This window comes from Rhamphochromis sp. 'chilingali', assembly GCF_963969265.1.
Source record: "Rhamphochromis sp. 'chilingali' genome assembly, chromosome: 8".
NCBI classification, from domain to species: domain Eukaryota; kingdom Metazoa; phylum Chordata; class Actinopteri; order Cichliformes; family Cichlidae; genus Rhamphochromis; species Rhamphochromis sp. 'chilingali'.
The window spans coordinates 26,663,281-26,735,369 of record NC_137935.1 but is presented as its reverse complement, the minus strand read 5'-3'; the positions used below and the strand labels follow the sequence as shown (position 1 = coordinate 26,735,369).

The 72,089-nt window shown below is 39.9% G+C and overlaps 2 protein-coding genes and 1 long non-coding RNA gene across 3 annotated transcripts; 2 read left to right on the top strand and 1 right to left on the bottom strand.

Annotated features, from left to right (window-relative positions):
* Nucleotides 1-20,304: 20,304 nt before the first annotated feature.
* On the bottom strand, nucleotides 20,305-26,636 carry LOC308401867. The gene is made up of 3 exons (XR_013972631.1): nucleotides 23,465-26,636; nucleotides 23,292-23,372; nucleotides 20,305-22,715 (listed from the first exon to the last, which is right to left on the bottom strand). It is a non-coding gene; the product is annotated as an uncharacterized lncRNA (long non-coding RNA).
* Nucleotides 26,637-26,654: 18 nt separating this feature from the next.
* On the top strand, nucleotides 26,655-31,381 carry LOC308401866 (uncharacterized protein). The gene is made up of 7 exons (XM_080890316.1): nucleotides 26,655-26,994; nucleotides 27,083-27,302; nucleotides 27,626-27,849; nucleotides 28,025-28,172; nucleotides 28,278-28,387; nucleotides 28,620-28,902; nucleotides 31,298-31,381. Exons 1-7 carry the CDS (start codon nucleotides 26,659-26,661, stop codon nucleotides 31,300-31,302), a joined length of 1,326 nt encoding a protein of 441 aa, XP_080746442.1. The 5' UTR covers nucleotides 26,655-26,658; the 3' UTR covers nucleotides 31,303-31,381.
* A 31,867-nt stretch (nucleotides 31,382-63,248) lies between these two features.
* LOC308401320 (uncharacterized protein) lies at nucleotides 63,249-65,139 on the top strand. Its single transcript, XM_080889476.1, has 3 exons — nucleotides 63,249-63,965; nucleotides 64,064-64,346; nucleotides 64,479-65,139. Exons 1-3 carry the CDS (start codon nucleotides 63,703-63,705, stop codon nucleotides 65,130-65,132), a joined length of 1,200 nt encoding a protein of 399 aa, XP_080745602.1. The 5' UTR covers nucleotides 63,249-63,702; the 3' UTR covers nucleotides 65,133-65,139.
* The last annotated feature ends 6,950 nt before the right edge of the window (nucleotides 65,140-72,089 follow it).

The following is a 72,089-nucleotide window of genomic DNA, read 5'->3' as shown; positions in this document are numbered from 1 at the left end:
CTCTTCATCCCATCCTCTCCGGAAAAGAGCTCTGTTACCTGCAGACGAAGAAGGAGAGGGGATGGAGGGAGTAGGAGGGGTGGGGGACGTGGAGAAGAAGGCAGGTAGAGGGACAGGAGGGTGGCCTGTGACTGCCCCTAATCAGGTTTCCCTTTCCGTTCTGTCTTTATGTTCTTTTTTCCATCCTTTGCTCTTTTGCTCCATCTTTCTCTTTTTATCTTGTTCACTGGATTTGGAGACTTTGCTTGGTCTTTGATTTGAAGTGCAGGGAAGATGCATTAGACATAAGAAACAGAAATTAAATGACATAAAACAGCCGCGGTTCATTAACGAGAGTCCTAGAAAGATTGATCTTCACCTTTTTAACTACATGTCAAATTAACTCCACTCTTTTCTTCTTCTTTTAACTTCAGATTAGCAACACTACCAAGTCTGACGAGGAGAAAATGAATATATATATAAGAACTGAGAGAGAAGAGAGAGTCAATATGATGGACATTAGCTGAAAAGTCTGGCCTTTCAGTAATTGTGCCTGCTGCGGAGCAGAGGTTAGAGGTAAATGCCACACATGAGTATGTCCTACTATAATGAGTGGAAGAGGGTATGACACATTCACAAACACATTACAGACACACACTCACACACGTGTCATTTTGTAGAGGTATTAGCATGCAAATGTATTCAACTACAAGCGCACAAACATGTTTTGCAACACACAGGACTGCCGAGGTTATTTTAGAGGTGCACACTATCACGGATACTAGTTACCTTATCAGGGCTGTAATCATTAATTTCCTCCAACACTGATAATATATTTTGATATCTGCCAGATATATATTGTGTATATTTGACTTTCTCTAATAAGTTCAAGTTATTGACTTACCTGAGCAATATGAAAGAGCAGTTTGTTATTAAAGACGGGATTTTTCTCAAATAGAGTAAACATGACAAAAGCAGGAATAGTTGTTCGTCTATGCGTATATGTTCTCATAAATTATCAGCACAGGTTCAAAAATGGAAAAAGAAAACAAAAAGTCGCAGGAATTATATCACTGGTTTACACAGAGCATTCATTTCTGCCAGATTTTCTAAATTGATCAGCTCATAAGCTTAAAGAATGAGTAATTCTTGGTTTTGTCTTTGTCTATCATTTTACTATGTTACTCCAGTCATTCTTAGTTGACCTTTATGTTGCAGAAATACATTGTACAGAAATAAAAGTCAATTTCTCTTCAAAATAAAGTATATATTGTGACTGTGCAGGTCTAGGATATGATAAAGCCCAAAATCAACATGTTGTATTGGATTTTTAAGTATGGGACCAACAGCATATGCTTTAAATGTTTTCTCTCACACACGTCATGTGTTTACACATGCAGATTTTTTTTTTTACTTTACATGATCACATTCCCAATTTCTCTGTATTTTTGTCTGTAATGATTAGAACAGAACACATTTTTTTTTATTTGTTTGCTTTGCAGAACAAATAAATAAACATATAATGAAAAGCTGCATTCAGAGCACAGCAAGCATTACAGTGATGCAGAGTGATGCCTAATAATCTCTGACTTCCAAATGCAGCTGCACTTACTGCTACAGTATGTATATTATTCCATATTAATGAAGGTCAGATGAAAAAAATAATGCTGCTCACTGTCGATATTCATGCTGCACCACACATTCACCAACAATAAAGCTGGGAAATAACAGCAGACAAAATAAGGAAATTGTGTCTTTGACCACCAGACTGTTTAATAATGCATCCTGTCAATAGTAAGTCATATACATGCACTGATTCTTTATTTATGTGAGGAAGAATAATGTCAAAGAGGGTTAGCAGTGTTTATACACACACACACACACACACACACACACACACACACGCACACACAACAATCTGGAGGAGAATGGAGGTTCCAGCCGGTCCTTAAATCCAGAGAAGTAATGAGTAGAGAGGAACAGGTGTACCCACTGGACCCATGAGGCAGGAGCAGCCTCACCCACTGTAAACCAGAGCCAGAGCCTCTCCCAAATGCCAACTGAAAAAAAGATAAAAAGTGAAAGAGACAGAGACAGAAAGATAAAAAAACAAGCGCAAGAGGGAGAGAGAAGCAACATCTGCCAGGACCATGACATGCTGACACGTTTTTTGATGAGGAAAAGCTAAATCACATCAGCAGTCTCTCTAGCCATGACTTTATTTTCAATTCCTCCTAATGCAAAATAACCGTCTTACAGTTCCTGTCGTCAACTCTGGTTGATGTAAACACTACTAGTATACAAACACATAGATGTAAACACAAATACCAGTTTAAACTGCAGCTGCAAAAGTCAGTAAGCTTAATCAGCATTTTGTTAGCTTGTCTGGCAAGCCACTGGCTGTAACAGACATTTATTGATATTTTTAAAAATTTCTTCAGTGCAGCGTAATAAAAAAAAAGAACTCGCACAGCAGTGACATGAACTGTTTGTCCACCCTCCAACTCTGAGTTTTTAGCTGACAGTCAAAAGCCCTCTCACTCTCTTTTCATGCTTTCTGCCTTTTATTGTGAAAATGCCAACTAGACTCAGGAGGTAGAGGTTGATGGGTCGAGTGACCCCAGTGGAAATGGCAGTTTCACAGATGCCAATGTGTTGTGGCAGGTTTAAAAATATGCATATTAGCATGCATGCGTGCCTGTCCACAGCATGTTTAGGGTTGCTTTGCCCCATTTTTGTTGTACCTATATAACTTCATATACAAATTTTAAAATCAGGTGCCAACATGAGCATTCATCTGTGCTTGGACTTTGTGTGTGGTCCAAACCCCCTGTTATTTTGCCAGATGCTACCTCCTCTTTATCCAATATGTTTCCTCCTTGGTGTCTTTTTTGTCACTCAGCTGCTACTTGTCATTTTTGTCTTTATATATATATGAAGACATTTATGAAAGCGATATATATATATATATATATAGGCAACCGTTCTACCCACTGAACATGATTGACATATAGTATGGTTATTTTCCGGGTTTGTTTTATTTGTGATGCTCCCTGCACATTGTGTAATGTAAAGGATGGATGGGTGTGTGCTATAATCAATCAATCCATGAACCATGGTTTATATTGCAAACCCTCCTGTTTCTGTGTGTTTTCATGTCAGAGCTCAGTGTTGCATATCCCGATGTTAGTAATTTAATTATACCCTGTGCACAGTTCATTCAGCAAATATTTAATTCAGCAGCAAGTATATAGAAGCTGAAAGATTCATTTATGCAGGTCACAGCAAGTATATGTCATCTTTCTTCCGTTTCTTCAAATTAACATTTAATTCCTAAATGTTGGTTCTAGTCTGTATAAAGTAATTATAATTTTGTCACACTTATATCTATAAAATGTAGACTTCTCAGCTTGTAAAATATGGGCACATATGCACACAGACACACCTCCGTTACAGACTTTGGTCAGAACAGCAATTATTGTCTCACCATACCATTTCATAGTTGTAATGATTATGTAGTACCAACTGTTCTCTGGCCCACACGGACTGAATCTTTGTTGCTATCAGACACAAAATGGCTACTCTCATATGGAGGTCAACTGATATGAGGGTAAGCATTCAGGCACAAAATGACCACTGTTGAAATGTGGATAAGTAGGCTGACCTTAGATAAATTTGCTCCCGGGCACTAGCTTTCTTAGAATATTTATCTGAGGATTGTGGAGGACACAAAACCTTGGTACAAAAACTCAGAGGCACCCAGCATAAGTGAAAACATTCAAATACCCATCCTACTAAATGTGTATAGGATGTATTACAACTGCTATTGTTATTCTGCCTGGCTCAGTTGGTATTTTTCAGTCATCCGTGGCAGCAATAGTTGGGGTTGGTACCCCACTGAGGACAACCTCAGTTCTCCAACCTGAATGACAAAATAAGCTGTCATTTCCTTCCAAAATGACCCATATTACCCATAATAACCAGTGCTGTCAAGTTTATTGTGTCCTCACCTGGGGAGTTAAATTGTAACCTTACTAAACAAGTGTCAACAGCTGCAGTTTGACTCAGGGGGATTGCAAATAAGTGCACTGATATACACTGGCAGGGAATTTATCCCCAGAACTAACTTGATCTGAGTCTGCATTTTTGTGCTGGCACACTTTTCCTGAAGTACTTCTTAGATTATGGTCCCGGAAGTCCACTTTTACTGAAATGACCTGAAATATGATGTCTTATTAGATGCCAAACCACTGCGGAATAAAGTTCACGTTACAAATATAACACAAGTGGTAGTTATATTTGATTGACCAACACAGCATGTTGGCAGATTACAGTGAATTTTGCAATGCACTGCTGCATGACAGACCAGATTCTACACAGCCAATGTGGTGGCTAATGAGAGGGCTGTGTCATGCAGTGCTGTTGTGTGAATCTAGCAAAAAACTGTTTTATTTATTTGGGTGTCAAAATAGTTTTTCTTGCCCTGGTGACAACAGTAGCTGGAGACATGTTTTTAGTTGGGTTGAGTCAGTGCTTCGAAGATTTCAGATTTTACTTTGAAAGTTGGGCGCTTGTTCAGTCAGTATTGCTACAGCTACTTTTCTTTTGGTTCACTGATGAAAGGCGGAAGGATACTGTTTTGTGAAAGTATGGGAATGTTTTGGTAAGTGACCATGCAGACAGGTGATAAAATTATAATAGTCGGCCATTAATTGTCAGGATATGCTGAAGTTTAAGGGTAAAAGCTAAAATGCTGTGCACCAGTTTTACTGCCAAAGGAAATACAAGCCTGGTTCCTGCAAAGATAAGACTGTGTCTGTCTTTGGTTCACCTTCATTACTACATAGTGAACCTAAACAGTAAAGGTTACTAATGAGCTAATGAGCAAGGCTAAGGAAGATTATGCAGAATTATGAAGTGTTGAAGAATTTTAGAAAGGTTACTGTAAATGCAAACTCTGTGAAGAAGTAGTAGATTATGATTCAACAACAACAAATAACAAATATTGAAAATTACTGAAAATATGTAAGTTGAACAAAAAGTTTTTGAGAATTGTACGAATCTCAGCTGATTTTTTTAAAATTATTATTATATTATTTTTTAGCCTTTATCGAGAGAGGACAGTGTAGAAAGGAGAGTGAGAGAGAACAACAGGGGGAAGACATGCAGTAAAAAGCCTCAGGGCTGACTCAAACCCAGAACTTGTAATACAATATCCTACTCAATCCAGTACACTATACCATCACATTAGTGAAACTAACTTTCACATATATCAGCCCACATGCACTAAAGCGAGCCATGCTGTGTAGAGTTTGCATGTTCTCCCCATGTATGCATGGATTGCTTCAAGATGGCGCCGAGTATGGCAGCCTCGTCGCGAGCTCCCCCAAGCAACGGCTTTCTTCTGTGTTTAATTTTACTTTTCCTTTATTTTTTCACGAGCAGCACTTGTCTCCTTGTGTACGACCGACAAACCTTACTGGACATAAAAGACGGTCTTTCTTATAACTTTCCGGAGTTCAAGTTTTGCAACACGGACGCTCCGTTTGCAGACCCCCCATTCATCTCACCTGAGACGCCTTTGTTCTCTGGCCCTGGAGGCCGCAAACGCCGACGCAGAGGGAGAAGATCTGGCGTTCTGGTTCGACTGAGACGGCGCACTTACAGACCACCGTTACCCAGTTTATTACTGGCTAATATGCAGTCTCTGGAGAACAAGCTGTGCGAGCTTCGGGCACGGATCTCATTCCAGCGAGAGATGCGGGACTGCTGCGTGATCTGCCTCACAGAAACCTGGCTATCGGACAAAGTACCGGACTCCGCAATACAACTGCCGGGGTTCTCTGTGCACCGCGCGGACAGGTCACAGGATCTTACTGGGAAAAGCAGAGGCGGTGGTGTGTGTTTCATGATCAACAACAGCTGGTGTGATTATGCGAACGTGCACCCGGTCAAATCCTTCTGCTCACCGGACCTGGAGTACCTGATGATTAAGTGCCGGCCATTCTGGCTACCGAGGGAATTTACAGCAGTGATTATTACGGCTGTTTACATTCCCCCACAAGCCGACACTGACCGTGCACTCAGGGAACTGTACAGCGCGATCAGCAGCGAGGAAACCGCACACCCAGAGGCAGCGTTTATCACAGCCGGAGACTTTAATAAGGGAAACCTGAAGAAAGTCTCACCAAAACTCCATCAACACATCCTTTTCAACACACGTGGAAACCGGCAACTCGACCACTGTTACACCTCTTTCCGGGATGCGTACAAAGCCCTCCCCCGCGCCCCATTCGGCCAATCAGATCACTGCTCCATCCTGCTCCTGCCCGCCTACAGGCAGAAGCTGAAACAGGAAGCTCCAACCCGGAGGGCGGTGCACTGTTGGACGGACCAATCAGAGTCTGCGCTGCGGGACTGTTTTGATCACGCGGACTGGGAAATGTTTCACGTGGCCGCCAGAGACATTGATGAATACACAGACTCAGTCTGTGGATTTATCAGGAAATGCGTGGAAGATGTCGTCCCATCCAGAACAGTCAAATCCTTCCCAAATCAAAAACCCTGGATTAACGGAGATGTTCGCGCGGCACGGAACACCGCCTTTGCCTCCGCGAACACATCGGACTACAAACACGCACATTACCAACTCCGGAAGACGATCAAAGCAGCCAAACGTGAGTACAGGGACAGGGTGGAACAACAGTTTGACAACCCTCGGAGTATGTGGCAGGGACTAAACACGATCACAGACTTTAGAGGGAAAACCAGCACACCGCAGACCACGGCCTCTCTGTGTGAGGATCTAAACGTATTCTACGCTAGATTCGACACAGCGAACACCATGAGACCGGACAGTGTGCGCACCGCGGATGACGTCAGTGCGCACACTGTGTCTGAGGAGGATGTGCGGAGGTGCTTCAGGAAGGTGAACGCACGCAAGGCTACTGGTCCGGACGGGATTCCCGGCCGCGTCCTCAGGTCATGCGCGGCTCAGCTGGCTGGAGTGTTCACGCACATCTTCAACCTTTCCCTCTCTCTGTCTGTAGTCCCAGCCTGCTTCAAAATGGCCACCATCGTCCCTGTACCCAAATCCTCCACCATCTCCTTATTGAACGACTGGCGACCTGTAGCCCTGACCCCCATCGTAAGCAAATGCTTCGAGAAGCTGGTCAGGGACTTCATCTGCTCTGCACTACCCGACTCACTGGACCCTCTACAGTTTGCATACTGCCACAACAGGTCCACTGATGATGCCATAGCCCTGACACTACACACTGCCCTGTCACACCTGGAGAAGAGAGACACGTATGTGAGAATGCTGTTTGTAGATTACAGCTCAGCATTCAATACCATCGTTCCCTCGAAGCTGGACAGGAAACTGCAGGATCTAGGACTGAGCAGCTCCCTCTGCAGCTGGATCCTTAGCTTCCTGTCTGACAGACGCCAGGTGGTCAGACTGGGCAGCATCACCTCATCCCCCATCACACTGAACACTGGTGCTCCACAGGGGTGTGTGTACTGAGCCCTCTCCTGTACTCACTCTACACTTACGACTGCACGGCCACTAACAACTCCAACATCATTGTGAAGTTTGCGGACGACACTACAGTGGTGGGTCTTATCACCAACGGTGATGAGACGGCCTACAGGGAGGAGGTCAGCGCCCTGACCCACTGGTGTCAAGACAACCATCTCACCCTCAACGTCGCAAAGACAAAGGAGTTGATAGTGGACTTCCGGAGGTGCAGAGAAGTACACACCCCCATCACCATCAACGGCGCTGCTGTGGAGAGAGTGAGCAGCTTCCGGTTCCTTGGTGTACATCTGGCTGAGGATCTTACGTGGTCAGTACACACAAACAAAACAGTGAAGAAGGCGCAGCAGCGCCTCTTCTTTCTCAGGAGACTGAAAAGATTCGGCATGAGCCCCCGCATCCTCAGGACTTTCTATCGCTGTGCCATTGAGAGCATCCTCACTGGATGCATCACCACCTGGTATGGCAACAGCACCGCCTACAACTGCAAAGCTCTCCAGCGAGTAGTGCGGTGCTCTGAACGGATAATTGGAGGTGAGCTTCCCTCCCTCCAAGACATCTACAGGAAGCGGTGCCTGAGGAAAGCGGGGAGGATCATCAAGGACTCCAGTCACCCCAGCCATAAACTGTTCAGACTGCTTCCATCAGGAAGGAGGTTCTGCAGCATCCGGTCCCGTACCAGCAGACTGAGAGACAGCTTTTTCCATCAGGCCATCAGACTGCTGAACACGTCATAGACACCTCAGCTTCACTACTGGAACTTCAACATTATGCACTCCACACTGTATATAAATGCCACTTGTTTTGCACATATTCAACTCTGTATATTTTATATATTTTATTATTATTATTATTATTATTTTATTTTATTTTTTTACTATTTAATTTGTAAAAATGTGTATACACACACACACACACACACACACACACACACACACACACACACACACACACACACACACGTAGGAAAATATTTAGTATACACATCCAGAAATGCATACACTATTATATATTGTACATATATTTATTAGTTTCAGGTTGGCCATTCTTGTATTTTGCTCGTTTGTGTTGTTGTGTTTGCACATCTCTGTTGCTTGTGGGGCTCGCACACAAGAATTTCACTCACATGTGCTGTGCCAGTGTGCCTGCACATGTGATGTGACAATAAAAAGTGATTTGATTTGATTTGATTTGATTGTCTCCAGCTACTCCAGCTTCTTAACCCAGTCCAAATACATGCATGGGGTTAGATTAATAGCTGATTTTAAATTGGGTGTGAATTTGAGCATGAACCATTGTCACTTTGTGTTAGCACAATGATAGACTGGTAACCTGTCCAGGGTGGCCTGTGACTGATGGCATAGGTTCCAGCCCCCCTGCGACCTTGAGTTAGATAAGTGGATGAAGATGGTTGGATGAAAACGTGATATATGTGGTGTATACTACTGTATTGTGATCCACTGTGGAATTCCTACACCAGTTTATGAATTTGTTTCCCCCATGGTCATTAAAGTTGTTACATAAAGTGTAGAAATGAATCCTTGCTTTTTGAAATTTTTTTTAGATCTTACACTGATAATCTGTTAAACCTGTTTTACAACCTTTCATTCAGTTTCATCACTTAGTGAATGAGTCTTTCTGTATTCTCTCTTTTTGTTGGTTGGTTGATTGTTTGGCTGGTTTGCAGGAATGGAAAATAACTGGCATACATGTTGACGAAATGTGAGATAGATAGCATTTAATTTAATCTTCATCCGTTTTCTTCCGGTTAATTTTATCGATGCAATAAAATATCAGTTTCATCTAATTCCTAAGTTATCACTTGCGTCCAAATTAACCATTAAGCCTTATAAGTAAATATTTCATTTTTAGGCACGTGTATCGCCTTTGTTTGCAACATGATCAGATAAACTAACTGTGAAAAGAAGCAGACTTATTGATGTGAAAGAGTAATAAAGACTCTAAATGCCAATCATAGCTACAGATTACATCAACATCTGTTGTCTTTGGTCTGCTCTATAGTTGCACTCAATATAAGAAAAAACCTTCTGTTGCAACACTCTGAATGACCACTTCGTGTCATGTTCATAATCCAGTGAATTAGATTTAGCAAAAAGTATGTAAGATCAACCGGATAAAAGAGAAATATAAAATTAGAGTTTGGCTCAATAAATCAATTAAACAATAATAATAATAAATTGATCACTGATAAATCACAAATTGAATTTATAAATGTTACATGTTTTGTGTCACGTGTCCACAACAGGACCTCACTGTCACTCATGTGTATAGGAAAATAACGTCTACAATATCATCAATCCCATGTGCATTTTTTTCCCCGTTACTTTCAAGAAAAACAAAAGGAAGCACGTCTCTGACTTTCAATCAAATCAACTTTTAATGAAACTGTAAAGTTCAAAAGAAACAAGGGATTTTTTTTAAAGAGCAACTACATATCCATATCGTCTCGGAGCCGACTTAAACTCTATGCATGACTGCTCTTCTAAAATCTCAGAGGAGATATGGGTGAATGGGAACAAGTCTGGCTGACAGAATGGCGCAGTGTAAAGGAAAAGTGAAGTGTGTGTGTGTGTGACAGGGTAATGTAATTTGCTTTTGTTTAACCCTGAGCTGTAGGGTCTCTTGTTTTAATAGAGTAGTAGATTAGTTTTGCAAACTCACATAATTAGGTAAGTGATAAAGCATACTCTGGTATTTCTGTTCTGCCATTATAGTGCTGTCTCCCTCTCTCTGTCTTTCTCTCTCTCCCTCTCTCTGGCAGAAACACACAGATATTCATACTCTCGAAACACGTATATATTATATATATTCAGGAGATTATGGGAATAAATATATATTGTTCTTGCTTTGAGCCAAAATATCATCCTTTATCTCCCCCAGTATCCCATGATAAAGGCTGGGTGTTGTTTCTTGCTCATTAGTTTTCTTTGCTTCTTCCTGTACGTCCTTCTGCTCCATTCCTACATCAGTAAACAGTCTGGGCATAAATCCATCGTCCACAATGTCTACCGTTCACAGGCAGACAAATTCACATCTGCTTTTTTTAAAAGGAAATTGCAATTCTGAGAACATGCAAGTCTATCACACTTAAATTAAATACACATGCTATGCCTTGCATTAAATTCATTGAGGAGTAATGAGATTTGCCAAGTAATCAAATAAATGCTTATGTTGCAAATTTACCATAAGAAATGCACTCAAACAGACACAAATATGCTGTATGAGAGCGTTTAAGCATTTTATTCTACATTATTCATAGTACTGAAAAAGGTAATCACTTTAGAGAGAAAAGAAAATAAAAGAAAATGAAAGAGAGAGAGAAAGAGAAACAGAGATAACATTGCTATGGTTATTGCTGGTATTGCCCACAAGCACCATCTGCTAGAACACAGGGTCACAGCACACCTCCGCTTAGGTAGGCTCCCAAGGTGAAGTGTGTGTGTGTGTTCCCTTATATATTCACCTTGTGCATGTTTGGGCATCAGGGTTTACTTTACAAATCACTATGAAATTCATAAATATTGAGTTATTTAGTGCAGTGTTTCTCCATAATAAACAAAAATTAGCCAATGTAACTCTTCTAAAAAGAAGACAGGTTAAGGTAAGGTTAATTTCCCTAAATAGACCCAGATAGACATTAGTTTGATAACAATCAGGGATAACTTCAGAACTTACATTTACCAGTACCACAGAAGAAATTTCACTTGAATTTGTTTCAGATACCAGTATGGCAAGGTCATTTGCTAGTGTCATTGGCCATGTCATTTCCAGGCTTGCAATGTTGTCTGAAGTCCAACATAGTATTGGTAGTTATGTGGCTGCATCCATGTACGGAGAACGGGTACCGAGTAGGAACAGTTATGAGTAGCACAAACGGTTAATACCATAAGAGGCAGACAGTGAGAAAAGAAGAAAAAACAAAAGAACACAGTTTTGTCTTGTTAATACATAACTGACCTCTTTTCTTCCTGTTTGTGGCTCCATGCAGAACGAGGGTAGAGGGAAAATAACGGAAGAGAAGCAATGTATGATTAAAAATGGAAGTACGATTTTTTTTTTTTTAAACAGTGAAAAAAAGAACTGAGTGTGAAAAAGGGAGACCAACCAGGCTGGCAATCAGATAAAATGATGCAGGCTGCAAAATGACCGGTTTCAGATATATTCATAGTTCATCCAGTATATGGCATGCTTTCCAAGTTAAGTATAAACACAGCTGCAGAGATACGTATGTGTGCGCTTGTGTCTACATTTTTATGTGTCTGCGTGTCGCGTCGATGTGACAAGGTAAGCTGGGACATGAGAGACATGAGAGTCAGCAAGCTCAGCGGGGGTGTGTCAAGACATCCCTACTCAAAAATCAAATCTGTGTTTTAAAGGCATCAAGTACAAATGAGTTTGATGGAGGGGTCACAGCTGCATGAGCACATATGCATTCCTATACATGCCAGCACACAAAAACTGCACATTGATACAAACACACACATAGAGCTCATCTGCTGAAAGCTCGTGCAGCTGCACTCCAGACAGCAGTTTGCTGGAGAACAAGATCGGAGAAAACTTTATCTTATGTAAGTTGTCTGTGTTACTACACATTCATGGGCACACAAACCCTCGAGCTGAACTTGAAAATCATAAAATGCACTTGAAATGCTGTCAGTGTTAACAAAACAACATAATATCATAAAAAAGTTGGCTTTGGAAATTTGGCTTCAGAAAATCCCTAATCCATACTCTGCTGGCATTCTTTTCAAGTCATTTTAGAAGAGATATGCACCAGTGTGCCATGCCAACACATGGCAAGGACTTGGGGAAAAAAGCAACAACAAAGGAAAACAACCAATCCTATTTCTCACCTCATTTCTCACTATAATGCACCATGAAGATAACCTTGCAAGTTGCAAGCAATTGATGTTCATGTGAATAAGAGTGCCGTTCAAAGAGCAATTAATTTTCTCATGAGAAAATGGTTCTTAATTAGACTAGCAGTGTGTAGGCTTGGGTTATATAAAATTAACTTCACAAATATATTTCACTTTGCTAAAATAAAGTACTTTTAGCTAAACTATTGCTGAAGTATACTAAAGTAGGCCAGTATTTCTTAGTCTACTTCTTGTCTCTTTTAGCCTCTAACTAGCTGTCTACCCATTTCTTATAAGGCTGTTATGTAGTTTTTCACTCTGGTTTCATTTCTTTCTCAGTTTGCTGAAGTAGCTAAAAAAAAGCACTTAAAGTTTTCACTGAGTGAAAATAGCCACTTATTGACAATTTCATCCAGCTAGCTGCTGCCTCGTGTCTTTCACATCCTTTTTAACAAATCCATGTTATTTTATTTCTGCTTCTCCTTAATGCATAGCCCCCAGTTGTCACTTTTAATTTTGTCTTTTATCCTACTTTTGTCTTTTTCTTTTCTTTCACCGTCCGCATTGAACAGGAAACATGACTGTCCAGTGTTTCCAGAATTTCTTTCACGGTATTACAAGAGCGGCGTACCCTGACTTCAGTGTTAAATCCAGCTGAAAAAGAAGCGTAATCATATCAGTGCTGAGCAGCAAAGTGGGTTATTTGACAGCAGAAAGAGAGACTGAAAGGGACAAGAGCCAGTCTCATTGCTGCTACAGGGAAAAGCTAATTCTGCTCTTTCAAAGGGCATGAAAAGAACGACACAGGAGAAGAGAAGAGAGTCGGTGAACAGATCTGTTCAATTCCATCTTACAGTCTACACTGGACATGTGCAAGAGGGATTAACCAGGATAATAAAGGGTTGTAATGGTGGAAATTTTAGAGAATCAAAGCATGGGGCTGAGTGTGCCACAGAGGACAAATAGACTGAAAGGACAGGGAAGACAGACGGTTAAGAGTTTGACTATCCAGCTCGATCTTCTCTGCAACTCTTATTAAAAAGCTTGAGTAGGAAAGATTCTGGAGAGTAGAGCCCATTCTTCATTTTGCTGCAGTCTCAACTGAACGGCCTTCAGTACAACTGTGCCTCTAAGCCCTGATCCTTTGGTGAATAGACTGAATTTACAACAGCAGACATAATTAATACCCAGTTGAACTGACAGGAAAATAATAAAGGTAAGTAGAACGACATGAAGGATATAAGGTTGAAAAGTTGCATTCCAGTATGTTCTGCTGAGTTGCACACAGTCAGTGCAGTCTATTGATGGAAGGAGGAATGCTAACTAGCTCCATATCATCACTTTTTTAAATTTGAGGTCAGATACCTAGAGTTTGGGAAAATTGAGAAAAAAAAGTTGAACTACTGATTAGTGAGTCATATGTATAATTGAAAAAAAAAAACATGAGAATCCCAGTTCTAATTAATAGCATTAGCTGAAAATGTAAATAGATAGAACTAATCAATGGACAGAAAAATTGTTTAAAACAGCCTTGCATTGCGAATTTGGGAGCACAGATTGTTTATAAAAAATGGATGTTGCCTCAGGGCCTTGGAAGTAAAGCCAATGTGAAAAGTGTTGAATTGTATAAAACCCTATGAGAAAATTACTCTACTATTCAATTGATCTATGGCCCAGGTAACTTTTTGCTGATAAGTTTCAATTTTTTGTTTACTAGTTTGAACACAACTTGATCCTTTGTTCACTTATAAATTATCCCAATTGGAGTAAATTAGATAACAAAGCAGGAAATGATTATGACTGACAACCTTTTGGCATCCTGTTGTAACAGTAAAACAGGTGACACTCCAGACCTGTCACACACAAACACTGTGTCAACAGATTTTTAAAAAATTAATATGCACCTTTTTTTCTGTTTTACTGTAGTAAGAAACACTACAAGAAGATATTTGACACCGTCAAAATTATTTTTTAATCACTTTTAACCTTTGTTTTAACAACATTTCACCAAATTTACCTGTAAAGTAAGCACTCCTTAGATAATATATATCGTGTAATTGGATTCAGCGCTGTTAAATTTTCTGCCCCAACAGAACCCCTGAGCTGGGAAGAACTTGATGGGAAAGGCTGGAAGGGTTTCAGGGTTTGATATAATAAATCTACCACAAATTATCATTAGGGCTGGAAGGTTTTGCTTCAACACATGTTTTATTTACAAACACAGATGATGTAAATGAGCACATCTGCCAATGAATTAATTTGACTGACTGCAGACTGCCAATTAAGTCCTGATGGTGGACTATGTAAAACATTGCACATGTCTGGAAAGCCAAAGACTTCTTGGGATATATATATATTTTTTACTTGTTTTGTGGTTCTGTGTAGCTAAACTGTAAAGAGCATGTTTAATTCTTGCTCTCTGTGGTTTTAGTGTCATAACACTACAGAGGTTTCTTAAATTTCAGTGCCTGAACTCTAACTCTTGCCTTCTCTGTCTTTTTGTCTGATATAATGAAACAGTTATGTATACACAAACAGCTCCCCCCCACCCCCCACTAAAATCTCTTGGATTTCTGTCAGATAGTGTTGGCAACCCTAACTCCACCACACTAACAATGTCTGCTATGAATAGAAATAATTGCCATGCCTACAACAGTGCCACAAATTCTACACCTGCTTCTCCCACACCTTAAATCACAGATGCAATTACCTGTGCTACGGTGGTCGGTCAGCAAAGATATATCACTTTTAGCAGCCATGCATGCAAGTTTTGGTTTTCTTCTTCTATTTTTCACACAGGCACATCTAAAGCTAAAATGTTATGCATCTTTTGTTGGTTGTCTGTCATTTTTGGGTAATGTTTAACTTCACTATTAGGCTGCTATTTAATCAGATTTTATCATTTTATAGCTAGGCCTGAATCTACAGCAAAAAGAGATCAATAGATTTTTTTTTCATCTTCAAAGCAGGCAGGAGAATCTTTACAATGGTGTATCATCAACTTTTCAAAATATGACTATATGAAACTTGCATCATTTCATACTCATTACTGTTGAAAGAAGATATGAGAAGATGGATAGACTAAATTGTACAGGACACAAAGAAGATGTGATTTTTAACTATATTAGAAGTGACTTCAGAATAAATCTGAAACAAAAGGGGGAACTAATGCTATTTCTAAAAGAAGTCAACAGCGGGATGGATATTTCAGTAGTAATTATTTTACACATCTTTGCAGCTGATTCAGACACACAGAACAGAACACCATTACTGCACAAAATCTTTCACAAACCTGGGACAGAAGTTAATGACTTGCTTCTGGAAGAAGAGAGGGTTGGGTCTTTTCCTGAGACGGAGACATAAAGTGAGGAATGAGAATTATTAGGAAGGACAGATTGAGTGAAACTGAAATGGCAGCAAGAAGGTGAAGCAGGGACACGAAAAAAGAAGAGGAACAGTGATAAACACATGAATTGTGGGAAAGAGACAGGAGAGACAGTCAAAGAGAATGATTATATATAGATGCAGTGAAGGGGCAGACAGGTTGGCAAAGGAAAAGACAAGAAAAGGAGACACAGTGAATGAGCGGTATGCCTTCTCCATGACAGAAACAAATATGTGGTGAAGAAAGCAGATGAACAGCAGACATCAAAAAGCTAGTTATGCAGGTGAAGATCTCTACTAATCATTAGAGTGCAGTCACTCTCACACACACAAAACAGCATCTCTATAACAAGCCCTGTATCTACAAATCATTAGCATGTGTAAAATGGAAGAGAACGGGCGTTTAGGACAGAGAGAAAATACAGACGTGCATGTCAGGTCAGCTGTTTCATCATGCTCAGTGTTTAGTTTGAAAGCAAAAGAAACTAAAACTAAAACATTTGTTTTTATTACAGACAAAAGGACTGTACAGTAGCAGTCCCAATCTCACATGCTAGAACTTACTATTATTTATTTTTCATTTTGTTTTGTAGGCTTATATTTTCTTTGAATGTTGAACATTTAACTCGTAAAAAAATGACAAGGCTAATGCAGTGCTTATGTTATACTTTTGTGAGCTATTTGCAATGTTGTCCTTTCTGTTCTATTAGGTTCTCTGTTAAGCTCACGTGGAAAGTGCCCCCTAGTGTTACCAGTCAGTTTTCAGAGAACCATTTTGAGGACGCTCCTCATTTGGTTAAATCAAATAAATGAATAGATGAATAAATAGGGTCTATAGAACAAACTATTTTATCTTTCCTATGGGATTGTTAAAAAAGAGTGGGACATAACTTTAATTTTAAGGAATGGAGGCAGTATGTTTTCATATTTATATCCTGTATATGATAGTTGATTAGCATTCTGCAGTTTAATTATCCATTATCATTTATGTAATACATCAGACATCAATTCAATTCAGTTCAGTTCAATTTTATTTATATAGCACCAAGTCACAACAACAGTTGCCAAAAAGTGCACATCAATACACACAGACATATTTGCCACAAGACAAATGAGTACAGCATGTCTCAAAGCCATATGAATCTTGTCTTTTGACCATGAGACAAGGCCTTGGCACTTGTTCACAAAAGTTAATGAGCTTTAACCCACACTTCGTCAGGGCTTCATCAGCTAAATTTGTCTGTATTTTCAGGCTGTTTTTCTTCTCTAGCACCAAGGCTGACCTGTTCAAATAATTACTTAAGTGGTCATAGCACACCGACAGTCCAAAGACAATTCCCTTTTCAATTGTAAGAACAAAAGCTACAGGGACACACCAGAAAAAGTGTACAGTCTGGAATAGCCAAGCAATATAATCTTGTGATTAGTTTGATAATGTACTGTAGATGAATGAATTTTAAACTTTCCTAACAGTCCAATTCTGCAACAGAAACATATGTGAAATAGAAATAATTTCATTTTATATTAAAAAACAAATGATTAAAATTTAACTAAAACAGTTCGCATGAAATTCTCTCCAGTACTTGTCAGAGTTAGTACATGCACTACTCTTGTGGATGTTTGCATCAGACTGTATATGACTGTTTAATCAACATATTCCTACTGGTTTGCTTTCTAGACATGAATCATAATGTTTTTAAGTGACCTGGATTAAGGATTTTAGTTAGAAGGAATGATTTTAATTAATGCTAGTAAGAACTTCTGAACTTCTATAACAAGTGATAAGATTGATGAAGATCCTAAAAGAGTATGAATGTTGAAAATCCGGTTGCAACTAAAACTAAGGAGAAACAAATATACAAATAGCTCAAACTGAGTGTTCATTCCAGTACCACTATTTCAGCCTCACTGTCTTGCCTGATTGTAACTCCATGCTCTACTTACCCATACAATTAAATCAGGATCAGTTCTCACCATTAAAAGCAAATAAACCTAAACCTAATTTAGTTTTTCCTGCACAGACAGTCTCCAGCAATTTAAATGTAACTGTACTGGACTGAAGCAGTGTGCAGGTTTAAAAATGTCACTGTAAAATATATCTACATTGTTAAGGCTCAAGGTCATTGCACAGACTCCCACGTGTCTATTTTGCAATCTAATTATTCTGTGTAGCCTGTTGCCTCAATTGACGCCTGTACTTGTCCTTCACCCTGAATTTCACCCCTGGATTGCTCCTCCTTTGCCCCACCGTTAGATACAATCAGTTGGACACATCTCCAGTTGTTTGCACCAACCAGCGTGCAACATTTTTTACCACAGCTGTTATGGTGATGAATGTCAATTTGTTATTTTTAGAATGACCAGCTCCCTGCTGTTTCTCTTCCTTGTGTTTTTCTGCCTAAAAGAAATAGCATTAATTGTGTTTGGCCTGTGACCTGGCTGGTTCACTCATGTTCATTTATTTAGACTTTGGTATTCTAATCGTGTAACAAACCTGTGACAAACAAGAGGTGCTTGTCTAAGTCTGGAGGCAAGTATAACTCACTGCACACACCGACTTTTGCAAAAACTTTAGGCTGTGACTAGATTTAGTAGCGCTACTCTTCTTTTCTTTGTTTTCTTTTTTTCTTATTTTCATGAAACATCAAAAAGTAATATTTCTAACTCTAATGGCATGTTTTATGTAATGTGTTTACTGGCTATGACTTCCAAAAAATAATCAGCATCCGCCCTTGACATGTGAAGTAAAAGTTCTTGTATTTATAACATATTTATTAATGTGGTGTAGCTACAAATCCCCTGGGGGTTGCTTTAGGATGGACATTCATTGAAAAAAGCTACCAAATCAAACATACAGAGCTACCCACTGTGGGGACGCTTTTGGAATAAGTGACCAGCTAAAAGCACCTTACTTTTTTCATTTAAGTTTTGTTAAGTTTTACAATTGTTCAGTTTCTGTTATTTTACATGATTACTAACTAAATGCTTGCACGATCTATACTGTTTCAAAATAGTCAATTTACATGAAGTCAAAACGAGTGAGCTCTCCCATCTACTTTACATTTGTACAAACTACACATTAATTAGTATGAGGAACCAAACCCTTTAAATGCTTTTAGATTCTACATACAGGGGCTACATTCATTAAGTTTCATAAGAAACAGTAAATCATAATTAATGTCAGGCTTATTTTGACTGCTTTATAACATATTCCTTAGTTCTGTTGGCAATATGCTGCACTAGGGATGGCACAAACGGTAGTAACCAGACCGAAAAGCAGCGCACATTTCGGTGCTTTATTTCGGTGCTTTTTTTTTCCTGAGCTGTGATACACTTTAGATTCTAGCCAATCATTTTACGTTTCCGAGGATAGTAGGCGGGTCCAGGTACGTACGTTCTTTTAGAGCAGAGCTACAGATTAAAATGCCCCAGGCGAAGCGGTCAAAAGTCTGGCTGTACTTCACAGCAAAATATGCAAACTCAGCAGCCTGCAACAAGTGCTTTAAGCTGATACTGTGATTGTCACGGTTTGCCGGGGCAAGCCGTGTGGAGGTGGAGAAAGGACCCAAAAGGCGGCAGCTCTGGTGCAGGTGAGTATTTATTTACAGGAGTGGGTACAAACAGCAACGGGGTGTGAACATGAAACCGAAAACCTAAACTGGGTAAACTAACAACACAAACCAGGAATGACGGTGCAGGGAGATCCGGGGAAATACACATGAAGAGACGCAGGGAGACCGAGGGGAAACAACACAGACGAACCAGCAACTACCATGACAGAAGACAAACTTAAATACACTCAGAGAACACAGGGAGATTACACACAGGTGAGGAACACAGCTGAGAGTGATTACGTGACGAGAGTAGGGAGACAAACTGAAAACACTCACATAAGACGCAGACCTTCACAATAAAACAGGAAACACATACTAGCAATGACATAACACACCAACTTAACACAGACTGGGGGACACAGAACATATGAACATGAACTATGAAACAGAAGAGTATAAACACCCAAGGTGACCAAAACCACAGAATACTAATAAACTAAACATAAACACGGAGTCGCAGACTCCGGATCATGACAGTGATACTGTCAAAGGAGGCAACACCTCAAATCCGATGAAACACCTGGCGACGTATAGCATTTTTTTTAAAAGCCAAGAAATGCGCCGTATTTGATACACTGCAAAAAACGATTTTCAAGAAAGTAAAAAAACCCTTGTTTATGGACATTTTTTCTTATTTTTTGTCTAAAAAGAAAATATATTCTTAACAAGCAAGTTTTGCACAAGAAAATAAATCTTATTCTAGGAAAATATGTCTAACTTTTCCTTAAAAGGATATTTCAGCTCATCTTGAGCTTTATTTACCAGTTACAAGGTATGAAAACCGTTTGGTTGAAATTCCCTAATAAAAACAAGATTATTTTTCTCATTTCAAGAGTAAGGCCACTTAAACAGCTGCTCAGTTTAAGAAATGTATTTATTGACACTAAAGTGTAATAAAACTGCTGTCAAGTTTGACAAAACATGCACAAAAGCTGGAACTAAAAGCACATGATAAACATGAAATACAGGCCCATTTGAAAAACAGAAACGGCATAACTCATTCACTTTAGGCCATGTCAAACAGATTAATAGATCAGCATCAGACAAGTATCAGTACACATATCTTCACTGTGGCAATGCTACAATCGCATTCAACTGTCAGATTTGATAGAAAACTCAACAACAAAACTGTCCAAAACAATAACCTGATAATACAGTTCATGCATGTAAAGCAGTGTGCCTTTTATAAAACATCTGTTGAACTCATGTGTAGTCCAATTACATCACACAGGTAATATTTCATGACTGCATATGTCATATCTTTGTGTGTGAAACTGTAATATGGAGTGAAATCCATAAGATTATCAGCGGATATCAGCTCCGTTGCTTGTGCCATGTTTGGAATCTCTATCTTATATGACATGTAATCTTTGTCATAACAAATGGTATTGTGCTGCTGGAATTCAAAACAGTACAATGATGAATTGATCACATAGATATTTTTCACAAGCCCAAATATAGGTAAACCACTAGAACCAACAGCACAAACAATTAATGACCTATCCCTTATGTATTTGTTACCATTTAGATTAAGCCATTTAACAGTCACTGCATGGTTTACTTCATCATTTCCAAGGAAGGCCCTCATTTTTTCTTTTAAGTATGACATTATGCTTACTTCTGAGGTTGGTCCTAATGTGCATTCATTGGAAAAAATGGGGTGATCAAAACTATCCACATTCTGACAACATTCATACATTTGATTATGCTTTATTAAAGATTTGCAAACATTTTTAAAATTTATTTTTGACGCCCATTGTTTGAAAAAGCAATGTTTCGATTCAAATCTCATGCACATATGACGGACCATTGGTCCCAAACGTTTAATTTGGCTTGGTGTATGAATCAAATAATGTTGTTTTGGTGTGATGTTGTTATATGGGAATAGGGCTTTCATGTGCTTCAAGTGCTGTTCAATGAGGATTTTCAACTTGTTAATAGTCTGCAGACTGATGACAGGAGCAAGTAAAATCTGAACTATCTCAATGAGTTCAAGAATGAATGCGTAGTGTTCAGTACCTTTGGCTGCATCAATCAGAAATGGCAAAATTTTCAGAAGAACAATCATTTGCCCCGAGGACTGCTTCAACTTATTGTCACTGGAAGCTAATGTACTGTAGGTAATAACACTTGGTTTATCTCTAATGTCAACTGGAGAGTATGGGAAACCAGTCACTGCAGCATTGAAGAGATCTAAGTCTAGCTCTCCCATGAGAACTAAGTGTTTCAACACACACTTTATTTCTAATGGAGCAATCCCTTCAAAAATTACATGCATCATGTCTTGGGGTGTTTGTTGGATCAAGTTGAATGCTGGGAAATTAATAAGTTTGCTTCTTCTGTTTATTCCATATGTTGTTTTTAAGCTGCTTCTTAGATACTCTGTGTTGGCCTTCTCAATTTCGCTACATTGCCGGACATGTCGTTCAAATGTCCGTTCCTCAAAGTTATCCTCATCAAAATAAATTTGCATGTCCTCAAATGAACATTCACACTGCCTGCATTTACTATGAGCAAACCCAACACCCTCTTTAAACCCGCAAAGCTCATGTTGCGCCAAAGTGTCTCCACATAATGAAACTAATGCTCCAAATATTTCACGTTCACCATTTCCAGTTTGAATTTTAACTCCATTATATAGCTTCACTAAGTCCTCATGCAGCCTTTGCAAGATTCCATCTACACCACATTCAGAAAGCGCACTCTTTTTTGCAATGGCAAGTAGACGAATGGCAGGTAGTTTTGATCGATATTTAGGATTAATGTTTCCCAAAGTATAATAGAACATTACCAACTTATTTTTGGAGGCATGAGACCCAAGTGGGTTACAAATTTCAATTTCATCTGAGTAAAGGATAATCTGTAAGGCAGAGGGGTGTGCAGAAAATAAACGGTGAGACTTCATGAGTTCTCCATCTATGATATCATATAAATACTCATTTCTCAAATTTTTCTGCTCATCTATCAATGCCAAAACTCTTGGATGGGACAATAACTGCTCCAAACTTCTGACAAGCGGAACATAATGAAAACATTTGGGCACAGTAGTGAGGAATCTTTTTTTCCCATGACAGCAGTATACCCAACACAAACCTCCTCGGACTCCACAAAATTGAAATTTCTCTTTATCACATCATCCTGCCTGTATGTTGTTGAAACAGAGGCAAATGGATCCTCAATCTGGTCGAAGACTGCCAAAACATCTTTTTCAAGTCCACTTCCATGATGCTGCTGGAAAACCTTTTGTACCTGACTTCTCAGATTATTGACCAACGATGCCTGATACTGTTGTAATGCTGCAACGACATCATTCACACCACTCTGAAAAACAGACAGAAAGGACAAACGACATCTTAGTTGTTTGCTATTAAAAGAGATTTATTTTTAGCGAATAGACAACTTATAATGTAAGGACTAATAACGTACGTAGCTCTGCAACCAAAAAAACTGCATAGAATTATTTGACTGTTTCTTATAGATTTTTTCCCTCACTGAAACTGAAGAAAAAAAAAAATTTTTTTTTAATTCCTTCTCGGATTTCTTGCAAAACTCAAATTTTTAGTTTAATTAAGATTACAATTTTCCTTTTTAAACTGAGACTAAGAGTTAGGTGGCAGAGGAAGGCTTGTGATGGGAGCAACCCTGAAAAGGATAGGCGGAGGCAAATGGATGGATGGCTGGAGACTATGACTGCCTTAGTTTACCTAAGGCAGTCATAGTCATTTGTTGGAAAGTTGGAGGCACATACAAGTGATGCTCGGTTTTGCATAGTTACTATTAGGATAATCAGAATGAATTAAAGGCTGTTACAGTTTAGGGAAATTGTTAATAATAAATGATGAAAAAAAATAGAGCCACATGTTAAAATAATCATTCTAATTTTGTATGAGCACAAACCTATGAAAGACGATGTTTCTCTCTTGCAGTCAATACAAGAGCTGTTGCTTGTCTGGTAAGAACATCGTGGCAGGAGTCATCCTTCAGAAAAGAGAAATAAATATAGGAATGTTATAAACTGGTAAAATGTTTTATCAAAAGAAGTTGTTATTGTTCAGTAGTGATAGACTCACCATAGATTGGGATGATGCTACTCCATCTGCGAACCCGCTTGGACAAGCTGCTGAAATGTTTGGAGTCGAGGTATCATTGTTGGTCTGGGATGGAACAAGGGGCCTTTGCGAGATATGGGCACCATCATCGAAGCCAGAGTACAATGTCTTATTATTGTCAAAAGTACCAAAATGTTCGGGGCACACACTGTCTGGATCATGCTGTATTGTGTTTTGATCAATCACTGCATCTTCTCCTGAGTTCAATCTGGTGTCTACAGCTGCATCCATTGTTGGCTGGCTTGTTGGCTGGTTTTCGACCACTGGATCAGTCCTGTAGGCCCACATGTTACTCAGACTTCTGTTCTCCGCTGATGAGGGTTCCCTCCTAGAACTGCAATTGAGATTAATTGATTAATTGACTAGTTAAAGATATTAATTACAAGCTACACTGATCATTTCTAAATAATTCTATTCTGCATTTGATAATTTACTCCAAAATATGTATGTTTTCAGACTGAGTTTAATAAATTGTTACTAATTTATTGCTGATTGATATTTGGTAGCTTAACTGTAGTTTAAAAGCTTTAAAAATCCTCAAAAACCTAAACCTGGAAAGCTAAACTAAAGAACACAGGAAACATTGAAAATGTTGCAAAAACCTTACAACCTGGAGCAAGGAGCATGAGACATGAAAACCTGAGGGAGGGAACACAGATGACACAGAGGAGAAAATGCAGACGATCCGACAAAGAACAGAGGGAAGCACACACTAAATATACACACACACAGGGAAACGAGGAATTGGCAGACAGGTACGAAACACAGCTGACACTAATCAGATGAGAAGAGACCAGGGGGAAGGGCAACAGAATACACTGATGCAGGGCATGGGACTATCAAAGTAAAACAGGAATAAACATGAACATCAAACCAGGGACACTTGACTCAAGACAAGGGAGGCACGGAGAACACCTAAACACAGGAAATAATTAACAAATAACCAGGAAACTAACTGAAACAATGAATATTAATAAACACAAACAACCAAGGAGACTCTGGACCATGCCCATTGGTTTATTTAAAACAAAAGTAAAAAAAATAAATAAAAATGGTGTTTTCTCTATTAGGAGAAATTAAGCACTCAGAAAAATTGTTTAGAAATAACATTGATGTGGATCATAAGGAATTAGCATTAACATATCTACTGTTAAGCTGTAAACACAAGTAGGAATCTAACATGAATACTTTATATGATTATTTTCAAAGATATCAAAGTATATAGTCAGTCTCACCTTACAGATTTTTGTGTCCTAGTCGATCCGCTGCATCGTCCATTGCCAAGGTGGTCGGAGTGTGTTCGACGAATGTGATACCAAAATGAATTGTAAACACGATATTCTTTGACACATCCATCTATGCCACAAACTACACGGAAATCTGGACTATGGCTATGTGCAGAATTAATATGACTCAGTAAGGATTTGAGGGTCAGACCCACAAAAACGAAGCAGATAACACAGCGCCAAATCATTTTGTTTCACTGGTCTGTGAACCGTTTCTCCCATAAAGCCAAGATGACCAGGATTATTCCATTAAGGGGTAGGAATGGCTATCCTAATTCGGTGCCTTATAACAGCTGTACTAAGTAATAGTACCGACATGTCAGTATTTACTTAATATAATCTAACTAAATAGTTAAATCTTTAAATATATAGAATTTTATAGATATAAAACAGCGAACTAAACCATTTCTGTACACAACCCCATACTCCTGAGTTGGTACAGTCCAGCTTCGCGCCTCTAGCTTCGCGCCTCAAATTTGGATTGCAGGATTAGTAATATTTTTGGGTCCGGGATACAGTGGTACAGTGTGAAGAAATTAAGGCATGCTATGGAGAAACTGGACGAAATAACAATTGCCACCCTGAAAGGTATGTGACTGTTTTGTTTTTTCTATGTTTTGTGTTCTGCTATGTTGCATGGTAAGTCGCTAGCATGGCAGACTATACCCGGTTGTTAGCTTAGCTTGTGCGGTTAGCTTAGTTGCATTAGCATATTTAAATATGCTAGTGCTATTACACTACATACATGGGTATTTCTGAAAACGGAGATTTTCCGTTTTCATTTTAAAAATAATCCCGTCCACACGGAAACGCAGAAATGAAGGAAAACGCTGCTAGGAACATGCCAAAGCAACAGGTGGCGATATATTCCTAACCGTGTAGAAATGTTGGCCAATCAGAAGTCTAGAAGCCTCGGTGGGAAATAGTAAAGAAAGATGGGGCATAGAAGCAGAACCCAGTCTGGAGGGACAGTAACTGTGTATATGTAAGTATTTAAACACTGCAGAGAGTACAATTAACAGTAACAGTATTGTAGAAATTCATTTCACCGAAACAATAACGTGGCGCACAAGGCCCACACCTTTGACGCTGCGTTTTCTCCGTTTTTCTCGTCCACACCTAAATGCAAAAAAGGAGTTTTCGAAAATATCCACCCTGGCAAGCGTTTTTAGAAATCTCCTTTTTCAGTGACTGAAAACGCTGTTTACGTGTGGACGAAAGGTGCAAGCGAATCACAAATATAATACTTTTTCCAGTCAATGGGAGGAAGGTAATTTAGAACCTGTGGAGCAGTCAGGAGGGAATATAATGGAATAGAGTATTGTTTTTAAATGGTAAATATTAAATTATGTTTCTTGTGCATCCTGTTTATTACCCAAGCAAAGCTGTCAGCTGGCTTGCACATGAGGATGATGCAATGTAGTGATAATTGGAAACTCCTATTGCAGAAGCAAATGTTGGAGAAGACCTGCTCTCATCACTTTCACGAGATGACATCAAAGATCTGTTTCCTGGTCCTGAACATTTCCTCAGGCGTCGGGCTCTATGGCTTGCAGTGCACAAATGTGAAGAAGTAAGTTCTGTCCTATCGCTGTGTGACAAAACTGAGAACACACCAGCTTGTTTTATGCAGTTTCAAGTAATTCCACCAATACTCACTTAACAGATAGACAGTAGAATCTTCTTTAGTTTTGATTTAAATCAAGTGGCCCACACATTTATTAAATATACATATTTTTTATTGTTCAACACTTTACTGATATTTTGTTGTACTTTCTTTCATGTGTAGAGACCTAAAGTTCTTGTGCAATTTTATGTGAAATTAGCCCCATGTACACTGTATTTTAGAACAAGACTGCTGCTGAAAAAATGCTAACAACTACTGGAGATGGTGACTTCTCCAGAGAGGAACCCAGCACTTCTAAGTTTGTGACTATGTCCAACCCAGAGTACATAGTCTTCACAGACAGTGAACTTGAGCAAGCTCGACATTCCTACTTTGAAAAGAAGCGGCTGGGGACAGAGTGTGCTGAACCTTTGTCAAAGGAACTCTTTTGTCGACTTGTAAGAAACACCATGACAAACATGATTTCGATAGCAAGAGCAGCTGAAGACTCCAGATACCCCAGCAAACATGAGGTTGATGCCATGGCAAAGCGATTAATGGAGTACTACCCAATGCTTAAAGAAACGTGTGGTGAGTGGGTAAGTAGCATTTGCTCAATACCACTCTGTGTTAATCATGAGTGATGTATCTTATCATCTTTTAATTTTTACCGTTTGTACCTGTTAGGAGCATGTTGCTAAAAAGCTAATGAAGAGACTCTCCAATGTCAAAAGTCCAAGGAAGGGCAAAAAACCTCCTGCGAAGAAGCCAAGAAAGGATGGGAATGAAAGCGTTGCAAAAAGTGACAGCAGTGGGGAGTCCAGTGCATCAACTATTATTCTAGATAAATCACCAGTTAGATCGATGGGCACCCCAGTGCACCACCAGGATGGCAGTGATGAAGAATGTAAGTATAATATAATGCACCCTCTTATTACAGCCTGAGTGTAAATGTGGTTTGGACGATCCTTTTTTTTTTTTTTTTTTTAAATTCTGCTAACAATGGAACACAACTACTTCACTGTTTATCTTGGAATCTTTGTGTTCCATTTAATAGTGACAACTTCACAGGATTAATGAACAATTTTAAGATAGGTGGTTAGTTAATTTGTTGATCTAATTTACAGAAATATTTTGGTATTTTTGTATTATTGTTTTGCACCAATAACAGATATATAAAGCCTTACTGTGGCAATAAATGATTTACACACCTCTGCTCTGTGTGTTTAGCTGGTTCAGCTGACTTCTTTGACAGCCAAAAAACCCAGGCAAGACACTACAAGACACTTCAAGAAATATACAAGACCAAAAAACCGAACAAAGCTGCTGTTACCCAACTGCTGAACCTGGAGTTTGAGTCTAGAAGACAATTCATTAACTCTGATGCTATAAAGGAGCAGGACAGAGCAGTGAAGATACTAGAGGCATATCCTTGTTTCAGAGAACTGGACCATGTAAGCAGCACTTATTTCTTTTAGCCATCCTGTTATTCCTTTGGGGACATTTTGATATGATTTTCAAATTTCTTAAATACTGGCCCTCATGTTTAAATTGTTATCACTTATTGTCAAGACCAGATACAGAGCTAGACAGATCTATCTCAGTTGGGTTTCTGTCTGTATTTTTCAGGTCCTTGATGAGCTGCGGAGAATTATTCAACCATCCAACTTGAAATACATTTCTGAGATGAAGGATAGATGGGAAATCTTCTACTCGAAGGTGCAGTTTTATGGTGTCATGAAGAAAGTTATGAAGCCGCCAAAAACTTTGGATGGAGGTAATGCTACAGTATCTTGATTTGTCTACATTTATGCTTTGCAGATTACATTATTTGCAATGCTTAATGGTGTTGCCCTGTCTTATTTTTCTTTTTTCAAACCAGTGGAACATGCAGCAGCTGTGTTCAGAGCCCTTCCCGTGCTTTTCCCTTCCAGCACAGTACCACCTAAGAAGCTGGGCATCTGTAGTGAGGCTTTTTTCCATGTCCTAAAGGTAAGGCTGCAATATTCTATGTGTATATATTGTTGAATTTTGCAGTTACTCATGTTTTCATTTTATATATTTTACTGTGGAGTCAGTCAAATATTCTTAAAGTTCAGATCCCCATAACATGTTGATGTTAATAAAACCTACAAAAAAAGTTGATCTATTTTAAACTGTAATGCAACTCAAAAATTGTATTTCTTACGGTCTTGTTCTAATCCTCTTTTTTTCTGTCATGTAGACTTCAGAAGACCCTGAAGGCTACCTGCGTCAGCGACCCCTGGCTTGTCCAGTTCTGCTTGTCTCTGAAGGCAACTGCATGATAGCTGTTGGAACCACACCAGTGAGCACTTTTGACCGGAAGGATCTTAATGAGGGACTGCTCTATCTGATGGCATATTACTATGCCCTCCACCTCACATATCCAAAGTGCATTTCCACGCTGCTGTCTGTCTTGCAAACTGAAATACTCAAAGACTCCATCCATGACCGAGATTCAACCCCCTCTTACAAGAAGGCGCTTGGTGAGTGGAAGTCATTCATTGAGTGAGTCTCTCAGATGACAGACTCCATCTGCCTTGTTTATCAGACTCAGTGTTGGTCAGTGAGGTTGTTTTTTTTCTCTCTAGAAAAGTTGTTCAAATATAAAACACATGTTTGTTTGTGTGGTCGTTAAACTTGTTCTTCTAAAATGTTATGTAATATAGGATTTGAAATAGTGATTGTTTTAAGCTTCAGCAAAATTTATTTTTGATACCAGCCATGAGTGTGTTATACTGTTATTATTCATGTTAAGAGTATCTGGAATATGCACTTCTTATATTGGCCATGTTACACAGTACCCTGCTGAAATGTATAATTTTAGACATGATTCTCCTGGAACAGACCTCAGTGAGTTACTGACCCATTGCTGTGTCAATAAAAGCGCAAAATCTAAGAGTGCTTTTGCTGTCTTAATTTAAGATGAATTCCCTTATTTTTAGTAGCTTTTTGAAGAGATGGTGTCTTATTCTCAGGAATTTTTGCTGATTATTCTCAGAGTCGAAACATAATTCTTATAGTTAGCTCAATCAAGAAAGAAACAATTCAGTTTTAAGAAAATTTGTCCTATAGTAAGGTGTTTTTTTTATGTGAAAAATCTAAATTAAGGTGTCGAATCTTAAAGTAAGCAAATAATTCTTGAAAACAGCTTGTTCAAGAAAGCATAATACTCATTTTAGGTACAGATTTTCTAAATATCAAAGTAGAGCAGGGCGATATGGCCAAAAATATTTATCACGATATATATTTGAAAATTTGCGATAACGATATAACCGACGATATAATTGATGCGAGACAAAATACAACTCCACAACATTACTAGCGCAAAAAGACAACCTTCCATTTATTTTCACTTAAACAAGAAGCTGGTTTTTATGTACATTAAAGCTTTATAAAAATGTAACAGTGCAAATGCAAATTCCTTGCTGAAAGTTTAACCAAAAGGCATTTCCAGTAGAAATGGGCTGACATATCCTGAGCATAACCATGTATAATATCCACTGAAGTTAAAAAGAGGTGCTTTGCAACATTAAACTGCAGTGTGCAGTACGTATTTTTCGCACCATAAGGTGCACGGGATTATAAGGCACATTAAGCGAAACAAAGCAGTCAGATAAATCAAACTTTATTAAACTCATTCTTCTTGCTTCCTCCACTTCTGTACCATTGATTCATTAATGTTGAATTCTCTGGCAGCTGCTCTATTCCCATGTTGTTGCAGTATATTAATGACTAACCTCGTATTGTGGATGGATTATCTCAGTTGTTCTCCTGACTGAAGTTTGGTCCGTTTACAGTATCCTGCCATGCGATTGCATTTGTCTCTAACCATGAAGAACCTTCACGTTAACTTTTATAAGTGGAAAAGTGTTAGTGTTCGTCCTCCAGCTTCACTGTTTATGTTATGCTAACATAGCTGTGTCGCTAGCGATTACGTAGCACATCATTATATACCAGCTAGCCCAACTTCAGTAACCCTACAAACGTCACTGCTGTTTAGTTTCCTGTCTTCATTTATGTTGGAAGTGATAGCAGAGCTGTACGTTTGATTTTTTTCAGAAATCTCTCCGTCAGAACATGCAATATCATGCTTAGGTAACTAGCGAAACTAGCGAGCTAACTTCCGCTAGCTTCCTGCTAACTTCTAACTCCGTTAAATGTAATAACTTTTGTTTTCATGGATGCCTGGAAGTTAAACTTTATAGTTACACCTGGTAAAGCAGCAATGCTGATCGTTTTATTAAAGATGAAAGAATTTAGACAGTTTTTAACTCTAAGTGATGCTGCAGTGTTGTTTGACCTGAAGCATACGGAGTTTAGGACCCAGATTACTCCCAGATTTAAGAGCATCTTAGTCCGACAAATATGACAATGACAACGGCCGCTTGCATGTTCTGCAAAAAAAATGTGCTTTGTTGTGTATCTGACGGACAAACACCAAACCAGTTCCACATCACTGAAGTTGCACCATTTTTACAAACCAATTCTGGTTCATCTGTTTCACTCAACAATCGGCCATGTGCGTATGAAAACAAAGGCACTGCGCATGCGCGTTTTACTCCCATTCTATCGCGATATTTCATTTTCCTATCGTTGCCTACCATTATACCGGTATTACCGTGAACGGTATAATATGGCCCAGCCCTATATCAAAGTATCTTTTACTTATAATAAGTCATATTTTCTTCAAATAAGCATACATTTTAGACAATTTTGTCTAGTTAAAAGGCATATGGCAGTTAGATTAATTTGCTAGTTTTAAGAATTCTAGTCAAGCAACTTTTGCTTACCCCATTGGCAGATTTTTTTGCTCAAAACAAGAAAATTTTGTCAGATTTAAGAATATTTGGCTTGTTTCAAGTATAGCTGTTTTTGCAGTGTAGCTTGCTGTGAGACCTCACACCGAGCGCATCTACTGCGGGTGGGTTGCCTGTTATCGGACCCGGAGTTAGCAACATCCCCAAAAACCCGAAGAGTAGAGTCCTGGCCCCTAGCCCTGCCAGTGTAGCAGAAATGATGACGGATGATGATGGCAGCAGCAGCCGTTCTTCTCTGTGTGAGTAGCTTAATGTTGTTCGTGTGTAATTTACGTTGAGTAGGCTCACCACGTTATTACATTAATGCATGTAAGGTGAACTAGCAAACATCATCATAGCTACATGCGGCTGTCTTCTTGTTTGATGACAGATACTCCCTTCACTCTGGCCAAAAAGGCTAAAATGACCAAAGAAAAAGTGGAAAACAGTTAAACATGAGAGGTTTTTGGACAAAGTTTGTGTTTTTTCCATTGTTTAAGCACTGCTTCCAGCCAAGAGTGATACCATATATGCCCCATAGCGGCAGAAAAGGCTAACATTGTTATCTTTTTACAAAAAAACAGCTGAACATGAGAGGTTTTTGGACCAATTTTGTGTTCTCCATTCTTTAATCACCGGTTTGAGCACCGTTTAAGCACCGGCACCGTTTCAAAAGTACCGGTTTGGCACCGGTATCGGATAAAACCTAAACGATACCCATCCCTATGCTGCACTGATTACAATGAGAGAAAAACTGAAACAGTATCCCAGTACTGTGCTTTAATCAGTGCTAACTGCTCCAAATCTGACCCTGTTGACACTAAAACAATTCATCAACTTATTAACAGATGTATTTATAACCAGTAAGAAGGAAAATACAGTTTTCTCACATGACCTTTGTTAGATTTGTATTGTTGATTGTCATTTATGCTTAGAAATATTTACTTATATATGCTTATAGAGTTTTGTAATTAGTTGTAGATTGGTAGAGGTTTTGATCCTTGATAGTCTGCAAACTTTGTGTGTATTAGACAGCACTTTGGGAGCATGAGAGGTCATACCGTGTCTTATTGTTTTATGGTAGGATTAACGTAGTTGCGTCTGTTCTAGTCTAAGTGCTCTTTGTTTAGATGAACTGCAGGACTTCCTCACCGTGTTATCTAGGATGAACCATCTAGGGTGAGGGGGAGGCTACCCTCTTCCTGACCAAGGATGTTTGACCCTTTGATCAGCAGGCCACACACACACACACACACACACACACACACACACACACACAGGCAAGGTACTCTTTGTGTGTATGTAGACGTCATATGTTAATGAACTTATGCATATTCATGTAATCTCAATAAAAGGACAGTGTACGGGAGAACGGACGAGAGCAACTGGGGTCAAGCGAAGGAACGGTGCCTGTCCGGTTCTCTCCCGTGCACGAGAAACATGAAGAAGCTTGCCTACTTGTGTCTTGCTTTGCAGTGTAATTATATTGCCTTCAACGTTCCAGCGGATGGGTTCAAGCTACAAACCTATCATTAATTGGTCCTTCGAGAGCCGGAGCCCTGGAATCGCATTCACCGAGGGGAGGAGAGGCACGCTGAAAGACTGACGTCAGCCAGGAAGTTCCTGTGGATTCGCTGTATGTCTTTTCTCCTCGATGAATGGCGATTGGCGGGATTCGAGGCTGATATTACACGCTAAGCAACACCGAGTAAGTTTAGAGTCCAACTCTATAATTGTACGTCTTCGCCGCTCAGTGGGGCGTTGTCCGTGGCCGCTCAGTGGGGCTAAAATTCGCCGTCTAAGTGGGGCGATGTACAAAGCCGCTCAGTGGGGTTTTTTGTACAGAAGCATTAAGTCGCAGAGTTGCGCAGTTCGAACTTTTTTTGGTTCGCCGTCTTAGTGGGGCGAAATACAGACCGCTGTGTGGGGTACTGTAGTGAGTTCTCCACCGCTCAGTGGGGTGTTGAGAAGTTCCGCGGGGTCCAGATTGTGCTGGACAGTAGGCCTATTTTGTGTTGTTGTCATTGTCGTCGTCGTTGTTGTTGTTGTTGTTGTGTGTGAGTGTGTGCGGAGCAGAACATGTGGTCTGTGACACCGACTGTTGTTGTTATCATGGGTTTCTAAGCAACCAAGAGTGAGTTGGAGGGAGACAGACGTTTGTGCTGGACTTTGCTCCTGGCAGCTGACACAAAATGTTTATTCTTTAGCTTGCCCTGATCGACAACAGCCTGTGTGCCAGACCATAGACGTAATTGAGGTGGATAGTTGTTAAAAGTAATCTACATTAAGCTTGTGGTTGCTTAAATTCAGTACAATGACATGTGAGGTGAAGTGTTATAGGTAAATATTTAAACTAATGAAGTGCATAGAGGCACTTGACCTGTGTGGAAGACTGTCGTCTTATTATGAACCATTGTTGAGATGTAGAGCACACCTGTGAAAACAACTAATATGCTGAACCCTGTATGAAACATCTAAAAGTACATGATGGAGAAGTTGTGTTGAATATGAAAGTGTAAGACTTTGCCGCTGTGGGCAGAGCAACTACTGTGTGATGTTGCGTTGCAGTTTTTTTTCTGAGCTGATGAGCAAACTACACATTATCAGATCGAGAGCTGTCTAAGAACTACTCTAAGAGAGGGAAACAGCACTATGTTAACTGTGATAACTGGAGTGTGCAGCGTTTCCATGAGCAGTTTTCCTGAATCTTGACTCTTGTGTGTAGAGTGTTCATAGCATCAGCATCATGTTTTTGTTTATTTGTTTTGTTGGATTAAAAATAATTAAATAAACTGGTGATCATGCTTATGGATCACCATGGCACATATCTCCAGCCATATGGTTTATTTATGCAGATGAAAAAGTGAGTGTGAATGTGTCTGACATCACAGTGTTTTTGTGCACTGTGTAAAAGTAATTGCCTTTGATTGTGAGTGAGAGCGGTGATTCTGCAGGTCACCAGCTATTGTAATGAAAAAAAAGAGTGAAAAAGAAAAATCATAGGAAAAAGGTTTTGTGTTGATCAGCCAAAAACAACTACAATTTCATTTTCTGCTTTTAAGAAAGACTGTTCACAAAAACACACACAGAGAGAGAGATGTGTGTTGATTAAGCAGTGATGATAATAATGAAAATGTCTTAGTTTGTCACTTTCAGGTGAAAAGCAGACCTGAATCAATTTTCCACATGCAGCAGTCGGAAGAAAGTTATAGTTTAACATCATTGGAAACATGCAGGCCAAGTTTCTGGCTGACTTATTTACAGCGCCATGTGTCTCTCAACCTCACAAGCAAGCAAGCTCTCACCCCTCCCTGAAGACAAGGAATGCAGCTCCAAAGCAATAACATGATAAAGAGACAGCAGCAAGTCCTGAGCAAAGAGTCCCAGCAAAGCAGCAGCAATGTGGACAAACAGTATCAGAGAAGAAGAGCAAACCCATCATCCTGACTGATCGGATGGATGGCACTGTGTTTACAACAGGCTGTGACTTCACTGTGCATGTGAAGAAAACGTTTGAGGAGAACTGAACAGTTGGAGTTTGACATTTGCCACCTGTGGAGTAAAATGGCAAGAAGAGACAGTGGGACACAGGACAAAGCTGAAGGAGAACTGCCGGCTGTTTGGACTGTTGAAGTGGGAGAGGACAAAAGAGTGAGAAGACTAGGTGAGAACACAGAGGAATGCTGTTATTTAATGTGGGAAATCAAAATTTGGGTTAGCAAACCTGGGGAAAAGAAAACTGACTGCTTAAGTTGGAAAATTGAGAAGGAGTCTGGATATATGCAAATATAAAAAACATATACATCATATACAAAATCACACACACAAGCAGAACATGCATTAACCCTACTAACACAAACACAAGAGAGCTTATGAAGATTAGACAACATCTTCAGCATGTGAGTCTGTTTATCATCTTGTCCAAGTCACTTAGTGTGATGCAAAGACCAGTGGACTCATAGCACATTAGTTAAGAAATGATTAAATAATAGCAGAGAAATGTGTAGGAAAGGCACAAACACCCATGCAATGAAAATTAGCTTGTTATCTTTCATCAGTGTTAAAATAGTGTCAATTTAGCAGACACTTGTTATTAAATACTGAATTTATCCAATGCAAAAAATTGACTCTCCAGGTTGCAGGACAACAGTTTAACTTTTGTGGGAAAAAAGATCCTGGTTTGACCAACCAGTGATCAGACAATAAATTTAGTTGTTAAAATGGTAAATTGGGAGAAGCTTCCTGCTTGATTGAGGCAGCACATGTAATTTACTGTATGAGGGAAATTGTCTTTTGTGATACTATTTTGAACATGCTTTTCTGTCGTCCTGTCAACTTAGTGGGTTAATAGCTGATATGCAAATTAGTTGATCGGTTTTAGATTAATGAAAGGTGACTGAATTCTAGTATGAGTGAATGAGATGTGTTGGAGTTGTTGTGTGTTGAGTGGAGACTCTAAAACACTGAGTTTCCTGCTTTGATGTGCGAGTGAATCCTGTATTTAGATACACAACTCTGAATACGTCAGAACAAACTTCTTTTGTGAAGTGCATGACAGCATGTCACATGTTTTATGATGAAGGAAAAAGGAAAATTGAATAAAATAGATCTGTGATTTAGATGAGTGAAGAGCACAGACCTGGTAATTAAACTCATAGCTAATAAGACATTAGGGTTATGTTGTGTGTTGTGCAGCTGATGGTTGGTTTGGAGTGAATCTAGCTGATGATTTTTCTTTTGTTGTGAAGTCGAGCCTGCCGATTAGTATGATGGTATGATGAACCATGCTAATGGTATGATTTACCCTCCTGAGATGAGGAGTTTGTGTCATGACTTAACAAGGCCTTTTTATTTTGATACTTTCACAGTGCACTGAAAGTTTTGTTTGATAATCTCTGTTCTTTAAGCAGATCTGCACGTCGGGAATTAGAAGCGCTACACGTCGTCGAGAAAATTGTGCCAAGTGAGTTCTCCACATTTAAATGGGTTCTGGAGAAAGCCACTTATTTGGACAATTATTAAATGACAGTCCCAGTCCAAAAGGATTCAGCAATGTAATCCAAACTAAAGTTCTTCATTTTCTTTTGAAATGACGTCATTTTGCTGAGAGTGGAAACTAAATGCGACGATAGGTTCCACTATCAGCAAAGAAAGAAAGAATGAATGCATGAATGAGTGAGTGAAAGGAAAACAAAACTGACTGACTGGTAAAAGCTGACAAAAGCTGACAAGACTTTACTGATGTAACACGACTGTGTGAAGTTGACCCCCGCCTGGCAGGGGTGCAGATGAGTCTGTGTGTGCTTCCCTTTACAGGAGCAGAAAGATGACAGCAACACTCGAGGTTGCATGATGATTTAACCTTTTAAATGCCATTTTCTGTGTCTGTGCATTTATCAGGTGTGTTATTCATAGGCTTGTGTTGCTCACAGAGATAACTGTGACAAAGTATGCATACGCCTGCGCAAGCGCTAATATTTGCATTTTCTTTTCTTACAGCATGCCAGTTCTTCATGTGAATTGATGATGCGATTTATACCAGGACAACTGGTTGATGTTTTTTCCTACTACAGGATTTCTGGGTTTATGTGTGAGGAAAACTGTGTTTACAGGTTATGAGTGGTGATGCTGTTGCATTGTGTTGATGGGAAAATGTGAAGGTTACTTTGATAATGTGAATAACATGTGTGAAATTTCCTGTGTTGAGAACTGGTGTTACTTCTTTCCACAACTATAGATGGCTAACTTTATGGTCTTTTTATGGCACCTCTGGAACCTGTCGACCTGCGTCTGACCACCAATGGTCACTGTGTTGCTAATGTTTGTTTTTCTATGACTGCGTGTAGAGGATTCGGCAGAAGTGGACAAGTGACATGAGAAGAACAAATAAGAGATACAGTGTTTCTGGGATAGTTTGATATGGGCTCATTAGCTGGCCACTTTTGAGCCCATAGTAATATATAAGTGGAGTGACTTTGCTTAAGAGCAGTCACCGATTACATTAATGTTGCCTGAGTACATGGGATGATCCATGTCTGAGGCGACTTATGAAAATAATTGTAGTTTACTGATTTGAGAAAACCTGCACATGACACTTGTCTTGCTGATGTTGAATGCTTATTGTTCTTATGATACAATTGTTTACAGGTATGAAGTTTGATTTTACTTCCAGATTTTGCTTTCCAGGCCATGATGGTGTGTATGCAGGCTCCTGGGAGAGCCCGGTGTTAAGCATACTTAATATGCAAAACACACTAACATTTTTATTGCAGGATTATAGGTCCAGGGTGGTGCTGCTCCAGGGGAGGAGATGCCCTGATGTTGCCTGGGATATGATCTAGCTAATCTTTTTCTTTAAGACAGGAATCCAGGTTTGGTGTGTTGGCGCATGGGTGTGTCCATGCGTCAAGAGGTGGGGTCCAAGGAGTAACATTAAGCAATGTTTACTATTATTGTTGCAGTGATTTGTGTGATTAGCCGTTTTATTTACAAATATTAAACCTATGCAAGTGGTGCATCCATGTTCAGATGAGGCTTTGATGGCCTATAAGTGAAGTTCACTGAACTAAAGAATGTGGTTTGATGATTGTTGACATACTCTCCAAATAGTTTGTCTTCCTAGCAAGGAAATACAGGTGCAGCAGTAATCTCCTGAGAAATCTTCAGAGGCCCAGTGAGAAGCGCATAGCTGACAGGACCAGGCAGTGGTTGAGGTCAAAGGTCAAGCTGGTTGGGGCCCATCATGAGATCAGACCTTGGAGCCACAGCAAGGACCATTTTAACTGCCTGCAAAATAGCGAGAGACCCTCCTGGATTTATCAGAGCCACTGCAAGAGGTCGAGGGCCCAGGAAACCCCGGCACCCTCAAGACAGCACAATAGAGAAATCTCACACTTGGTTGTTTCAGTGGTGAGGGGGGAGTGCTGATTGAGCCCCCGTAGGGTAAGCTCGCACTTCAACCTCCAGCCTCTGATCAACTCTAGGGCAACCAAGTGCGAGGCGTGACGGACCTGTGTGCGACCAGGACCCTCTTGGTTACCTTGACTACGACGCTCATCCTTATAGGACCCCAGCTGGTGCCGGAAACAGCTGAACCAGGAGGAAGGCAGAGGAGATGGACACATGACAACTCTCACCTAAGAGAGACAGATCCAGCAGGCCCAAAATCAGGACTATGCATGACGAGAAGGAGTGCCTGAGAGGATCGTCCACAGGATGGGAGCTGAGGCCAGGAGAGAGGCTTCAGGAGGATCAGAGATCATCTTCAGCACAGCAGACATCACACAGAGAGCTGTGCTACTGAGCTTCCAGGAGATCAAGAGGAGACTTCCCACAGCAAGATGTTAAATAAAATGAAAGATTCAATATTGACGCTGAGAAAGACAATTAAGGTGTACGACGTGCTCTGCCTTAAATCTTCAGCAGCGTTGGGATATGAAAACTCGAGGGATGAGGGGAGCGTGCCAAGCTCCATCGACAGCGCAGAAGGAGTTCGAGGATGACGTCATGATTCTGTGAAAAGCACAGGAACCAGAAGCTATGGTGGTGATAACAGCAGTTTCCTATGAACATCACCTAACGCTGTGCCACTGTACTGTTCATACGATGACACTCTGAAGGCTGCTGGGATCATAACAGCAGTAAGATGACGGAACCCAGCACCCTTTCCACAGAGAGCTTTTCTGCAGAGCGTGGACAATTAAGGAGTCATAAATATCCCCCTCACAAGACGAAGGTCTGAAGTCAGGTGATGGGGGCTGGTAAGAGGCCATAAAACTGGAGTGCTGAGAGGTCTGCAGCTTGGAAATAGCTGAGACCCATGTTGACGAACAACAAAACCAACTGGTATGTTTGAATGTCTATTCTACATACATTTGGACTCTGGTCCTATGGACAGTGATGGAAACAACTGGAAGAGACATTCATGACGCCCTGCAGAGCTTAAACCACTCTGCAGAGAGACATGTGATGTGCACACCCGGAGGAAGCACCACCAAGCTGAGATGTTTTTGGAAATGTTATCTTCTTATTTTCACTATTAAATTAACAATTTCTTTGTTTGTGGGATGCAGTTTGCCATGAGATGAGATCAATGAGGAATGGGATAACTGCTAATACATTTGTTAAACTGTGTACCTTTTCAGTAATTTAGGGTGATTTGACATATGCTGAGTATAAAAATGTTTGCATTGAAACTGTCAGACATGAGGTATTCATACCTGGGAACTTTTCAAGCATAAAGGTCAAAAAGGGGGGAAATGTTAGATTTGTATTGTTGATTGTCATTTATGCTTAGAAATATTTACTTATATATGCTTATAGAGTTTTGTAATTAGTTGTAGATTGGTAGAGGTTTTGATCCTTGATAGTCTGCAAACTTTGTGTGTATTAGACAGCACTTTGGGAGCATGAGAGGTCATACCGTGTCTTATTGTTTTATGGTAGGATTAACGTAGTTGCGTCTGTTCTAGTCTAAGTGCTCTTTGTTTAGATGAACTGCAGGACTTCCTCACCGTGTTATCTAGGATGAACCATCTAGGGTGAGGGGGAGGCTACCCTCTTCCTGACCAAGAATGTTTGACCCTTTGATCAGCAGTCCCCACACACACACACACACACACACACACACACACACACACACACACACACACACACACACACAGGCAAGGTACTCTTTGTTTGTATGTAGACGTCGTATGTTAATGAACCTATGCATATTCATGTAACCTCAATAAAAGGACAGTGTATGGGAGAACGGACGAGAGCAACTGGGGTCAAGCGAAGGAACGGTGCCTGTCCGGTTCTCTCCCGTGCACGAGAAACATGAAGAAGCTTGCCTACTTGTGTCTTGCTTTGCAGTGTAATTATATTGCCTTCAACGTTCCAGCGGATGGGTTCAAGCTACAAACCTATCAACCTTAAAAACATACCATTATACAATATATGCTACCTCTAGTCCTCCTTTAAAACTGATTGTCAGTTGATCCGTGATGGACTGGCGACCTGCTTAGTGTGTCCTCTGCCTTTGGCCCGCTGTCAGTCCCCATGTAACTTTAACTGGATAAGCAGAAAATCCAGTTCAGAAAAGAAATTGATGGATGGGCGACTACTACTCTCAATATATGTATAGTATGTGTGGGTGTGTGAAGGTTCATGTGCATACAGACGATTCTAGAAGTATTTTATGGGCTTCATCCAACACAGCGAGTTCACTGTATAGGTTACTGAGGTTCAAGCTTATATCCTTGTTAAATGTTTTATGAGAAAGGCCGAGAAGTCACGCGTATCACCTTCACAATTCTGTGAGTAAGAAAGACTGAGCCATCTATTCAGCTGAAGATGGGTTCCAGTTTCTCTGGCTGCTTCTTCATTAGCCAGAATAACCTAAAAGACTATGCATTATTTGACTTTGCTTGTATCCATATTTTTTCATGTTTCAATTAATTGATAGGTTTGATAAAAAAAACAAAACAATCTTTTTATACCATTTTATCTACAGTTTCTACCGTAACAGAAAATACTGCACAAATGCATCAGCTGTAATGTTGGTAGTCCATCCATCCAGCCATCGTCCAGTATTCTGAATGCATAAATATAATGAATGTACTTGTTACTTTTTTAATTTTTTTAATTTAAATTTTTGTAAAACTTTTTTTGGGTTAGGGTGCTTTCTGTTCCATTAGCCCTGTGGGAGCCTAAGAGTTCAAATGCTTCTTTTATGTCCTGAAGAGTATAAATTTATTTTATTTCAAATTAAGGAAAAGTTGGAAAAAAGAAATTTTATTTTGATATTTTATTTAAAATGTATGAATTTTACTTTATTGTTTACAGAGACCCCAAGGTCCAGCAGGAGTTATACTGATCATGCCTCAAGTCTGCTGCAATTAAAATACCACCAAACCATTTACACAGTGAACATCACATGACTGCCCGTGCGCTTCTGCTAGTGACTCTGCTTACTCTTAAAGCACAGTGAGTGTTTTAGTATGCCAGATGCAGCCTATAGTCAGGCCACAGCCCTACAAACCTTTAAAACAAGTGAATGGCAAAAGAGCAAAAAGGAAATGGTTTTGTGAACAGTGAAATAGACCCGTATGAACAGAGTACTTGTCCCTCTCCCTGAAAGCTAACAAACACTGGTGTTGCTGTGTACCCAAACAGAGTCGAGTATACAGACATCAGTGCTCTTTTCCAAATCAGAAGAAATGTGATGCATCTCTTTGTGCAATTTTGACAGAAACTTAGTGAATCCTGATGAAGTTGGATTAAATAGATATCAAACAGCATTTACTGACTGTAACTAAAATTACTGCCTTGCATGAAACTGAAAAAAACATTCAGAACCAACTAAGTCTAAACAGAGAAAATGTACACAAAAAATTAAAGACTTGTACATATTATACTTCGTTTAGAAAAGAAATCAAGAATCAATATCCCTTGGATATATTGATTTGTGTGTTTTCACTGCATTCTGCTACCAAGCTGGCCATTTACACTTGTTGTGGTCTACAGTGCACCATTTAGTAACACTCCTGGAGAGGTGCACGTCAGGCTAATTTGATTGGCACAGAATCAAATACATCTGAGACTGATTGATCTGCCACCGGTCATGGCCAATCACCTGAAAGCTGTCGGAGTGCAGTCACAAGCCAATTGATCTATATATGTCAATTTTATTTATTTATTTATTAGCATGGCTTCAATCCAGCTAACCCCGCAAAACATAAGCTAAACGATTATAAACACAAAGTAACATTATATAAAATAAGAATAAAATGATGACAATAAAAGTTAATGTATATGGATACATCCACAATGAAATGGAGAAAATGATGTGAAACATTTAAAGCGGAACATAAGAGAGAGTGAGACGGCTAGATTTTTTTTTTTTTTTTTTGCAATAAGACCCATATGAGAAATTTCTTTTCTTGCCCTGTGTCCTTGGCTCATTAAAACATATCACTACTCTTGTCGTGGCGACCCAGTAGGAACACGTCTGTGGCCTATTCAGGTTAGTGACCATTAAAAATATTAAGCTAGAAGAAACGGGGGGATAAAGATTAGATGGATCAGAAAGGACAGAAGAGGCAGAAGGGATGTTGAGGCAGACATGCATTGGATGAGAAAGAAGTCTGCATTTTATTGCCGAGCCTCATCTATCTGCCTCCTTCAGTCTCCTCGATTCTTCTCCTCGTTTGCTGCCATAGGGGGTAATGTAGCATGAAATATGTACTTAAAGCCAAGCTCAGGTGCTGCCATAAAAAGAATAAGAGACTGTCTGGGTCCACGTGTCTGTGTCTGTGTGCGTGTGTGTGTGTGTAAGCAACTCTACTGTGTGTGTATATGCATATGTGTAAGCACTGTAGCATGTATCTAATTTCCTCACATGATTTGCATAAAGCCTGTGTGAACGTACTGCAGAGGATTCAGATGTAAGAAACAGCAGCAGTAGTTTTGCGTCTGTGTTTGCATATGCGCATGTATGTGTCCGAAAGCATATGAGAAAAAGACTCCCCCACCATTTCTCATCCACACGTTACTCCTCTGTGTTAACGAAAGATGTGAAGGCATTAACATAAACTGAAACACACATACTCGGGTGTGAAATTACCTGTTTTTATTGCAATTCAGTGAGGAAGGTGAAGACAGGCATTGGCACAAATTTATGTTCTGTCACCTTCTGTGAATAAATTGAATAAAGGTTTTTGCACTGCAATTGCAGCAAGTGTCAACCTTCTAAAATTAAGCCAAAATGGGTGTGCCAAAAACTGTAGTTCCTCAAACGGCCACTTGAGGCTGAGTGTAAAAGTGAGCAATCTACAAAGACACCAGTGTTAAAATGTAGTCATTATTTGGTACAAAAAGGTCTCTACATCTATTTTTTTTCTATTGTTAACTCTACTACCTTATTTTGTTTTTCTTTCTGAATACTTCTTCTTTCAGCGACTCCCTTTAGGGGATGCCACAGAGGATCAACTGTCTCCATCTTTCTATCCTTAGCATCCTCATCTGTCACACCGCCCCTGTACATGTGTTCTCTGTGGTCTTCATGTTTTCCTCCTGCTTGGTAGCTCCATATTCAACACCTTTTGTCCAATATATCCTCTGCAAGTGTTCAAATAATCTAAGCCTTTCCTTTCCAACTTTGTCTCCAAGCTGCTCAACCTGAGCTATCTCGCTGATGAACTTTTTTCTAATGCTGTCCCTCTTGGTCACTCCCGATGAAATTCTTACCGTCTTCACCTCTTCCTACTCTTTTTGTTAGTGCCACTTTCTCTAAACCATGTATAACCATCTTATAAACGTTCCTTTTCACTCTTGATGCTATCCTTCAGTCTACAATAACTCCTAACACTTGTCTCCACCTGCTTCACCTGTCCTCTCTTTGTCACTGCACTGCACTGTCCGCTGTCTTGGATGATCCCAGGTATTTAAATTTATTTGTTTTTAACTAACTCACCTATTTAAGGTTTGCATTATTATATTCATTGACACTTTGACTGACAAACAGATGCTGACATAGGCAGTTATAGCCAGGATATCTCTGTTAAGGGGCGTCCACAGAGGAAGTGATTCCCTCAGATGTATTTATTTACACCACTGTAATGTATCAGCACCTTTCACTCTCATTGATCACATTCCTTCCTGTTGAGAATAGTGTAACTCGGGACCTACCCACTTTGCATCGCCAGTCACTTGAAATTGCTGAATGTTATTGACTTTCTAGACTTTGCCTCAAGCTTACTGGAGCCACTAAACTGAACCTTTTAACTTTTGGAGAATCCATCCATCTAGGGAGTTTAGAAACCATTGAATCTGCCTTTGAAGTGCAGGAAAAAGTCAGATTACCTGAAGGAAGGAGACACGGAGAGAACAAATTCTACACAGAAAGGCCTTTGGTATGAGGTGACAGCACTCTATTTTTGGTACATTCATCTTTATATTTGAACAAATATTTGCAGCTATCTGTGTCTGCCCATGCACACATAGAGTCTATATATCTGCCTTGTTAACCAAGCATGCTAACGTTAGCTGATAATTTGACAATCCACCCCTTTGTCCAGATTCAGTTATTTCTACTGTACATTACAAAAAAAGATGGCAGTGGTTAAAATGATGATGGTTTGAGGCTTCAAAAACACACCATTACAAACGTGTGGGTGATGTCACGGCGACACACTAAACCTGAATGATCACTTTTAGCATCTTAACATTCACTCTGGATTGTGTTCCAATTTATATTTGACTTAAACAGATTTGTGAAAACAAAATTTTACCTTTTGTGGGGGGTTACATGTAACTATTATTGCTTGGCAACTACACTGTAATGACAAGATTTCCTAGTATTTCTGTTGGTTGCCTGGCAACTTCATAGAGGTAACTAGCTCCAGGATGTCAGTAGACATAGAGTGAAGAAAATATAGCACATAACTCCAGATAAAACCACAACATGTCATTTTCAGAGGTTTAGAGCTGCTTGCAGGCATATTTTTTTAGCTCTGCTGTGAGCCAGACTAGTTGTTTGTAACTGCTTTAAGACTGAAGCAAACTTAAGCTAATGATCTGCTAGTTCCACAAACATAACAGCGGTAAGCTTATTTATGTTCTCGTCTGTCTGGGCCAAAACAAGAAAGACTTATTGCCAAAAAAATATCAAAGTTTACTTCACAAAAGAGTGTTCAGATACCTATACATAATCTAAAATAATCTTAGACGTGACAAATGTTTTTTTTTTTTTTAATGTCCTTTGGAAAGGCAAACAACCCATTCTTATGTAGAAATAACAGCACCTGTTGCAGCAAAACCATGCTCTGTGAAACTTTCTGTGAGAAAGTAAAGACTGACTCAGAATGACCCTAATTGAAGGTCAAATTCTCCAAGACATAGGTACACCTCCAATTCGCCCATCACCTTCCCACACCGCCACCCTACTTTGTCCTCCTCCCACATCCAGTTCCAGGAACTTCCTTTTAATAAACTGCTGCTGTCATTTATCTTTTCAGTTATCCATCCATCTATCCACTAATTTATCCAGTCCTCTTCTCCATCCTTGCCTCGTCTTCTCCATCCTTGCTATCTGATTTCCAGATAGCCTACCTCTTAGATTGCTCAGACTTGACTCATTCCAGCTACAAAGAGAAAAATCCAAATCACTATTGATTCCACTCTCATGAAAAATACATTTTGCGCATTAGGATTCAGTCTCGGCCCCCTCTTTCTGTATGCCCACTGCGTCTGGTCATATCCTAATCTCCACCCTCTATTCCTCCGCCCCTCCTATGCCCTCTTCACAGTAGGTGAGAGGTATATTTTCCTTCCATACATCTGCCGAGACTTCTGTCTTCTGATCGATCTCTAGCTTCAGCTCTCCAGGTCCATTAGGACGAGTGTTTATGCTGGAAATATCAATACTTTTACTCCTCTGTCTCCATCTCTGTCTATCCCCCTATCCTTTTTATACTCAACTCTTTCCCTCCCACTTCTAAGTTCCCTACCCTCCCTGGTTATACCCCTCACCATCATGATTTAATTTTCCCACTTTGACACTCAGAATTTTATTTCGTCAAAATAGCTTTGCCTCTATTTCCCTATTTTTTCTTAATATTACTGTCTGTTTGTTTTCTCTGCTCTCATTCAGCCTAAATTGTCTAAAACTGTTAGTACTGAAATTGCTTTTCCCCACAAGGGGCTGAAAAAATAGATAGTGTAGCTTTTGTCACAAACTTTAACTCTTTCTATTGTAATCGAAGACTGACCAAACATTCATAAAAACACAAGCACAATACATATGCAGTTTTCTGTATCCCAGCAGCTGTTTAGGATGTATTTAGCCTGTCATTTCCATTGGATAAGCTTGTTTCTGTTTGCTAGCCAATTTGTCCTGGCTTTTGATAGCTACATCCTGTCTCTATATCTTTATGACACTTCAATTTGCAGTGTTTTTCCAATTCCTGCATGACTCCTTCCAGAATACAGTCATACTGACTATTGCCTTTATAAATTCCACCTGCAAGCTCACCTATGACGAAGTAAAATCACATATTAAACATGAGAAGGAAGAGCAGTATAAGGAAAGAATACATATGAGCTCATATTAGAAATCTGCACATCCACACACAAAATTGCTGTCCACCAGTTTTTCATCGTCAGCATGTTCTTCCTCTAACATTCAGCTACTATTGCAGTCTTCAGGGTATAAAAAAGCAGTTTGTTAAGATAAAGATAGCTCCAAAAAAGACACAGAAAAAGAGCTACCAAAAAATTACAATAAATAAATAAAAATGGATGAATAGTACCTGAAAGTAATTTTGTAAAACTGTTCACTGAAGCCTCATCAGATATGGTCTCAGTGGTAGGATGGCTGTCAAGAAGCCATTCTTAAGGAAGGATAACAGAAAAGGCTGAGATGTGCGTAAAAACTGGACTGTCTTGGTTGGGGCTGCATTTCAGCCAGTTATATTGGAGATCTTGTTATAATTGATGGAATTATAAACTCAGAAAACTACTGTCAGATTTTGATCCACCATGCAGTACCATCTAAAAAACATCTGACTGGCAACAGCTTCATTTTTCAGCATGACAATAATTAGAAACACACTCCCAGTGCAGTAAAAGCGTGCCATATACAAACACACGATGGACTAGACTCCCCAGAGCCCGGACCTCAACATTACTGAAGCAGCGTGGCATCATCTTGTGAAATTGTTCCTTTATACGCTTTGTAGATTTATCCAAATTCTGTTTGCACATTTTCAATAAATCACTGTATCCATTTCCCATTTTCCAAGAAAAACATAAAGACATGGGGATGGCTCAAAACTTTTGCACAGTGCTATAAATTGCAGTATGAAAACAATGATTAGTACAGTTTGCTCTAAATGTGGTTTAGGTAATAAATGTGACTTTTATGAAGCGACTATAATATCGCGTAAGAGCCAAGACGGAAAACATTAACAGAAACGTTCCTCAGTGTGTAAAGAGGTTGGATGTACTTGAAAGAAACTTTTGTTTGCTTGATTGTTTGTATATTTGTTTCTTTAGTTTGAGCCCTTGTAGCCTGCAATTTAAGGATAAGTGATAAGTGCCACAGATGGTTTAGACATGCACGTATTCTCCCAAACATACAATGGCCAACAACATTTATCTCTGTCAGAGTTTCTAATTGCAGTATTTATCATCTAATCACAGCAGGACATCAGGAAGTGACAGGGCTAGAAGCACAACAAAAAGCCCTCTTCTTTTGGCTCTCTGTGTTTGCAGTCACACGTGATTTTGTTTGTACCGAGTAAGCAAATGCCGTAACAGCGCCTTCATTAAATATAATCGAAATGATCAGAGAACAGATTGAAAAAATTTACATGCAACCATAGGTGCCAAATATCATCTGAATGTAGATCATCTGGAGCTGTGGTGATGGAAAGGTTAAGAAGCCTGCTGGAATATCTAATCCAGCCCTTCCATTTTCTACCTATAAGTTTATGTTTCCAGTGCTTATCATGACATACATAAGGCTCCCCAATCCATCTATCGCTGCTGATATCGGCACACCATTTTACTATACAGAGATAGGATCAAGTCTTTTCTTTATATGTGTCCACATGTGCACAGACATGTGTTTTTGTGTTTTCCTGTTTACAACACATTTGGCTCCTCCAGTGTCAGACCTGTCCTTATCACTGACTGGAAAAACAACTCTACAATCCTTACAGTGTAATAGAAAGACAGACATCAGGCAATGCACAGGGAATAGTAAAGGGAAAAGACAAAGACTGAGAAGTAAAGAGACAAAATGAAGTTATTTCATTATGTCTCTGAAAGATTGCAGGGTATTTTTTTTTCTTGTTTCTTTTCTGTTTTTGTTTTGTTTGCCATTATCCTTTTCCTATCTAGCTCGCTGTGGATATTAAGGGCGGCTCTAAACCCCTGGACATGAATAAGGACATAATGTAACCCTGCTGTGGAAAATACATATTCTGTTGTAAATTGGCTATATATGAACATTTTCATGGAAACATAGCTGCACAGGGAGCAAGTAAGAGAATGTGTGTTCTGCTGGCTGTGTGTGTGTGTGTGTGTGTGTGTGTGTGTGTGTGTGTGTGTGTGTGTGTGTGTGTGTGTGTGTGTGTGTGTGTGTGTGTGTGTGACTTCAGAAAAAGAGCGAGAGAGAAAAAGAGAGATATAGAGTAGCTTTGTGACAAGGACAAATGCATCTACGTGGACTGACTTTTTTCACCTTTTTCTCGTTCCATTTATGACAATACAATACAATTTTATTTATATAGCACATTTAAAAAAACACAGGTATGCCAAAGTGCTTCACAGAACGCTGTGCATTGCCTGATGTCTGTCTGGTTTATATTGTTGATTGTCATTTATGCTTAGAAATATCTACTCATATATGCTTAGAAGTATATAATCATTTGTAGATTGAAAGAATGTCTCATCCTAGGAGGTCTGTAACAACCCTGTGTAGCATGAAGAGGGGGGTGCGTTCACTCCTCTCCAGAGTGTTCTGGCATAGATCACACACTTCTTGGGATCATGAGCAAGGTTGTATCTTTTCTTGCTGATATATGGTAAAGCAAACACATCTATATCTATTTTACGCTAAGTGCCATTTGTTTAGATGAACTGCTGGACTCCCCCCCCCCCCCCCCCCCCCACACACACACACACACACACACATACTTACACAACGCACAGGCAAGGTACTCTTTGTGTGTATGTATACGTCATATGTTAATGAACCTATGTATATTCATGTAACCTCAATAAAAGAGCAGTGTTACGGGGGAGCGGACGAGAGCAACTGGGGTCAAGCGAAGGAACGGCGTTTGTCCAGTTCTCTCCCGTGCACGAGAAACATAAAGAACTTTGCCTACTCGTGTCTTGCTTTGCTGTGTTGTTAAATTGTCTTGAACGTTCCAACAAATAGGTTTATGATACAAACCTATCAATAATATTCAATATCTATAAATTTAATGGGAAACGTCATTTTTGTCTCTATTTCCTAAGATCTCACAATCCTCCCCCCAGCTCCCTCCAAGGTTCTCTATCAAAATTCATCACCGACTACCGTCTACCTTTTCTACCTTCTCCCTGTAGATCTCCTTCTCCCTCCCCACAATCTGTTCTTGTGCTCTGTATCCACTCCCCCTCCCCTTCTGTTCTCCCAGTCTATAAGGCATAACCAGCCTCTTGTGTCAGGGTTGGCTTGGCTTTGGTGTTCTGCTACTTGTTTCTCCTCTTCCTTCTCCCACCGCCTGGGTTTTGTTCCCTCAGCCTCTAATCGGCTTTTCTGGGTTTGGGTTTGTCTCTTCCTAACTTTACCCTCTCTCGTTGCCACAGGATTATCCCTGTCAAAGTGGCTGGAGTTCCTGGCTTGACGAGTGAGTCTATCTGCGTGTGAGGGATATTCCTGCATGTGTATGTCCACACGCATATGCATCTTTGTTCTTCTTTTTTGTTGTTCTTGTTTGTGGGGGGATTTCCCCCCCCCCCCCCCCCCCTTTTGCAACCCTGATCCTCTGTAATCACTGTGAGACAATCCTGTAATACCCCATAGGTTCAAAGGCTCATCTGTAAGTGTGTGAGAAATAGACTATGTGTGACAGAGATGTTTACTCTTTTAACTCTTTTGACTTTGAAGCACCCTTCAAACATATATTCCATTAAAAAGAAAGTATGCAGCCTTGCTAGTGGCATCATGTCATAACCATCCTCATGTGGCGATGCTTTGAGATAAACACTAATGATAGGTTTGTAGCATAAACCTATTCGCTGGAACGTTAAGACAATATAATTACACTGCAAGCAAGACGCAAGTAGGCAAACTTCTTCATGGTACTCGTGCACGGGAGAGAACCAGACAAACGCCGTTCCTTCGCTTGACCCCAGTAGCTCTCGTCCGTCCTCCCGTACACTGTCCTTTTATTGAGGTTACATGAATATGCATAGGTTCATTAACATATGACATACTGTGTGTGTGTGTGTGTGTGTGTGTGTGTGTGTGTGTGTGTGTATGTTACTGCTGATCAAAGGGTCATAAAAGCACACAAGCAAACATCCTTGGTTAGGAAGAGGGTAGACTAGACCCCCCCGGTGAGGAAGTCCAGCAGTTCATCTAAACAGAAAAGCACTTAGACTAGAACAGATGTAACTACGTTAATCCTACCATAACAATTAAACAAGGTACAAACTTTCCCATGCTCCCAGTGTGGAATGCACACCAGGCCTCTGTAGCCTGTTAAAGATCACACAACTTATCACTACACAATTAATTATACACTTCTAAGCATCTATGGTTAAATATTTCTAAGCATAAATGACAATCAACAATACAACTCTATCAACTAACGTAAACACCACTAAACTCTGGCAAACTCAGTTTACTAAGTTGGCTTACTATTTCCAAATTAGCACTGAACATAAAGTAAAGCTGGAGAGATAGAATGTCTACAGCCTTGCCGTCATTTAGGCATAAAACACAGCTTTAATTAAAACACTGACTTAGTGATGGCTGTAGATGAGAAGTTGGAGGATCATCAAATTTATTCCAATTAATCATCCAGGGAACAAGGCAACCATGATGCCCCTGCACTGTTGACACCATAATCAAAAGGTAATGCTTAAACTGAACAGACAAAGGGGTGGTCAAATAATTGTAGCAGTTTGATCTATGCAGCTGATCAACCACATGGCACTACAACTCTGAGCCGGAAGAAAACAGAAGGGTTGGCAGCCATTTGGGGACTGGCATTTAGTCTCCGCGTCTCCCTTCTTCTTTTGTTCCTCTCTTTCAGCTCATTTCCATCTCTCCATCCCCTCTTTATTTAACTGGCTGTCTGTAAAGGTCCTGCTGTCAGCCTCCACCTGTCCCTGTCACCATAAACAAAGACAACCAAGAGACACAGCACTCTCCCTGTTCTCTCTGGTGTCTGCTACCTTTTCTTCCCAGTCTTCTTCTCTAACTTTTATTTTCTCCTCTCTTGATTTTCTCTTCCCCTTCTCCCCTTCTTTGCCTTGCACCGCCCCTTACTCTTTATTACTGTCCCCTTGTTTCTCACTCATAAAAATATCATTTTTGGTTTTTCCTTCATCTTGGCCTTATGACAAATATAAATATATATATATATATATATATATATACATACACACACACACACCCTGTCAACTGGCTGCTTTCAATATATAGGAAAAGCCGTTTCTGTTCACCTCCTTCTGTCCTGTTTATCTGTCTCTATTTGCAGTTACCAGACCCCCTGAATAATTAAGTCCTTTTCTGTCCTTATAAGTTGTGAAACTGACCAAAAATATAATGAGCTTATATGTGCATAAAAGAAGACAACAGTGCATTCATCTCAGTCGTGCCCTTTTTCTGCTGTTAAGTCCAGATTTTTATATTCTGGCCTCCTTTACCACGTACAGAGCCTCAGCAGACTGCAAATGTCTGCATTATGCAAATCACTTCCTGCCCGCACAAACAAGCCGGGACCAATCAATGTCAATCCCCATTCCCTCGGCCAATCAATGTCATTCCCTCTCCTACAAAACTGGGTCTAATCGAAAGGCATTGTTCCTCAGGTCCTGCATGCTAAATTAGGAGGGCCAGCGTGTCTAAAATTCTCACATTCCACACTGTACCACATAACTTCAAGAGCCATCAGTGTATAACAGGAGCAGATGAGGGAGAACATGATGCCTTAAGACTCTGAGACAAGAGACAGCAATCCAGTTTTGGAACCTTTTTCAAATACTGGCAAGTAGGAAATTATACAAGGACATCCAGGGGACAACCTTTTTCCCTAGGGTGTTAATGACACTAGCACTGGTGTCAATCAAATCTATACTCCCAGCTCTATTGCATATATCACACAACTTTTGTAGTCAGGTGTTGATTTTGTGTATCAAAGTGCATTACGATTCATTACAGGCAATTCGTGTCTTACTCATCATTGCATCTTCTGTTTAAAGGTGTATCCTTCCAATTGAATCAAAGAGAGAAGACATATATGGTGTCTATTTACAAAACTCTACCACAAAGATTGCTTACTAACTTACAGTGTCAGGTCACCGGACATATTAACATTAGCTGTACCTCGTTATTCACACTCGACTTGAAAAAAACTGTATATAAGTACACTGCTGCCAATGAAAGAGAATGAAAAAGAGATCTCAATGTCAGTGAGATTACCTGTTTAGATTATGGATGTAATGTGATAATAAAAACTAATCATAATAACAAAAACAACCAAACATAATTTCTCCTTAAGCACAGATCCAGAAAATGCTGCTCAGACCCAAAGACACTATCAAAGAAGTAGGGAGAAATTATTAAATAAATTATTTTATGTATTATTGTTTCCCCTTGAACGTCCCATTTGTTTGTTTGTTTGCTTGCTTTGTTGTTAATGCCAGAAGGAAAATACGCAAAGGTTATGACAAACAAGGTCCCCTTTGCTAAAAGTCCAGCAAGGACATCCAAATAATGTTCATAATGAATATCCAGACGTTAAGAAAGTTGGAAATACTTTAATCTTTACTTTTATTTATCATCCGTATCTGTAACCGGAAGGTCGCCGGTTCGATTCCCGGGCTCTCTGTCCTGGTCGTTGTGTCCTTGGGCAAGACACTTTACCCTGCCGCCTACTGGTGTGGGCCAGAGGGGCCGATGGCGCGATATGGCAGCCTCGCTTCTGTCAGTCTGCCCCAGGGCAGCTGTGGCTACAACCGTAGCTGCCTCCACCAGTGTGTGAATGTGAGAGTGAATGAATAGTGGTGCTGTAAAGCGCTTTGGGTGACTTGAAAAGCGCTATATAAATGCAATCCATTATTATTATTATTATTATTATTATTATCTTCTTTTCTGCTTTTAATCAAAAAATATAGAACTGGATAAGATGAGTTTTCTTTAGACACTTAACTCTGAGGGTAAGACAGTGTATTAGACCATCCAAAGAGCAGCTACGTATATTAATTTAGAACATCTCTACTGGATTTTTTGACGGGCACAACTTTACTGGGAACACAAGCCATTGCCATGTCACACACATATGTCTTACTAAGGCACTAATATTCCAACAACGGACAACATGGAAGTGACAAACACCGCAGTTCCTTAAATAGTTAGAAACAATCTTGAGAAATACCCACAGGCCCCTGTGCTAAATTGCCCAAATGTACAGCAGGAACATGTTTACAGCTTGGTACAAGAAACAGCTCTGGGCCCCATAGTTAGTTTCATTTGCAGTGCATTGCTTAAGTTACTGCCTATCTTGTAACAGCATATAATGAAGTATATTGCACAAGAACACTATTATATCCTTTTCCTTTCAATCAACCCAAGCATGGCTTTGCTCTAATTGGCTTCACGTTACGCAGTGTGCACAGACAATACATTATTTTGCAAGAAACATACCACCAAGCATGTACTGTACTCACCCTCAAAGCTCTCTCCCTTCTAAAACCTCATCTCACTTTCCATATTTTCTTTAATAGTCTTGGGGTCCTTTTATCTTGTAAAGTGGTGGAGCTCATGCAGTCTGTGTGGTGTCATTAAAGTCAGTGAAGCTGGTCTTAATTGTTGGCGAATTGGTCTTTTATGACTAATGAAACCTCTAGTATAGGCTGCTTGTACTATTTAATCAGTCATCATGTACTCTGTACCACCTACACACTCTGCACTGAGATAATGGGAGTGAGGGAGAAAGTGTGAACTGAAGTATGGGAAGGGGGATGGAGAGAGAGAAGCAGACAGAAGATAGATAGACAGACGTCCTTTGGTACCTCTGACACACAGAGCTGCAGATTCACTCTGTTTCAGTGCAACTTACATTTTTAGCTTCAGAGGCTTATAAAAAGCTACTGAGACTCTCTGGCACCATGTTGTACCAGGTGTTGTGAATAAATAAATTCCTAATACAGAAGAAAATAAAACAGTGTATATTCTTTTAACTGCATTGCATAGATGATCATTAATGACATAAAAATGTGTCGATCTCCTGGCCCACTGGCATAGTTCTTGTCCGAAAGGGGACTTTTTCCACTAAGGCATTTGTTTGTTTGTGTTTTAACTTATAATAATAATTTGAATTATTTCCTACCAAAGCTGTACATAAAATAACTGTTATTTTTTTTAATTTTATTATTAGGTGTGTGTGGGAATGTATGTGAATGTTTTACTGTTATATCTTATTAGTATTTTAAGTATTCTATCTATTTTATTTATTGAATTTTATTGTTTTATTTATATTTTGATATTGCTAGGGATGATGCAATGATCGGGGACCATTCTTAATTTCGTTGTTCTCATGACAATGACAATAAAGTTTCTGATTCTGATTCTGAAAACTCACATACTGATTTCTTTTAGCGTAAACTCTCCAGCAAAACAACTAGTAACAATTCACTTCTTGCTTACAGTGTGTGTCGCTTTTTTGTCTTTATTTTCCATATTTTCCATCTCCATCTGCTGCATAATATACAGGAAAATGGAAATGTCATAAAAATGATTTTACAGTTTCAAATGAATAAAATTCAAAACTCTTGGGGCAGACGGTCACCTATATGGCAGTTCAGCATTTGCAGATCACTTCAGTGCACTTTATTGTTCTTATGGGAAGATACGATTACAGCAGTAATATAACTTCTGATTTTATAATTGCCTAACAAAAGTCAGGTCTTATTTGTTGAAAGTGTATCTCACATATTTTATAGTGAATGAAAAGTAGTCTGTTTTCACTCCTTGTGCACCCTAATTTGGTTTTGTTAAAGTCAATGGTGTCCTTTAGGCTGAGTTCTGTAATGGCCTGTATGCCACAGTAAGTCACTCCCAGCTCATCATATAAAATTATGAAGACCTTTTTCAGCCGGCTGCTTTGCCAGCCGTGGACAGCTGGCAAGCTTCTACTGCAGTTTGCCTACAAACATTTGTGTACACACTACATTTTAATGTATTTGAACACTCAACAATAAATAAGGCATAAAAAATTGATATGTGGCTGCTTATTTCGCAGTATTTTACCTTCTTATCTCTGAGTCACCTCATCTATCCTAAGTGTAAACTGTCAGTCTGCTGTTTACCTCACCTGTCAAAGTGCCAGATGTGAAGCATCCATGTGTATTTATTCTTGAAGAGGCTGTAAAAATTTGTGAAAGGGGTCTCATAGAGGTTGTTGAGTCAATGAAGCTCACTTCTGCCTGCTGACGGTGATCGTAATGTGACTTGTTGAGGATATCCTGAACTTTTCTGTCAATAAGCAGTGTTGTTTTTACAAGCAGACAATGGCGCACATTAAACCATGTGATAGTTCATGCTGACAAAGTGATGACGATTATTCCGACATAGGAAGTGCTTTGATTAGCTGATTAGGTTGACGAAGCATGTGTCTGGATTATAACGTTTTTGTTGTTGCATGTGCTTTGTACATGACTTCTGCAAACCCTTTACTGAAAGGAAACTGCGGACTGGGACCTGTTCAATACATTATATGCAAGTGGATCTCCTTCTTTGCAAAACTAATTATTGATATAAGTTATTAGGTTGCAATCCTACAGGGATTTAAAAACACAAACTGCAAAGGGACTGCATTCAGGCCTAGTTGGATGAATATTAGAAATATCCTGTCTCAGAGTGACGCTGAAAAACTAGTTCATGCATTTATTACTTCCAGGCTGGACTACTGTAATTCATTATTATCAGGATGTCCAAAAAACTCACTGAAAAGCCTTCAGCTAATCCAAAATGCTGCAGCAAGAGTACTGACAGGGACTAGAAAGAGAGAGCATATTTCTCCTGTTTTGGCTTCCCTTCATTGGCTTCCTGTTAAATCCAGAATTGAATTCAAAATCCTGCTCCTCACATACAAGGTCTTAAATAATCAGGCCCCATCTTATCTCAATGACCTTGTAGTACCATATCACCCTATTAGAGCACTTCGCTCTCGCACTGCATGCCTACTTGTTGTTCCTAGAGTATTTAAAAGTAGAATGGGAGGGAGACCCTTCAGTTTTCAGGCCCCTCTTCTGTGGAACCAGCTTCCAGTTTGGATTCGGGAGACAGACACTATCTCTACTTTTAAGATTAGGCTTAAAACTTTCCTTTTTGCTAAAGCATATAGTTAGGGCTGGACCAGGTGACCCTGAATCCTCCCTTAGTTATGCTGCAATAGACATAGGCTGCCGGGGGATTCCCATGATGCATTGAGTTTTTCCTTTCCAGTCACCTTTCTCACTCACTATGTATTAACAGACCTCTCTGCATTGAATCATATCTGTTATTAACCTGTCTCTCTTCCACAGCATGTCTTTTATCCTGTCTTCCCAACCGGTCGCAGCAGATGGCCGCCCCTCCCTGAGCCTGGTTCTGCCAGAGGTTTCCTCCTGTTAAAAGGGAGTTTTTCCTTCCCACTGTTGCCAAAGTGCTTGCTCATAGGGGGTCATATGATTGTTGGGTTTTTCTCTGTATCTATGAAGCGCCTTGAGGCGACTTATGTTGTGATTTGGCGCTATATAAATAAAATTGAATTGAATATGGACTATTTTGGATTTGGATTCAGAGTCATACAGCACTACCTGTACATCCATCCATTATTCCAGACCTTCCCAAAGTGTGGTGCCCGCCCCCATTGCAGGGGGGCGTGGTATGAAAAAAGGGGGGGGGGGGGGGGGGGGACAAAACGCTTGGACACTGCTAGCACAGGGCGCCCACAGAAACGCAAAGCAGGAGATGAAGCATAGCTGAATATGTTTCCAAACCAACTTCATTCTAAGCCAAAGACTAGAAAATATGGTGAAGCATATCTTCCCTTTGGCTTCACCTGCACAAGTGCCAAGGTAGGTCTCCCCTGCAGAATTGGTTTTCGCTGGGCTCTTCAAATCACGGACAAACAGTATCCCACATTCTTGATTTTTAGTTCAAACACTTGTTTAATGACTAACTACTCCTGACATTTTGGAGATGTTAGCTCTTTATACAGTAAAGTTACAGTGGGATACAAATAACATCAGGCTGATCCTGCCATGATTTGTTCCCCCTGTCTAAATCACGGACTAACAGTATCTCACAGTTGTTTATGTTTTTAAACCTATTTTGCACAGAGAGGCATTTTTTGAAAATGAATTGATAGCAATGCTGAATATTATTACACAGGAAAAAAAAAAACAACTACACGTAAAATAATCGCACCGTGACGCCTCAGCCTTTCTAGAGGGACAGTAGCTGCGTGTGTGTATATAAGCCTGTAAAAACCGTAGATAGTCAGATTAACAGTATTTTGTCTCTATCTGCCATTCTGCAATTCATCTCATGTAAACAATAATGTGGCAGACAGCGTGACATGGAAAAAGGCACATACCTTTGACGTTGCATGACGAACTCTGTATTCCTCGTCCACACGTAAACGTAAAAAAGGAGTTTTAAAAAATCTCTGTTTTTGGTGATTCGAAACACCGTTTACGTGTGGACGAAACAGCTGCGTTGTCAAAAATACTTGTGTAGATGTGGATGTAGCATAAAAGAGTTAGTAGTTTATTTTATTACTACCTGTAATTTATTGCAGATTACTTGTATTTGCTTAATTGTATACTAAATGTTTGAGTTGTGAAATAAACAGCAATGGAGCAAAATAAGGGTGTGTGTGGTTGGAGGATGTGTTTGTGCGTGCACGTGCGGGGGGGGGGGCATTTTTCTTGTAAAACAAAGGGGGCCTAGCAAAAAAAGTTTGGGAACCACTGCATTAATCCATCTTCTATTGCTTATCCAGGGCCGAGTTGCTGGAGCAGTGGCCTAAACAGAGAAGCCCAGCCCTCCCTCTCCCTAACCAATTACTTCAGCTCATACACGAGAATACAGAGGTATTCCCAGTCAGCTGAGAGACACAATCTCTCTAGCGTGTACAGGGTTTACCCTAGGGCCTCCTCCTAGTAGGATATGCTCAGAACACCTTGCCCAGGAGGCTCCCTAATCAGATTCCTGAACCCTGTCAACTGGCTGCTTTCAATGCAGGAGAGTAGCAGCTCTACTCTGAGTCCCTCTGAATGACTGAACTTCTCATTGTGTATTGAGGCTGTCCTTCTCCCTGGAGTGGGCACTCCACCCTTTTCCTACTAAGAACCATTATCTCAGATTTGGAGGTGCTTATTCTCATTCCTGCTGCTTCACACTCATATATGAACCACTTCAGTTCAAGCTGGTGACCACCACCATGTGTAAAAAGCAGAGACAAGATCCTGAGGACACCTACTTACACCACCTGCCTCTAGTTAGAAATTCTGTCCATAAATATTATAAACAGAATTAATGACAGGGAAACTCTTGCGAAATTCAACACAATAAGCCAGATGCCCCATGACATTGTAGAGGTGTGTCAACCAAGACAGCCCTACAACTTCTAAAGCAAATCATCCACCCAAGGGGGCCTGTCACTGAGAAGTTTTAAGTACCTGACCTCATTCCCAGTGATGGCCGAGTTATCCCCTTCATCACCAGACTCTGAAAGGCATATAAGTGGGATTGAAGAGATCCTCAAAGTATTGAAGAGATTCCCAAAGGATGTGAGCTTCCCCTACAGTCCCACAAGCTAACCAAGCCCAATAGGACTCCTTCTTCAGCTACATGGCTCCCTTCATTTCCAGTGTCCATCATTCAGTTCGGTGCAACCACCTTGCAGTTCTGTGCAGCTGGTTCAACAATGACGGTGCATAACATGGTCCATTCATCGTCAGCGTCCTCAGAATGCTGTCAAAGACCTACTGGAGGTGGAAATGGATGATCTCACAGACTGGGGCAGCCCACTATCACTATACGTTTGGATGTTCCAGGCCTGTCCAGTGTCTTTCCCACCACCCAATCTAACTACCAGGTAATAGTCAGTGGACTCTTCTTCACCCAAGTATCCAAAACATATGACCAAAGATTTGATGATACAACTACAAAATGGATCAGCTTGCTACATAGGTTGTCTCAGTGCCAGGAGCCCAAAAGAACTCACTTATGCTTGAAGAAGGTGTTCTTTATGGATAGACTGTGGTTGACACAAAAGTCCAAAAACAGAACACCACTCAGATTAAGATCAGGTAGGCCATTCCTACTGATGACGCCACTCCAGGTCTCACTGCCATTGCCCATGTTGAAGTCTCCGACCAGTGACAATGGAGTCACAAGGTGGGGCACCCTCCAGCACCATAAGTAGTGACTCCAAGAAAGCTTAGTACTCTGAACTTTCATCTGGCACAAAAGTGCAGACAACCCTCTTGCCCAGTGGAAGAAACCCCAACATATAGGCAGTGACTGTGGGAATACAACAATCCACAGAAGGGTGGACCCATGTCACTTCTGGTTTGACCCCAGGCTGGCTCCCTCAAGCTAGAGCTCAGCAAACTGACACTCTCCCTCAAGCACTCTCCTGAAGCCAAGTTCAGTGGCAGGGCATAAGTAACTGTCCTGGGCAGAGTAAAAATGGTCTCTAGATGTTTTTCATTTTCCCATACGTGTAATGTGAATTGCCCTTTGTCTGGCTTATCACCACTTTGCCTTGTGAAACCCTACCTGAGGCATAAGCCCCCAGCAACATAACCCCAGGGATTATTGGGACACACACAAAAAAAACATGACAAGGTGGTGATTCACAGAAGGAAGCTCACAGACAGAAGGTGCCAGTTATTAGTTGCTACTTAAAACATCACAGCAAATAATGATGAACATGAGGTGTATCGAGGGCCATTAATGTCAGTAATGTCAAGGGTACATAGAATGGTGAAATGTATGTCTGGGGATTATGAGATTAAACCAAACCAAAGTGCAGAAATATTGATCCCAGGAGGGAGAGAAGGACTTGTTTGACCAGCTTTGCTTAAATTTATAGTAAAGTCATATGTAGGTGTGCACAAATCAAACTAGAAATTCATCTGGACTTATCATCACACAAAACAGCATGCTGTAAGGAGTTAAACCCATTCTTATTTTAACCAATTAAAACAACAATTAAAATATTTCCTTGGAACATTTTATAAATGTCACATGTACAGAACTGCTTAATGAAAGCAAGACTTATAGGCAAGCCCTTTATACAACATTTTATAATTGTATAATGAATACCCTGTATAAATGGCATTTACTTTGAGCTGGTAAGTTAAAGAAAAAAGAAAAAGTTACCATGTTAGTTATAGAGTTTTTTGGCCACTTGGGGCTCAGCACATTACCCCATTACAACAACATATGACACGTGTGTCATCATCAGTTGTCATCATGAAATTACAGTAATCTTCAGGGTAACAAATACAGGTGTTTAATTTGCACTGACCTTTTGTGTATGTGCATACACCATCATCGCCTACCTGTGTTCATACTGCTTCAAAGTACACATTGATGGATTCACCTCTTCTCATAGAAAATCAATCAGTTACTGAGTGGAACCTAAACAAATAGAGCTGTTATGACTGAGTTTCCCATTACGGTCCTGTCTACAAATTCTAGCCTTGCTACACCTTGTTACACCTACACACAAAGACACACAGTAAACCATGACTGGTGAACCAACTAGGAAGTGGTTTCTACATTTGATAGAATGGGATAAAAAAGCAGAGCAAGGTCAAAGGGGAAGCTGAACACTAAAGCTGGTTACAGACCAATATAATTTCAGGTTAATTAACAGTAAGGTGTCACACACACACAGACACGCACACACGCATACTCAAACACTATGATGCTGAACATTAAAGGGAAAAAAAAGCCTTAAAAAAGCACAAGTTAATTTTGCTCAGATAGTTAATCTCTTTCTTTCTCCTTCTCTGAGACACACACACACACACACACACAGTAGGCTCTCATACAGAAACCGTAAGACACTCTATCACAAGTCTCTCATCTTAGTAGGTACCGCTGTGTCTTTTTTCCATCTTGGTGTCCCTGCCTGTCTCTGTATTGCTCTCTTTGCCTCCCTTTCTGTTTCTCAGCAATTTCTGCTGTATCCTCTTTCACACCTTCATCCTCTCCCACTCACTCTGCACCTCTTTTTTTGCCTCTCATTCCCTCTAAGCAGTCTTTCCTAAAAACCCCTTTCATGCTTTCACCGCTCTCTCTCTCTGCACATTTTCCTCACTCTCTAAAGCCCGTTTTGATTCCCTCTCTCTCTCCCTCTCTCCCACCCCCCCCATCTCTGTCATATTCTTTTCTCTGCACCTGGCCATGACTCTTCCCCCATCACTGTGGTTTCCCCTCTCCACCTCTCTGACAGCTTCACATTAATCATTCCTATATCCCCAGGAAGACTCGCCTTCTTCAACTCTAGCTCTTTCTCTCCTTTTTCTTCTGCATGTATCTTTGTCTCACTCGCTCTCCTGCTGTCACGTTTTCCCTACAAACTGCTTCTTTCATTCTTTTTTATCACTTCTCATCAAATCCCTATTTATGTACGTGCAACAAAAACGCTAGCACCCATCTCCCAGTTGTATTAACTTATCACATGTGGAATACGCTTCCCAAGTTTTGCATTCGCTGAAGCAGCAGCGGAATGGCAGTGTGTGTGTGGCAGAATGATTTATTCGAAGTAAGAGAATATTATGGGAAAGTCTTCAGACCAAAAATAGCACTGAGTTTAAAAAAAACAAAAAGAGAACACAAGTGGCTGCTTTGGTGTGGGTGTGTTGCCTCAAGTATTGGTGAGACAATGAAATATTATCCTTTTTAACTGGTGTGAGTGAAACATCCACAAGTTTTATGGCTCTTTGAGATGGCAGGACACTACACAGCTCTTTTTAAGACTCTGAAGACATAACAAGAGAACTTGTTACTGCGTTTCAAGATGGCACCTCATTAATTTCCAGTAAAAGTTGCTCAGCCAGCACATGCTGGCTTTCAGGCATTTTAACCCACTTAGCATGTGCAATGTTGTTCCTCTCCACCTGAGACAGTTGAGAACTGGTGTTTGGCATTCATGTGTTTTTAAGAAAAGTGTATCATTTGACTTTGCCAGTACCAAGTTGGGCTACTGTGCAAAAAACATTTGAAACATTTTTTCGTGAATGCATTTTAAAGACTATACTCAATCATTCTTGTTGCAAAGTAATTCACTGGAAATTTTCACTTGCTTGTAGCTGATTGACCGTTGCAGTTGGTTGCTTTACTACAATTTCATGTACACTACTTTTTTGACTTTAAACTGTGCTCTCATAAAAATGGATACAGCAGCCATACTGATAAAACAGCAGATACCATTCTCTGAAGCCAGTTCTCAATGCTGTGAACCCATTTATTGAATCAGTCGCTCCCTTTGGCAAACCTTGACAGCTTTCATCTAGTTAGATGCAATTTGCAGATCTAATTTACTCTTTCTGCAAAACTTTAAACAAAGTCTCACTCGCTAAAACACATTTTCCCTGTGCCACACTTGTGATGCACATTGGTAACCACAGGTGGCATAAGTTAAACACAATTACAGCACAGCTGTCACTGCTTACACAAAATGATGCAAAAGTGTTCACACCTGTTGGCAATGATGCAATTAAACCAATATATACTAGTTCAGAGTGCACAGGCAGCACCAGAAAGTTGAAGTTTAGTACAAAAATGGATGGAAACCATCTGGGGGACAGGAGGATGATGAGATTAATATAAGCATGTAGGAGTGCATGTGAATTTTGATGAGGAGAAAGAGGGCAACAAGAAGAGCAAGACCAATAATAGTAATTGCAGATAAAATTCAAGCAACTGTGATAGATAACGATCTCATCCATGGAATGGCAATGAGGTAAGAAGGACAAAGAGTACAACCCAGTCACAGCACACTCTCTGCGGCTACCATAATCAGAAGATTGAGAGAGAAAAAAACCTTTCTGTGTTCTTCTAACAGCAAATCAGTTGATGAAATAGTTACTGAGGACAATGTTAGTTTTGGAGGACTCGACAGTTCACTACGCAACAACACTGACTACCCTTGAGGAAGAGTCAAATAAAAGTTTACGTTATCCATTTACAGTTTTTTACAGTCGCTAACAAGCGTTTGTCCAAACAGTTGTCACATTTGCAAAACTCTAAACACAATTAGCACAGGATCGGTCTGTTGTGGCCATACCATTCACACATTTCATGTCGTGTTCACCCAATATGCAGTCAGTGAACACATTTCCACAATGCTTACATTTTCTTAACAGACAAGTTATACCTCCCAACAAAACTATGGACTGTTCTTGTAGTATCTACGAATGTTAACACACAACATCCCACAATAGCAAAAACAATATTCCAAACCGTAGATACAGTATAAAAACCTCTGCCCCTGCAATGATATCAGTACAAAAACAATATCAATATCAAAAATATATCTCAGCTGTAAACAAACAAACAATTGAATAATTGACACACAGCTGATTTATGTTGGGTAAATTGGGCCAACCACACCTTCTTCCATTCTGGCTTAGACTCAGTGGGGTTCATAAGGCAAGACCTTGAGGAGTGATGTTTTTGGAAACAAAAAAAAGACAAACACTGTAATGTCTGGTCGAGGAGGAGTAAGAGCAAGGGGCCCAGAGAGAAGAGCAGGCCCAAGGAGAGGGCAAGGTATAGGTGTAAGAATGCGTGGTGGTGGCATTCCAAGGGCTGCAAGAACAGTAGTCAGTGATGAAATCCGTGCCACTATCATTGACCATGTAATCAACCATGGTCTTTCACTAAGAGAGGCTGGTGAAAGAGTGCAGCCCAATTTGAGGCGGTCAACGGTTGCCTCCATTATACGCACCTTTCAACAAACCAACAGGTAAGTATTGCATTTTACATGGATTGTTCCTATTCTCACTTGACATGTCAATATGGTCATACAGTAATGCATATGTTGAATTGTCTGTCTTTCTAAAGAATGCAACGTCTTCCACCCTCTGGGGGAAGAGGAAAGCTCCTCAGTAATGATCAGGAGCTTGCCATTGTGGAAATGGTTACTGCAAATAATGCAATAAAACTGCGTGAAATACAAACCAGAATTGTGGCGGACCATGAGATATTCGACAATATCGATAGAATCAGCCTCACAACCATTTCGCGGACATTGTCCAAACATAGAGTGCGGATGAAGCAGCTCTACACTGTTCCCTTTGAGAGGAACAGTGAGAGGGTCAAGGAGCTACGACGACAATATGTCCAGGTACAGTGTATATTCAATCCAATGTCCAGTTCTATAAGCTTTGCACTTTGCAAGTAGGTAACCTACACAATACTAGGTTACAGTACAGTATGGTATACAGTACTAACATGACTTACATAAACTTTGTTTCAGAGAGTTATGGAATTGGAGGCCAACCAGGCCCCTCATGAATTCATATACATCGATGAGGCAGGATTCAATCTGGCCAAAAGGCGTCGACGTGGACGGAATGTAATTGGAAAAAGGGCCACAGTTGATGTGCCAGGACAGAGAGGGGCAAACATTACCATGTGTGCAGCAATTGCAAATGCAGGATTACTCCTTCACAAATGTCAGGTTGGACCCTATAATACAGAGCGCTTGCTTGCCTTTCTCAATGATCTCCACCAGCGCCTGGTTCCAGAGCAGGGTCAGGAGGGTGAAAACATGAGGACCTTTGTAATTACCTGGGACAATGTGGCTTTCCATCACTCGCAAGCAATAACAACATGGTTTGAAGTCCACCCAAGACTGGTGAGTCTCTTCCTTCCACCCTATTCACCTTTCCTCAACCCCATAGAGGAGTTCTTTTCTGCATGGCGGTGGAAGGTTTATGACCATCAGCCACATGACCAGATGTCCCTCCTTGAAGCCATGGATGCTGGCTCCAGGGACATCACAGTTGACGATTGCCAAGGGTGGATCCGACATACCAGGCGGTTTTATCCCAGGTGCATCGACTTGGCTGACATCAGATGTGATGTTGATGAAAACATGTGGCCTAACCCTGAAGATCGCAGAGATTAGATGCAACTTTTTTGCCTTTTTTTTAGCCCCCCTCCCCCCCCTTTTTATCTTGGCTTTTTGCTGTTGTTTTTTTGTTCAGAATGCTCTTGTGTGTTTCATGGATATTTTGTTCACTGTAAGCAATACTGTAAAACTTTCTCTGTCCTATCATACCGTGTTTCTACTGTACCTCCTGTGGTAAACAGTAAAGAAACAAAAACTTGTTTGCTTTTTACTGGAATGCTTTTGAATGTGAACATTACTGTACATGTGGACATACAGTTACCAACCAAGACATTTCTGGTGTCAATATGGTGGATTGCATGTTTCGCATGCAAATACCTGTGACACTGAAACATAAAAGTCTATGCAGTTTTTGTAATGTCAATAATAGCCAGTATTTTGAAACCTGGTGTACTTTGATTGACTGCATGTACCTTGTGAAGTGAAAACAAGTGTTATTCTTTGACAGACTAATTTCATTTTGAGTCAGATTTATAGTGTTTTTGTACAGTTAGTGTGTGCAGAGAAAGATGTGTTCTAATTTTGAAATGAGGAGTTAGTATATATTTAACAAAGTGTATTTTTGGGAAGGATATTATCCATTTGGCCAATTGTGTTTTGTAGGTGTGGGTCTGTGTTAAGAGTTTAGAAAAAGTATCTGAAGTATGGGTAGGCGCTTGTTAGCGACTGTAAAAAACTGTAAATCAATTGAGGTAAATGCTTTTCATTTGCATTATATCTGTGCAATGCGTTATTTCTTACAATAATTAAAGTGTGCATTGTCTAATTGCCACTGTCAGTTTTTCAAGCAGTCTCTAATAAATGGCAGTATTGTTTTTCTTTAAGTTTCTTTGATCTGATGACATTGTTTGATGTTCATAAACATGTAGTTTAAAAAAAGGTGAGAGTTATCAAAAAAATTCTTTGCTTTACTATTTTCTTTTTCGTTTGTTTCAAAACACTTATGCAACGTTTCTGATGGTCACTGGCTGAAACGAATAGTCAAAATGGAAATGAAACTCGTAATAACTGAGAAATTGCAGGAAATCAAACACTGGCACTATCAAATGCCTAAGACAAAACATCAGACAGCCATTCATTTCCTTTCCTCATAGGCGTTTTCAACAGTCTCTTTCACACACTCATTTGTTTTATGGTTCTCTCTTATGCTCTTTAACACTGTCTAATCCCTGATTAGTAGAGGAAGAGGGCGTTTAATGCTTGTCTCCACTTGTCTGCTGCTGAACTGTGACACATAAAAATGCTTACAACTGCACAGGCATACACTCGACACACAGACTTGCTCTTGCACAAAAGGAAAACCAGGTTCACACGCACACAAACCTACTCTGCTCCTCACTAATGTTTCACGTCTCTTTCTCTCTTTTTGCCAAAACAGGTACTTGAAAAGAATTTAACAGTATCCAGTGAGTGCAACCCAACATTCAAACAATGCGTTTACCCAAGAGAGAAAACGCATGTTAAAAGAGAAGTCATCCCAACATAATTGTACTAATTCTTCCAGGGATGCTTTTGTCAAAGTTAAAATACGCTATAAACAAGCAGTGTAATTATGTTTAGTAGAATTACTGTGATGTGGAAATTCCCTCACCATGGGAGAAAATGGGATGAAGAAAGGCAGGGAGCAAGGCTATTGCCCAGAGCCTGAATTTGGCAAGGGATCATGCTTATAGAGTAGTGGCGCTTACGTTTTTTTTGCCCAACCTCACAGTCTTGCTTCACTTCCTAAAAATGTTCAAAAATTTGCAGCTGATCTTTCCTGAGAGGAGCGATAGAGTTCTTCCCAACTTGCTGGGGAAGAGCCAAGTCTAAAACAATCTGCTGGTAAATGGTCTACCATCAGGGAAGACAGAACAGAGACAGTGCCAGTTGGACTCACTTAAGGGTTGTTTTCACTGAGGAGGCCAACTATTTAGAGGAAAAGTGGGGGATTAACCCATGAAAAATCACTTCTCTCAGCATTTAGTCTGTTCTGAAACTGCATGACAGGCAGGCAGAACACATTAGCAATAAACGTGGTACATATACAGCAAAAACAGAAAAACGGATTGTTGAGAAGTACCAAACTGACATACAAAAAAAAGTTACACGTATTGAGCAAAGTAAAAACAGCGCTTGAAATGTCACTTGATGAGCAGTGATATTTTTCATTTCCCATATTGAATAAAGTAATTACAGTGGCGTCCAATCAGCAGAAGTGGTGGAGCACCGGAGAGCTGACAGATTGCTATCTGTTTGACAGAGGCAAGTCAACAACACCTCTATCTTCACTCACATTTCCCCTGATGCCACAACACTTTATCTCTTCATTAACAACTGATAGGAGATGGGCCATGACAGTTAATTGCATCACTGGGATATGTGAGTGTGCACGCGTATGTGTGTGAGTGTGTGTGCTTTAACAGGTCATCACCATCAACTGCTGTGGCGTGCAATTTTGTGCTACTGTATACATTTGGGATTTAGGATCAGATGTGCACGTTGCATGTGCAGGGCTTACCTGTGAGGATGAAATGTTTCTACCGGACTGTCTCCTTTCTTTTTCCTTTTATCAGTCCTCTTCCTCCCCTCATTATATCATTTCCACACCTCTCTCCTCCCCTCCAGTCCCTTTCGTCACTGCTATCGTAACCTGAGGGTGTCTACGTCCCACGATGCATTGCAATCCGTCGGCTCGCCTGGTGGGTGATGGAACTGCAGTGACATCTACTGAGAGGAGAGAAGAGGAGAGGAGAAAAGAGGAGAGGTAAAAATGGACAGATGAGCCACTGTATTATTGAAAATCCAAGAGAAGTCACAACTAAGCAACTCCCCCTTGAACCTTTACTGCCAAGTATTCAACTCGGTTATTTAATATCAGCACCTTTCTAAAAAAGGGGGGGAAACCAATTGAAATTTCCCCTCCTTTTTCCAGATTTTTGTTCCTCAGCCTACTTTTGTGTGCAGATAATTGCTTCTCTTTAGTAACAGCAGCTCAGAGATGATTTTTATTCTAGTCAGCACGCTTTGATACAGGCTGTCTGTGTGTTGTGTAATTATTGTCTTAGCCACTGGCTGTCAAACCCCATTACGTGAGGTCAAGCTCAAATGACTATCCTGAGCTGATGACAATAATTTGATGACAGACACACACACATTAGTGAGCAATGTACTTACCAAAGCACGCACAGATATGTTTATGCACAAAAACACACACTGACCAAATTCACGCTGAGCAACACAGACAAATGAACATGTACTCATGTGTGCTCGTTAATACAAATGAATGCACAGTGGGAAATTTACCTTTTGACAGGAACCTATACCATGAATAATTCAAGATGTAGTTTAAATAAACTATTTTATTGTCTACTGAGTCATACGTGAATTTGAAATACATTTGTATGTGCAGGCAGCCATCATGTAATTATAAGGGCAGAGTGCTATCCATACAAAGATACAGCTTGGGTGAAGTCTGTTTTAATTCTCATCCCCTTTTTGCAGATTAAATCCCAAAGGTTTTATGCAGTTTAAAACACGAAGTCAAAGGAGCTTGCAAAGAAAAGCGTCTGGACTTCTTTAAGTTACTTGAAGACGTTTCACCTCTCATTCGAGAAGCTTCTTCAGTTCTAAGGTCAAATGGTGGAGAGTCCCAGATATAAACCTAGTGGGAGTGACCCCCCACAGAGGGACAAAAGGACCCCTGATGATCCTCTAATCGCCTGAGCCAAGGTGTGAAACTGGGTGTGGGTCCCAATCAGCCAGAGTTTCGGGTGTGTTCATTGTGAAACCTGGCCCCACCTTATCATGCGAATTCCTGAGATCAGATGGTCCAGGATGTGAGTGGGCGTTAAGGCGTCTGGGAAGGGATCTCAAAACTGGATTATAGATGGCAGAGAGTTGGTGTCGTAAACCACCGCCTCTGTTCAAAGATGGTCGCTCACAGTGGAGATAGATGGCTTCTTTCACTCCTCTTTCAAACCATCTGTCCTCTCTGTCCAAAATGTGAACATTGGCATCCTTGAAAGAGTGTCCTTTATCCTTAAGATGCAGATGGACTGCTGAGTCTTGTCCTGTGGAGGTGGCTCTTCTGTGTTGTGCCATGCGCTTGTGAAGTGGCTGTTTGGTCTCTCCAATGTAGAGGTCTGGGCATTCCTCGCTGCACTGTACAGGATACACTGTACAGCATACACCACATTGTTAAGTCTGTGTTTTGGCGTTTTGTCTTTCGGGTGAACCAGTTTTTGTCTGAGCGTGTTGCTGGGTCTGAAATGCACCGGGATGTCATGCTTGTAGTGATGGGTCGTTCGCGAACGAAATGGCTCTTAGAGCCGGCTCTTTGACGTGAACGATGCGAGCCGGCTCCTTATCGCGAGCCGTCACGTGGGGTTTTTTTTCTCTCTCACCCTCTCTCTCTCTCTCGCACTTTTTTTCCGCTTCACTCCGCACGTGAGCCTTGTGCTTTACGCTGGGCAGAGGGGGGAGGGGCGGTAGTTACACTCAGTAGCACAGGAACAGAGCCAGAGAGAGAGAGAGAGAAAGAGAGCCAGGGACAACAACATCACATTAGAAAGGTATAGTAATCATCCACAACTATTTTCGGTTGCAGATGATAAAGGATTCAGAAAGTTTATTCATGCAGGCCCATATGACAGAGAATATGCATCTTCTTTATGTTTTCATATTATAATTTATATTTAATTGTGTTGTGGTTTGCAGTGTTTTGTGTTGTTTTCACTTTAAATTTGTAAAAGGAAAAAGCTGAAAATTTAAATAGTTAAAAGTTGAAATGTGAATAGTTGATTTTTGTATTATATGATTTATTTATTACATTTTATGTGGAGTGAATAAATAAAAGTATATTTTTGGTGGCCCCTAGAGACAAAGCACATACAAACTTCAAATCACGTACGAACTCTGAAGTATGTACAAACTCCAAAACACGTAAAAACACGTACAAACTCCAAAACACGTAAAAACTCCAAAACACGTAAAAACTCATAAGCACGTAAAAACTTAGAAGCATATAAAAACTCAAAACACGTACAAAACACAACAGAAGTGCTCCAGGATGCTGGGCGCAGTGTTGAGCCTTTGTTATCTTGTGGCTACACAAGCCAGCAAGTACCAACGACCGGATTTGATGTGTGGTAGTAACAGGTAAATGAACTTTTTTTTAAATTATTTGAATATATATGAGTGCTTGTGTATGAATACACATACAATACATACATGCTTTCAATTGTGTAATTTAATTGATCTAGTAGCTTTGCTTTGGAAGTTCAGTTCATGCTAGAAATGTGTTTTGGAGTTTGTACGTGTTTTGTCTCTAGGGGCCACTGCATATATTTATATATAAACATATATAAATAAAACCACTTTTTTTACGTTAGTAATTCCTTTTGTGCATAATTTTATATTATTGTTAATAATAAATTAATTAAAGCAACAAAACAATCTGAAGAGCCGGTTCGAAGCCGAAAGAGCCGGCTCTTTTTAGTGAGCCGAACCGAAAGAGCCGGATCTCTAAAAAGAGCCGGAAATCCCATCACTACATGCTTGGAGAAGCTTCTCGGATGAGAGGTGAAACGTCTTCAAGTAACTTAAAGAAGTCCAGACGCTTTTCTTTGCAAGCTCCTTTAACTACGATGACCTGGATGACTGAGAACCTTCACAGACATATTTAAAACACGAAACACTTTCTTGTCACTGTCTTGTCCTTTTGTGTGGCATGTGAGACTCTTAACTCCGTATTCAAGAGCAATCAGAAACATAAATGGTGAGAAGAAAAATGAAACAAAAATGTGTACTAATAGGTTAAAGATCAAAAAAAAAAAAGCAAAAAAAAAAAAAAAAGCAAATTGTCGAAGACATCAGCGGGAAGTACTGAATCTTGTGAATTCAACTATTTAAACTAACAGGTTTAGCGTAGTGAGACATATTAAATAAATACAAATCACAGTCAGTATAAAATGATCTGGCAATGAGCACTTAACATCAGAAAACACACACACACACATCCTGAAAGAGACTGAAGTCGCCAGAATAGTCAACAGGTTTTGAAATTTTGATTTTTTTTTTCCCCCAAAACTGCTTTGTTAAAAAATTTCATATGCAAAGCAAAAATTCCATATGAGTCTCACAAATAATTTCTTTGCTGATTAACTGAATGTATAAAGAAGTGTAACATACATCCAGGTCCATTTCTGGACAATGACCATTTTCATATATTGCCTTAGTGGATCCACATGAGTGGATTTTAAATTACCCAAGATGTGATGTCAAGCACAGACTTTAAGATTTAATTCAAGGAGGTTAACAAAAATACTGCATTAAGATTTTAGGAATTAAAGCCATTCTTATTCATAGTCCCACATTTCCAGAGCCTTAATTTTTATTGAAAAATTGACTGAGCAAAAGGTGCAAGGCCAGGTAAGGTCTGTTCATTCACTATTCCACTTGGGAATAAGCAGAGAAAAGATCTGTAGATGTGTTAAACTGGCATTTGGTAGCTGTTTACTGGAACTCTCAATATGAGGTCTAAAGAGAAGTCAGTGCAAGCGAAGGAGGCCATCATTAAGCTGACAAACCAAAATAAACCTATCAGAGGGAGAAAGTGAAAATACAGTACTTTCGGAGGGGCCAAATCAACAATCTGGTAAATTCTTAAAAAAGAGGAATGCACTGGGCAACTCAGCAACACTAAAAGGTCTAAAAGACCACAGAAAACAACCGAAGTGGATCATTACAAATTCATAACAAGAACACTTGAGGAGGTTGTCAGAATGTACAATCAAGAGCCACCTTCATGAAAAAGAGTAAGTAGGCCAGATTACACTTTAGCAGTAAACAATGAATCTGCAGTATTCTTTAAAACATATATTTTGACAAATTTAACCACGATTAATTTGCACTAGATTGATGGGAAGAGAAAAGTATTGAAAGGAGAGAAACAGCTTATGACCTGTATCACAG

Bases quoted from the DNA above. Each gene is read 5' to 3' on its own strand.
- LOC308401320 (XM_080889476.1), top strand. From the start codon at position 63,703: ATGTCTGGTCGAGGAGGAGTAAGAGCAAGGGGCCCAGAGAGAAGAGCA. The intron at 63,966-64,063 runs GTAAGTATTGCA...GTCTTTCTAAAG, and splicing joins ACCTTTCAACAAACCAACAG to AATGCAACGTCTTCCACCCT. The intron at 64,347-64,478 runs GTACAGTGTATA...ACTTTGTTTCAG, and splicing joins TACGACGACAATATGTCCAG to AGAGTTATGGAATTGGAGGC.
- LOC308401866 (XM_080890316.1), top strand. From the start codon at position 26,659: ATGCTAACAACTACTGGAGATGGTGACTTCTCCAGAGAGGAACCCAGC. The intron at 27,303-27,625 runs GTAAGTATAATA...CTGTGTGTTTAG, and splicing joins GGATGGCAGTGATGAAGAAT to CTGGTTCAGCTGACTTCTTT. The intron at 27,850-28,024 runs GTAAGCAGCACT...TGTATTTTTCAG, and splicing joins GTTTCAGAGAACTGGACCAT to GTCCTTGATGAGCTGCGGAG.